This window comes from Periplaneta americana, chromosome 1, assembly GCF_040183065.1.
Source record: "Periplaneta americana isolate PAMFEO1 chromosome 1, P.americana_PAMFEO1_priV1, whole genome shotgun sequence".
Classification (NCBI taxonomy): Eukaryota; Metazoa; Arthropoda; class Insecta; order Blattodea; family Blattidae; genus Periplaneta; species Periplaneta americana.
Genome location: NC_091117.1, coordinates 225,318,886 through 225,390,974, shown reverse-complemented (window position 1 = coordinate 225,390,974; position 72,089 = coordinate 225,318,886). Strand labels below are relative to the sequence as shown.

Here is a 72,089-nt window from a genome sequence, read left to right as displayed (position 1 = left end):
TTTATTATTAGTATAGATAATATTTTTACACAGTATAAAGTAAGAAATAACAATAAGCCTCAATTAAAACTAAACAACTATGAAAAAATCGAAAAAATTATTATGTTAGCTTATTACCTTATATATGATTTTGTGTGCTGTGAATTAAGTCTTATTTTCTCCTTTTATTACTAAGATTATATTATTGTTATTATTAGACATTACTATTAATTTATAAGAACAGAAAAATACACAGGTACACAACTTCCGATTTATTCTTGAGTACATTTGGAGCCTGTACTTTCTTCATCAGAGAAGTCGTTTGTCATCTTTATATATCTCGCCGAACAGTACTTAGTTACTTGTTTCACTATCCGATAGTCATTTATTCCATGTTCATGTTGTAACCATTAGTCTTTTTTCCCTTGTATTCAGTCTATGTTTCATTACGCTCTTGAAGCATATCGCACTATGTATAAATATGCTCCCACAGAAGTCACGCTGGAACACACGTTGCTCGCTGTAGAGTATTTATTCCCCGATAGCAAACTTGTAAATCTGTTGACCACAAAGAGAGTCGTTCTGTTTGTTTCAGCTTCCATATACGGCAACATGCAATATCGACAATATCCAATACAGTCTGTACTCCGTTGATATTTTCCACAATAGTTACGTAATACTACAGATACTGTCTTATCAATGATTGGCCACCTTAAATACAAGTTAAGTGGACGTCGATCACACTAGCTTCGCTTGATACGGACAGTAAGTTGCGAGTCAACAGTTCACGCTGCATTTGTGGATATAGAATATAATTTTTCTCCTTATATCAAAAGTATAATTATTTTGTGCGAGATCGTGCGTATTTGCTTGTTTTCCGCACAGAACCAATACGCGGTAAGTGTGAAATACCACATTCAGTATTCCCAACGTAACACACATAACAATTTCCCTCTTCTTACCGCTTAAGCGCGACATTCATTTTACTGCTTTAGGCTTTTAACATATTATTTTTAGAGACGTTTAACATAGTAATAATTATAAATTGGAAACTTACCACTGCAATTTCACCTAAATTGCAATGTTAATTATTGTTTTTAAATATTTGCAATAATTAAGTAAAGTCTACTACTCCACGAAACTTATTGCATTCCTGATACTAGTAACATTAAGTAAGCCATGAAAAAATCAACGAGATTGCAGATGCCGATGTTATTACTGCAATATGTTATATAAATAATATTGTTAAAATATTAAAATGAAAAATAAATCATTACATAACCTTACCGTTTGTTTTAAGTTCGCTTTTATAGACTGGGGAAAAAAAAGACAGACGTATATCACGGCCTGCTGGAGTATAGTAAACACAGGAAACATTTTACAGCAACAATGTTGAAGAAAGATATTTTGGTGTTCCGAAGTTGGCGTCATTAAACAGAAACCAACATAGAGATTTCATTGCAACTAATTAGAAATTCGTCTTTCAGGTATGTAATAAACGATCTTCGCACAAAATAATGTACGATACACAAGCGGTGTGTTTGTTTTCATGGTCTCGGAAATTAAAAAATCTCAACAATTTTTCGCTTTTTCAATCTTTTCCTCGAACATGAAAACGTCAACATACCGCTCTTGTAACGCATATTATTATTATTTAATTTTCCACTCTCTTAGAGCTTCGTCTATATACATATTAAAGAGTATAGGGGATAAACTGCATCCTTGTCGTAATCCTTGATCAACCAACTTATAAGTATATTATAAAAATTAAATGGTTTTAATTATTTTGTACAGAACTAATATATCATTAATGGATATATTATTGTAATAAATTTTCAACATTAACTATTTGGGTATTAATAGGCAGTAACAATTAATTTGTATGTTTTAACAAGGGATATACTTGAATGAACTGCCCTTCAGAAGGCCAGGGAAAGAGCAGCTGTCTGAGGAGGCTGTGGACGCTTACGTCGTCATGGAAATGATTCAAAACTGTCTTTTTACTTCCCGTGTATGCAAATGTAATTCATTGCTACAGTTGCGATACATACTTTGGATATTTCCACGTGTCGTATATCGATGTCGTCTGAGGTTCGTCGGGCAGCAAGCAATATCACAGCCGACGTGGTCGGTCTTCTCAGCTGCTCTATTGAACACAGGGTTGCCATGATAACGGACAGCATTCACGTCGTTGAAAATGTACGTCAAGATGAAACTAAGGCGCAGTATTGATTATGGAATGCAATACAATATGCGGATTTATACCTATATACTGAAATCTTTTTTCAGAGCAAATGTATGCCAATCCATTCGAAGGATATGAAAACAATGTATGGTCTCAATATTACTTGTAATTTTAAATTCAAAAAGTCATTATTTTCCATTTTATATTCTTATCTTGCATAAATGTGCTGTTTGATAACTGAACTCTTATTAATTCGCCACTGTAAAAATATGAAGTAGTAACAGCAGCGGTAGCAGTAGAAGTAGAAGTAGTAGTAGTAGCAGTAGTAGTAGTAATAGTAGTAGTAGTAATAGTAGTAGTAGTAGCAGCAACAGCAGCAGCAGTAGCAGTAGTAACAGTAGTAGTAGCAGTAGTAGTAGTAGTAGTAGCAGTAGTAACAGTAGTAGTAGTAGTGGTGGTAGTAGCAGAGTAGTAGTAGTAGCAGTAGTAACAGTAGCAGTAGTAACAGTAGTAGTAGCAGTAGTAGTAGTAGTAATAGTAGCAGTAGTAGTAATATTAGTAGTGGTAGTAGTAGCAGTAGTAACAGTAGTAATAGTAGCAGTAGTAGTAGTATTAGTAGTGGTAGTAGTAGCAGTTGTAGTAGAATCAGTAGTAGTAGTAGTAGTAGTAGTAGTAGTAGTAGGTGTTGGTGGTAGGTGTTGGCTTTATTATGCCTCACAGAGAGTAATACCATAATGCCTTCTCTTCCACTCAATCAGTTTATAAAAAAGATATGATTTACATTAATGGGATAGCTTATTTCAAAACAATTACAGGATTATAAGCCACATAAAATTGCATAAATATGGCGTAAGCAAGTTACATAAAACATAAATTAATTGTAGGCCTACATTATTCTGAATGTAAAGCATTTAATATCAATCAAATTTATAACAATATATTATTGAATTTCGTACATAAAAACCGTCATATATTTAATTTGTATTCACATAAATATAAAACTAAAAGTTCAGACAACATATCCCTGACAGAACCTAAATGTAACACAAATGCAGCTTATAATCACAGTAGCAACTTCGGCCCAAAGTTCGTAACAAGATAACAGGTAAATTACCAAACATTCAATTTGCTAATGCTCCTTATTAAAAAAAATCAATAAAAAATTGTTTAGGGAGAAAATATAAAATTTCAATTATTATAATATCTGCGTTTTTCTTTTTCTCTTTTTACCTTTTGTTAGTTAATTAAATATTTGTTTTAAAATTTTGTGGAATGTCCCCTGAGCACGAATATGTACTCTTTCTGAGGGTGCTAGAGTGATTTTTATACACAAAAAAGAAGTATCTTTATTCCAGCAATGAAAGTTGTTATTATTATTATTATTATTATTATTATTATTATTATTATTATTATTATTATTATTATTATTATTATTAATCACTTAAAATCTTACCTCAATTTTCTTGAAAAAAACCTTGATACTCATAATTTTGGAATAGTAATTATTGGTGATTTCAATTGTCCTGGTATGTATTGGTCAACTGGTTTTAATCTTAATGATATTCATTACTACTCAAAAATTAAGTCCAGTGATTTACATTCCTCGTCTTGCCTTCTGGGATTAAACCAAATTAATTTTACTGTCTCAAGTAAAAATCTACTTGATCTTGTCTTTACTAATATTATTAATAGTACAGTAAAACTAGCCAATCATTCTCTAGTTTTGGAGGATTCTTATCATCCATCTATCTCCATTAATCTTGAAGTGTATTTGTCGCTACCTGATCACTGCCAATCTAGTACCTTCATAAATTATTCTCAAGGTGATTACTTGAAACTCTATTCCACTCTATACAATCATGATTGGAATTCCATATATCAAACTACTGATGTTAACGTTGCTGCTAACGCGTTATCCCAGATTATGAACAAAGCTATTTCTCTTGCTGTTCCTGTCACTTTCGTGAAAAAATCGCACTATCCTAAATGGTTTTCAAATACCTTGCGTATACTTATTAGGAAAAAGAACAAAGCACATAGAAATTTTAAGAAATTCAAAACTGATCACCATTATCAAATTTTTTCCAATTACAGAAAACAAGTTAAAGCTATGATTAAATCTGACAAATTTAAATGGTTACAATCCATTGATGAAAATTTGAAGAATGAACCTAAGAAATTTTGGAAATACGTAGAATCTTTTCGTAAATCCAATAATTATCCCACCGAATTATTAATAAATGGGATTCACATTACTGATCAGCAAGAAATTCCTAATGCATTTGCTAATCAATTCAAATCGATTCAAAAACAGCCTAATTCTAATCTCTGTTTGTTGGAGTATAATTCTACTGACTTCTTATCCTTACCTAAAATTACAGACGTTTCATTAGCCATAAAAAAGCTTAAACCTAATAAATCAAAGGGCACTGATGGCATTCCTAATTTTATTATTAAGGGATGTTCTAATATTCTAATACCCGTTTTAACCTTTATATTTAATTTAAGTTTATTAACCGGTACATACCCTATGCTTTGGAAAGAAGCATCCGTTATTCCTATCTTTAAGAATGGTAAAAAAAAATGTTGTTTCCAATTATAGACCTATTTCAATATTAAACAATTTCTCAAAAATTTTTGAAAAAATAATCCACAAACATGTTTCATTTTATGTTAAGAATAAAATTAATTCAGCACAACATGGTTTTACTAAAGGTAAATCAACAACTACAAACTTAGTATCCTACCTTAATCTTGTTATGCCTGTTGTTGAAACCCAAGGTCAAATTGACTCAATTTATATCGACTTTAGCAAAGCGTTTGATGTTCTACCTCACAATATTCTGATAAATAAATTAAAAAACTTTGGTCTCTCTTCTAACTACGTGAGCTGGTTTGAAAACCATTTAACTAATAGACAATGTTGTGTTCGTCTTGGTAATTCTCTCTCGGACCCATTTAATTGTTTATGTGGAGTTCCCCAAGGATCTACATTGGGCCCTCTATTATTTTTATTATTTATTGATGACATATGTAAAAGAATAAGTTCAAACTACCTGTTATTTGCTGATGATCTCAAAATCTTTCGCTCAATAAATAGTTCTGCCGATTGCCAAACTCTTCAAAATGATATTAACTCCATTGAACTTTGGTCTGACATTAATGGAATGAAAATTAATGAAACAAAAACTTTTGTCATTTCGTACTCTCGAAAAACTACTTCCATAAAATTTAATTATTCTTTTAATAACGCCTGTATTATTAGGAAAAATTCTATAAAAGATCTTGGTGTACTACTCGATTCTAAATTATACTTTCACGATCATGTTCAATATATTTATAATCATTCAATAAGAATGCTTGGTTTAATAAGGTCTATAACCTATTCTTTTCTACTCCTGAGTCATTATTAATTCTATACTTTACTTTGGTTCGCTCTGAACTTGAATATGCATCTGTAGCCTGGAATTCCATTACTTCAACCGATTCGGTTAAATTGGAAAATATTCAAAGAAAATTTATTTCCTTGTGTGCTTTTCGATATATACCCAATTCCACTGACTTTAAGTATGATATTACCTGTAAATATTTTAACTGTTGTAGCCTTTATGCTAGATGTCTAAATCTTGATTATCAATTTTTTTGCAAAGTTATCAAGGGTGATATTGATTGTGAGTCTATCATAAACAATATCAGCCTTCGTATTCCTACAAAAGGTTTAAGATTTCAAAAAATTTTTTATAACCGAAATTCAAAATCACTTTCTCCAGTCTGTAGATGCATAAAATATGCCAATTTGCATGGGCACAATTTAGATCCTTTTAAGGTTTAGTTTCGTTTTGATTATTAGTTTTTACTGTTTGTATTCAATTGTATTCATGTATGTTTTTGTTATTTAAGATATTATTTATTTTTGTTTTGCACCTTTGTATCTTCTGTTTGTGTATTGTGCTGAACTATAATTGGCCTCTGGCTGTTGTTCAGCACACAAATATTAATAATAAATAAATAATAATAAATAAATAAATAAATAAATTATTATTATTATTATTACTATTCTTATTTTTTATCATTATTATTATTATTATTGTTATTATAAATAATTGTCTTATTTTTTTATACTTTGTATGCCTCATTTATTTTGACCTGCTGTTCACATTTTATTTTGCTTTTTCCTTTCTTTCTGTATGTTACACATTATGTCCGATTTCTACTTACTTATTGTTTACATTTTATTATTATTATCTTATTCAGTTTTGTGTGTAAAATTGTAGTGTACTTTTTAAATATGTAGTGTTTTTTCTAACGCAGTTTTACTCCTGGTTGAGTGTTAGAGAAGGCCGTATGGCCTTAAATCTGCCAGGTTAAATAAATAATTATTATTATACTTACTTACTTACTGGCTTTTAAGGAACCCGAAGGTTCATTGCCGCCCTCACATAAGCCCGCCAGCGGTCCCTATCCTGTGCAAGATTAATCCAGTCTCTATCATCATACCCCACCTCCCTCAAATCCAGAGTAATTCTCGGCCTCCCTAAGGGTCTTTTTCCCTCCGGTGTCCCAACTAACACTCTAAATGCATTTCTGGATTCGCCCATACGTGCTACATGCCCTGCCCAACTCAAACGTCTGGATTTAATGTTCCTAATTATGTCAGGTGAAGAATACAATGCGTGCAGTTCTGTGTTGTGTAACTTTCTCCATTCTCCTGTAACTTCATCCCGCTTAGCCCCAAATATTTTCCTGAGCACTTTATTCTCAAACACCCTTAACCTATGTTCCTCTCTCAAAGTGAGAGTCCAATTTTCACAACCATAAAGAACAAACGGGAATATAACTGTTTTATAAATTCTAACTTTCAGATTTTTTGACAGCAGACTGGATGATAAGAGCTTCTCAACCGAATAATAACACGCATGTCCATTATTATTATTATTTTTATTATTATTATTATTATTACTAAAACAATTTTGACTAATCATTAAATCATAACGTACACAAAAATGAAATATGAGTAAAACAATTAAAAAAATAAAATAAATAAAAATGACAATACATTTTAAGTAATGTGTTAATCAAAATAAAAATAATATAAAAAGAACGGAAAGAGGGTGTATACTGAAACTTTAAGAACATTCTGTAATGAGCAATTTTATTATAAAACAAACGAAACCGAAACGTCAAAAGCAAAAATTTAGGATGATGATGATTGGTTGCCTAATTCATTCATTGAACAAATGGAGGAATGAGTTAATTTGATCTCAACGCATATTCACAAAGAGAGACAGAATTGCTCGTAATTTTACACATGGATTTTACTGGAATTCATTTTAATTAAACATTCTGAAGTAGTATTTTGTGTACTTCAATATGCCTGCAATAAACTTACGCCGTCATTTATTTCAGCAATTGCGGCTATATAGGCTGCGAAATAAACTCCAACAAATGAAAGATTTAGCTTCGTTTGAAACACAGTTCTGCGGTCAGTGCACCATATTACGTCGCAGCTGTGCAAAACCAGCTGGGAATTATGAAAGTGATATAAATCGACAATTTGGTGCTTCACTTCCAAAACGTAACATTAATAATTGACTTATTTCAAGGATAAAACTCAACTCATGGAAAATACAACCCAACCACAGTTTAGTATATACAGTTGCGAAGCTCAATACTTACTAAATATGCAAACATAGACAGTTGCTAGCCACCAGGATCGCTACTATCGCCTCATCACAGACTCTTTTTCCCTAGCAGACGATAAAATGTATTGTACTTTTGATATCGTGTTCTTTTGAAAAATTAACACCTTCCTTCCACTATTAAAATATGAAATACATAAGGTTTAGGCCTATATATTATTTTCATAAAGTATATATCATATTTTATAAACTCACCTTCCAGGATCTTTCGGAAGAATAACTCTGACCTTTTTTTCTTAGAATTCATAGTGCAACAAACGTCTCCTTGTCCCATATTATTACTCAAATTATTGTATTTTAGCCATTTACAGTTATTACAACCGATAACGAACATTTCACAGTTTACACAACTTTTCACAACAATGCGAAATATGGCAAAGACAATGCCTTTCCGATCTAGACCACGCCGTAATATATGTTCGGGTTTTCTATTTCAGTGTATGGAGCTCAGTGTATTATTATATTATAACTTTATTGCGTGTCATAGCTAAGTTTTATTTAGTGTAATGTGTCCATAAGTTCCCTTTACTTCTTGTTGTATAATATGTTGCAGAAATAATTACAAACCTGTGTTATTTTAATGTTAGAGAATTTTACTTGTTAACATAATCTTTTCACATCAACATTTTAAGTTTAGAATGGAAGCTATTTTGAGGTTTAATAAAAAGAATTTATATTTTGATTTTAATATAGCACATCTACCTTCCTTGATAAAGACAGAAAATTTATCATACCACTCTTATGAAATTAGTGTACATACGATTGGCTCTTAGGTAGTAGATAAATACAATAATTCAATACTCAATTGTAGTATTAAAATACAGACAAATAGAATGTGCGGAGTATCACACATGACATTATGCTTAATTATAATGTATAATTGCGAATTTAGGAATATAAGATATAGTAAACATAACCTATAATATTTCTAATATTTCCATATGAATGGCAAGGCATTGGAGACCACTAATTTAGACAGAAAGGGCAAGTGGTACAGTAAACATAACCTATAATTTCAACATATCTAAATATCCGTGCGGTGCAACTGAAAATTATTGAATCGTGCATAAATGAATGTACAAGAATTTCGCAATATTTAATCGAAATAAAGGCAGGTATTACACATACGAACAACGTAATTTTCACACCAAAAATAATATTACAACTTAACTCGCAAGGAATTGTGTCTGAAGTGTCTAGTAATCATTGTTTTAAATTTTATTAATGCAATTACACTACATTTTAGAGAAAAATATGTTACTGTTTATGCATTCTAATTAATTTATATGGCTGAAACGCCGCCCTTCGTGATCGGGTTAAGCGAGTCACATGGTCTGCTTTATGGCCTGTATTAGATCGCGATGGCAGTGACACAGTCTATTGTTCCTAGTACACACACGCTCCAAGCGGCTAGCAACTATCGCGAGAAATGCAAAAAATCACCCCAAGCTTCGCGACTGTATGTACTAGACTGTGACCTAACTATATCAAACAACGTATCGCTGAGTGTAAAGGCGAAAATATTCAACACGACAACTACAAAAAGGGACAAGAAAAGTAAATAAGCTGAACAGGCATGTCGTTCATCTAATCTACGCGATTTCTATAGCAACATCAAGAGATATTCGTGTATGTTCAGACTTTTTCTTCTCCAGTGTACTAGACTTTCGACTTCTTCCGAAACATGCTGATCCCATCGTTTTTTAATCAGTCTTCCGCATTCCTTTTGTCTGTATCTACTGTTTCCTAAGTCTGTATCTTAACCAAATGTCACATATAATTTAGTGACTAACATACTTCCTAATGGATACAAAGATAGTTGATGAGAGTTCGAAAGCATATGATGATTTTTAATACCGTGATAATTGAAGACATTGGGGAATGAAGGGGTTATGTAACATATCGTGTTGTAGTTTATGACATTCACAAAGTAAATGTGTGTCCTGTGTAGTCAGTGCAAAATATGGATAATTATATCCAGCTTTATTGAAAAAGGGAGTAGCTCCATTATTTGTTTATATTTTAGTAACGTAAATTACTGATTGTAGTAAATGATTGTGTAATAAAATTAAACTCCTAGGTTAGATACCTAGGACATACTCTGAAAAAAAAAAAAGAAGCTCGGTTTAAATTTGAATTTCTTTTAATGTTTGTTGCTGTTTTTCACAACTTTGTAAAAGTGGAGCTACCTCGATTTTGCAGGGAGCTCTTCAATTTTGTTCGTTTTTCCTTCCTTTTCTAGATAATCCTGTATGAGTGAGTGTGTGTGAGTGAGTGAGTGAGTAAGTAAGTAAGTAAATAAATAAATAAACAAATAAACAAATAAAAAAGAAACAAGTGAACAAGTGAATAAGTAAGTAAATAAATAAATAAGTAAATAAGTGAGTAAGTAAATAAGTAAGTAAATAAATAAGTAAATAAATAAGTAAGTAAATAAATAAATAAGTAAATAAATAAGTAAATGAGTAAATAAATAAGTAAGTAAATAAATAAATAATTAATTAAATAAATAAGGAAATAAATAAATATATAAACAAACAAATTAATTAATTAATTAACAAATAAATAAATTAACAAATGAATGAATGAATGAATGAATGAATGAATGAATGAATGAATGAATGAATGAATGAATGAATAAAGAAATAAAAATAAGTAAATAAATAACAATTATTTTATATGAAACATTTCATACCGTGTTTTGGGAAAGACATTGTTTTAATTCCCATATTCTGGTCAGTTTAAGGGAACAGTGTATTCTGATAATAAATGGTTGAAATAATTTTAGTTTTTTCCTTTATACGTAAAGAAATTTGATCCGAAGAAATGTAACCTTGTAAAATTCCTTTGCAGAACGATTTACAGATTTGTATTTATTTAAAATACTTCCAAAGGCAAAATAGCCATTCATTTTGCGAATTTCAGCTATGTAAAACTCAATATACATTTGTAAGTACTTTTTATTTTTAAATTTATCGTATAAAGAAACTCTATAACAGACAAAGAGTCACTGTGCTAAGTGACTTCTAGCGGTTTGTGAAATATTGGTTGATGCATAAGTTGCCATGGCAACAGGACAGAAAAACGCTCCGAATTTATGCACCATTCCATAACATTAGATAACTGTGGCACTGCAAAAATTGAGGAAACTAAAAAAATCAAAAATCGGGTGAGATTTAATTGACTATTACACGATTAGAAGAAAGTATATAAAGATTAGAAGTAACGAAGTACTCCAACACAATAAAATATTAATTGACTTACGAAAATACAAAACTGTCTTCAAATGTATTATTGTACCATCTCAACATTACAAATATTACGCTAGATGGCAGTGGTGTGTTATGTTTAGCTGTTTTCTTGTAATCAGTTGTGCCAACTATGGAATCTTCATTTAACTCTGTGGACGGATACTAGTCAAGAAGGCTTTGTTGATTCAGTTTCATTTTTATTAAAATATTTGCATTCCACTTCAATTATCCCGATCCCAGTAATCAACGTCACTTGACAGATGATTTTCAATAAATCTTAGTATTAAACAATCTCTGATACGTGACTATCCATAATATCATATAGCAGAATATATATATATATATATATATATATATATATATATATCATCATATAGCAGAAGCTATAACATAACCTAACTAATATACACAAGTGTTAGAAAAGTTTTAATTAACGACGACGACATAAAAAATAAACATGAATAATTTTAAAAGGAATAATTATTGAATGTACAATTTTCAAATTTGAATGTGGTTGGTGATTCAATTGATATTATATTGGACGTGTGCGTAATAGAAGTGGAACTCGTTGATTTAGGCCTACGTGGTGTATTCAACTTATTCAGGATTTCCGAATGAATAATTTTAAAAGGAATAATTATTAAATGTACAATTTTCAAATTTGAATGTGGTTGGTGGTTCAATTGATGTTATATTGGACGTGTGCGTAATAGAAGTGGAACTCGTTGATTTAGGCCTACATGGTGTATTCAACCTATTCAGGATTTCCGAATGGTGCTCTTCATTTATTTGTAAATCGGATCTCAGAAGATGCATAGGTATGATCAGTGATTTTTATTAATTTTTGTTCTTGAATGCCAATGCGAATCATATTTGAAACTGCTGTGCATCGACTGGAGTGGTTTGTAATTTTATATATATATATATATATATATATATTTTTTTTTTGACGTCCAGATCAGCGCAGTTTCAAATGTTGGCAAGCAAAGAAACAAATGCTAGGGTAGTGATAAAAATAAACAATTGCTAGGGACGCGATAAAATTAAACAAATGCTAGGGACGATAAAATTGTGCGATAAGCAGCCATGATTGGTTGAAATACGTCCTTTCGTACCGTTTTATTGGTCAAAAGTAGTATGACGTAGTAAGAGTGTAATAGTCAATGTAAATACTCATATAATGTTTAAATAATTACCGGTATTGTGAATAGCTTAGAATACGTAAAGAATATTTATGCAATAGACTTTTATACACCACTAGTGAAAGGTAAACGCCCCTTCTTTCTCTCCGACGCTTCCTGAGTTTAGCAGATTGCATTTAATGACATCATGACTCTTTTCATAATGGGAAAACATTTTGCCGATCTCTGCCGCGAGATGTCATAAAAGACAGACTCGAGTACACCCCTGGTTAACCTCTGCATACACACAAAGGCCCCGTCTTAAATAGGCCGTCGCACAATATGGTATCATGCAGCTACATTCAAGCTTAAGAACGGCGTTGTACCATATTCGATTAAGGACGTGCACCACCATCGTTAAGAACGCGTATTAATCTTCTTCAATTGAACTAGCATCCCCTTCCAACGCTGCACCCTTCAAGCTATTTATTTCACAATCACCCCCTGTAGTACCCAGCTATAACACTACATTGATAGGGTCAGGGAAGGGCACCAAAAATAAGAGATAGGCACAAAGAACGAAAGAGAGTTAAAGAGACAGATATAGAAGGAGACAGGGAAAGGCGTCGAATCTATTGTTGATAATGACTTCCCTGGTGTGAATGCAGGGAGGGCGCGCGGCTGGGAATGATCAATCACCTGTGTGTTGTACAGCATTGTTGTGTCACTATTTCACGCCCCCGCTCTAACCAATTGCCCCGGTCTTGTTCACAAACCGCGGCCCACGAAATTTCCAGCCTTGCTCCTAGCTCAGCTGCTGTTTTCCTTCCGTCTTGTTAAACGCCAAGGAAATGGAACATTGAGACTCCTTTTGTGCTCCTGTAGTCTGAGAGTAAATCAACAGTTGTTAATGTAAATTTATTTTGTCTTGTGTACTTGTTGTAGGTAATGGAAGGTTTACACTTAAATCTACATTCATAGAACCTCAGCGGTCTGAGTAAACAAATTCTGTGTAAGCTTTAAATGATGCACACGATCTTCAGAGACAAGGCTGCTTAATATCTTGTAAGTCAGTGATACAATGAGATATCGAAATGCAAAATAATAATCCAGCTTTAAGCAACTACCGAGGCTATTTATGACCGTGACGGTGATATTGTCGAAGGTGATAGGGCGGTGGTAGTAATGATAATGATGACGATTATGATGATGAAGATGATGATAATAATAATAATAATAATAATAATAATAATAATAATAATAATAGGGAAAACACGGGAATTTAACTTGAAGCAAGTAAAGAGATAGGTTTCGAAGTAAATCCCAAAAAGACAAAGTATATGATTATGTCTTGTGACGAGAATATTGTACGAAATGGAAATATAAAAATTTGAAATTTATCTTTTGAAGAGGTGGAGAAGTTCAAATACCTGGGAGCAACAGTAACAAATATAAATGATACTCGGGAGGAAATTAAACACAGAATAAATATGGGAAATGCCTGTTATTATTCGGTTGAGAAGCTTTTATCATCCAGTCTGCTGTCAAAAAAAATCTGGAAGTCAGAATTTATAAAACAGTTATATTACCGGTTGTGGTTTATGGTTGTGAAACTTGGACTCTCACTTTGAGAGAGGAACATAGGTTAAGGGTGTTTGAAAATAAGGTGCTTAGGAAAATATTTGGGGCTAAGAGGAATGAAGTTACAGGAGAATGGAGAAAGTTACACAACACAGAACTGCAAGCATTGTATTCTTCACCTGACATAATTATGAACATTAAATCCAGATGTTTGAGATGGGCAGGGCATGTAGCACGTATGGGCGAATCCATAAATGCATATAGAGTGTTAGTTGGGAGGCCGGAGGGAAAAACACCTTTAGGGAGGCCGAGACGTAGATGGGAAGATAATATTAAAATGTATTTGAGGGAGGTGGGATATGATGATAGAGAATTATTAATCTTGCTCAGGATAGGGACCAAATGGCGGGCTTATGTGAGGGCGGCAATGAACCTCCGGGTTCCTTAAAAGCCAGTAAGTAAGTAATAATAATAATATACTATCCTATTGTATCGTATGCTATCCTATCGTATCATATCATATCCTATCTTATCGTGATACTGATTAAATGATAATCGTAACATTTTTGTGGTAAAAAGTGCGTACATCTCTTTCATTGAACACATTTCACTATCCATGTTTTAATTTTTGTACTGTCTAGTACTGGGTGTTCATTTCAAAGTGTGTCATGACGTCACTGTTGTTGGGTCACCGATTTGAAGCGAGTTTCAGTTTATATGTTTGAGAAGTTGCCTATTATTTAAGGCGTTCTTCAATCTGAACTTGAGAACGTGTACGGTATAACTTGAACGTCGTAGCAACAGATGGCGGTCTGTACGGTCTGTGTGCTACCATAACCTCTTTCGAACTGTGTTTTGCGCCGGCAAGTCGTACGCAGGGTATTTGTTATCATCGGTTGCGTATGGTAACATTCTACAATACAAATCAAATGCTCCGTGTCCATGTTGACCGTCGAAGTTAATGTCAACAAATACGTAAGTAATCGTCTTAACCCTCTCCCCATATCTCGACAGTACGTATTTCCAAACAGTTCACATTCCTGCCACTACCGGCGTTACCGTACGTATTGGCACGTACTCTTCAGAATGAACGCCGTACTTGCTAGCCAACTTCTCTGCCTCTTAGATTATACACCTGAGCTGCGAAAGTGTAGAAAGATTGAATTCTCTAGGCTCATCAGCTAGCCACATGACGGCATACAGCGGGCCAAGACACATTTTGAACTGAACACCCAGTATTACAGGCTTTTGTACCTACCAAGGGATCAATATCCCCAATGGTATTTTATTTAAAATTTTCCTTATGGTTGTATTCTTTCCCCATATAACAATACGACTGGGTAAACTCAGTGCTTATAATATTCTGTTTTCACTTTCTCTAAATCATGATCGACTTTACTTGAATAATGTTCTGTCCAGTGTCTGGTATCTTTTTATGTATCTGAATAATTAGCCTTTGCTTGTCGTAGAGTTATTAATTCAATAAGATCTGCCATTTTCAATTACATGCCCATAAAGTCATGATTTCTGCTTTCTTGACACGATAAAATCATATCCGCACTCTGAAGGAACCAGTTTTATAGTTTACATTTCTAAAGTCACTGTACATTAAGTCATCCTTAATAATTAGATTTCTTTCGGCAAGCAAGTCTACGATTACGCTTTGAATGTAGATGTATGTTCTGATCCTATTGGCCGATTCATAGAATTCACACAATGAAAGCCAAGAATGCCGCCATAATGGAAGACTGTCGGATCGATGCGGTGTATATTTCCAGTTATCGTTAATCAAGTCGAGAAGATAGCTTTGCTGAGTACAGCTACAGAGTGCTGTCAGGGGTGATTAGTTGTGTGTTAAGACTGTATCTCGGATTGAAGTCGACTGCTGAAATCTTCCTCGCAACTATAATTACCGCCTCCTTTGTCATGAAGATTACCGGGAGAAGTAAGAAGCGATACGAGACGGAGTTTTCAAATACCGAGTTGCTGAAACAAATAAATATATACTTTCAAGATTAATCCTTTATTGGAAGTCTAGAGTGCTTGGGACAATATAATTTATATTGCGTAGAAATCTTGCGTTTTTATTGGATTCCAGCGGGTACATGGAGATTTAACTTCCCGTCATTCTGTCTGAATAATGTCCTTTTCCTTGTGCATGTATCGTATTGACTTAGTACCATACAAATGATCTCACTGTTTAGCCTTTACAAATGCTTGGTCGGAAAGGACCAGCTGACTAGATTTTTACGATGTGGATCATGACGATCATGATGACAGAGATATAAAGCATTATTATTGTTGCACATAACTATCTTATAGAGGTGCTGATTGTAATAATGGGTAACTCTGATCGTTACAAACACAAAAACGATCACGAAGATGATTGTGGTATTGATTATGATTATGGTGACTATTACACTTTTACTACGTCACACTACTTTTGACCAATAAATCGGTACGAAAAGACGTCTTTCAACCAATCATGGCTGCTTATTGCACAATTTTATCGCGTCCCTAGCATTTGTTTCTTTGTTTGCCAACATTTCAAACTGCACTGGTCTGACCGTCATACAAAAAAAAAAAAAAAAAAAAAAATACAATCACTCCAGTCGATGCACAGCAGTTTCAAATATGACTCGCATTGGCATTCAAGAACAAGGATTAATAAAGATCACTGGTCATAGCTATGCATCTTCCCTGAAATCCTATTTACAAATAAATGAAGAGCACCATTCGGAAATCCGGAATAAGTTGAGGGATACACCATGTACATCAACGAGTTGCACTTCTTTTACGTACACGTCTAATATAAAACACTAACACCAACCACTAAAATATTCAAATTTGAAAATTGCACTTTCAATAACTGTTTCTTTTAAAATTATTCATGTTTATTTTTTATTTCATCATCGTTAATTAAAACTTTTCTTGTTTATTTCATCATCCCTAATTAAAACTTTTCTAACGCTTGTTTATTTTCATTTTATTTTAGTAGGTTATTTTACGACGCTTTATCAACATCTTTGGTTATTTAGAGTCTGAATGAGATGAAGGTGATAATGCCGGTGAAAATGAGTCCGGGGTCCAACACCGAAAGTTACCCAGCATTTGCTGGTATTTTGGGTTAAGGGAAAACCCCGAAAAAAACCTCAACCAGGTAACTTACCCCAACCGGGAATCGAACCCGGGCCACCTGGTTTCGCGGCCAGACGCGCTGACCGTTACTCCACAGGTGTGGACAACAATTGTTTATATTATTTAGGTTATGTTTGTTATAGCTTCTGCTATATGATATTATGGATAGTTACGTATCAGAGATTGTTTAATACTAAGAGCCGGATGATTGAAGTGGAATGCAACTGTTTTAATAAAAATTAAACTGAATCAACAAAGCCTTCTTGACTAGTAACTGTCTACAGAGTTCAATGAAGATTGCATAGTTGGCACACCTGATAACATCACATAATCATAACACACCACTGCCATCTAGCATGCATCTAGCGTAATATTTGTAATGTTGAGATGGTAAAATAATACATTTGAAGACAGTTGTATTTTCGTAAGTAAATTAATATTTTATTGTCTTGGAGTACTTCGTTACTTCTAATCTTTATATACTTTCTTCTAATCGTGTAATAGTCAATTAAATCCCACTCGAGTTTTGATTTTCTCTAGATAAATCAAAACTTCTAGTGAGATTCCTGTTGATAAGATGTCATGATTCTCTAGAGTGACAATTCAACATATCATTAAAGTTCCAAGTCTTGAAATATTGAACTATCTGCGTTTTAAAATTAATTATTAAGATGGAAGTTATCGACAACAATCATGTTCATGACGAGGGAGAAAGTAATCATTTTGTTAGTCTCATGGTGGAAATAATTTTTGATGAGAATGGTGAAACGATTCCTACAATTTTATCGTTGGCTAATTGTAAAGACGGTGATGACATAGAAATTCTTATGATGATAATGGTGGTGTTGGTGATTAATTTTGATAACTGTGAGAATATGTTTTCTTATGATGGTAGCGAAAAAGTAGTTGTGATGGTGAATGTATTGACAATTTAGGTCGTTAAAATCACAGTGATATAAGTAAAAAATTTACGAAAAATGTGAAACGTGCACTGGTGTATACCTAAATGTTGCATCTACTTGGGGACAATTGACAAAATACATCTTTGAACGTTCAAAGTTAAATATCTAAGAACATCTCCCACGCTATTTAGATCGGTATGGCTCTGATGGCCTCAATCATGAAAGTGTTGACAATAATATTGAAGGCAGTGTTGACGAAATCTGTAATGGTAGCCTGACAATAATTGTAATGCTTGCCATTGGTCATAATATTATTCTGATGATATTATTATGGTAGTGTTGACAATTTGTGATGACAGTGTTAACAGTAATTGTATTGGATGGCAGTACAGTAGTTATTACAATGATGATATTGGCAACAATAATTGTGATAATAGAGTTGTACTGATGTGACAATGATTTTATGGTAATGATTGTTATAAAAATAACTGCGAGTATGATGATAGTGATGACAAGGGTACACGAGAAAAACAAACAATATCACATTTTCATTAAGGGTGAGATAATGATCTATTTCAGTATATTACTGCAAAGTTTATTGACGTGTCTACTTGAAAGAAAGGAAATGATGAGTTTATCCGTGGTTTTAATTCTCCTTTACCACTTTTGGTAAAAATAATACTAAAGTTTGTAGTAATACAGTGAATTAGATAATGACATCAGCCATAACAGCATTAGTTTTTCCCGTGTACCCTTCATTATTGTGATGGTGGTGTTGACAATAACTCAGAAGGTAGTGTGACACTGATTATTCTTACGACGGTGAAAATAAATTATGGGGGTGGTGATGGGGAGAATAACTATGTTGACAGTGGTGTTAATAATCATGGTGGTTGTGAGTTCAAGTATTGCATATTATGGGATTAATAACGGATTATCGTCACAGAGACAGAATGACAATAAAGATTATGATAGTAATGATCTAAATAATTTTGATGATTATCATGATATAATAAAAAGAATAGGGATGATAATAATAATAATGATAATAATAATAATAATAATAATAATAATAATATATTTTATTTCAGTAATTTTACTAGTACCGGTAAAACTATACTGTTAAGGTAATGTAAGTTTTAGTATACATATCAATAATGTCATGATGCGTTAGTGTTGGTGGTACTGTTGGGGATGTTGGTATTGAAAACTACAATGAATGAGGTTGAAAATTTCTACTGTGTCTGGTTGTACAGACATTTTTCTATAACAGAAGGGTATTATTATATATAAGGACAAACTCAAGACAACTAAAACGTATGTCTTATGCATAAAAATCATTTCTATTGCGTGTAGTCTTAAAACGTTTCTTCTATAGAACTGTTTTCAAATTAGGAACAGCCAAACACTGTTGCAGTCAATTAAAATGTTATACAAACATGGAAACATGTAATTGAATACTGTTTCACTGGAAATATTGTATTGTATTTGTGTAATGAATTCACGGTATGCAACAATGCTTCACTGCATTCAAAAGCTCACCCCCTCATTTAATTCCCACCCTCACGTCATACGACATGATTAGCTTTTCCCAGCTCAATCAGTCGGCTCCCTACCCTATTACAGGCCAGATTTTAGAACTTGTGATTCATAGAGGGGTAGGAAACGTGTCACAGATATTGCCTACATGTTGCACTCGTGTAGACTAGACATGTCTATTGATCTACATGTAAATAAGTCAGTCAAATGCTGGGATTAGAATCTCCCCGGCTGTGTAATCTACGAAAGACGATACTGTAACTGTCATTCAAAATGTTTCAAAATTCATCTTGGAAGAAGAATTAACATCTCATAAATCAATTGAAAAGTAACATAAATTTATTGTACTTCAGCTAATGACGGTGGGATAGCAATGCCGATGATGCAATTATAGTATTTCTTCGTATTTGGTAAAATTGTGGTGGGGTAACAATATTCGGCATAGTGGAAGTGCAGCGCTTCTATATTTAGCTTATGGGTTGTGGATTTGCAGTATTTCTTCATTTGCTTTGACGGTAGTGAAGTTGCATTGTTGTTTCACATAGCTAGGCGGCGGAGTTTCACTCTTTCTTCATTTACTTTAAATTTGCAGTGTTTCTTCATAGAGCTTAGAGGTGGTGGTGTTCTAGGGTTTCTTAAAGGTGCTGTAGTTGCAATACACCTTCGGAGTGGTGGAAGTGCAGTGTTTCCTCATTTAGCTCAACAGTGATGCTGTTGCAATGTTTCTTTTTTTTAGCTTAGCGTGGCAGTGTGTAGTATTTCTTCATTTACCCTAACGCCGGTGAAGTTGCAGTGTTTCTTCATTGTAGTCGCAATATTCCTGCCTTGAGTTTAGCATGGTGCAAGTACAGTTTTTCTTCATTTAACTTAACGGTGATGTCATTTGCAGTGTGCTTTCAATTAGCTTAGCGTGGTAGAAGTGCAGTATTTCTTCATTTAGCTTAGCGTTGATGAAGTTACAGTATTTATCCATAATAGTTTCAAAATTTCTTCATTTAGTTTAGCGTGAAGTAAGTACAGTATTTCTTCATTTAGCTTAAGAGTGATGAAGTTGCAGGGTTCTTCGTTTGGTTTAGCTTGATGGAAGTGCAGTATTTCTTCATTTAACATAATGATGGTGAAGCTGCAGTGTTTTTGCGTTTGGTTTAGCGTGATTGAAGTGCTTATTTCTTCATTTAATCTAATGATGGTGAAGCTGCAGTGTTTTTGCGTTTGGTTTAGCGTGATTGAAGTGCTTATTTCTTCATTTAACATAATGATGGTGAAGCTGCAGTGTTTTTGCGTTTGGTTTAGCGTGATTGAAGTGCTTATTTCTTCATTTAACATAATGATGGTGAAGCTGCAGTGTTTTTGCGTTTGGTTTAGCGTGATTGAAGTGCTTATTTCTTCATTTAATCTAATGATGGTGAAGCTGCATTGTTTTTGCGTTTGGTTTAGCGTGATTGAAGTGCTTATTTCTTCATTTAATCTAATGATGGTGAAGCTGCAGTGTTTTTGCGTTTGGTTTAGCGTGATTGAAGTGCTTATTTCTTCATTTAATCTAATGATGGTGAAGCTGCAGTGTTTTTGCGTTTGGTTTAGCGTGATTGAAGTGCTTATTTCTTCATTTAACATAATGATGGTGAAGCTGCAGTGTTTTTGCGTTTGGTTTAGCGTGATTGAAGTGCTTATTTCTTCATTTAATCTAATGATGGTGAAGCTGCAGTGTTTTTGCGTTTGGTTTAGCGTGATTGAAGTGCTTATTTCTTCATTTAACATAATGATGGTGAAGCTGCAGTGTTTTTGCGTTTGGTTTAGCGTGATTGAAGTGCTTATTTCTTCATTTAATCTAATGATGGTGAAGCTGCAGTGTTTTTGCGTTTGGTTTAGCGTGATTGAAGTGCTTATTTCTTCATTTAACATAATGATGGTGGAGTTGCAGTGTTTTTGCGTTTGGTTTAGCGTGATTGAAGTGCTTATTTCTTCATTTAATCTAATGATGGTGAAGCTGCAGTGTCTTTGCGTTCGGTTTAGCGTGATTGAAGTGCTTATTTCTTCATTTAACATAATGATGGTGAAGCTGCAGTGTTTTTGCGTTTGGTTTAGCGTGATTGAAGTGCTTATTTCTTCATTTAATCTAATGATGGTGAAGCTGCAGTGTTTTTGCGTTTGGTTTAGCGTGATTGAAGTGCTTATTTCTTCATTTAATCTAATGATGGTGAAGCTGCAGTGTTTTTGCGTTTGGTTTAGCGTGATTGAAGTGCTTATTTCTTCATTTAATCTAATGATGGTGAAGCTGCAGTGTTTTTGCGTTTGGTTTAGCGTGAATGAAGTGCTTATTTCTTCATTTAACATAATGATGGTGAAGCTGCAGTGTTTTTGCGTTTGGTTTAGCGTGATTGAAGTGCTTATTTCTTCATTTAATCTAATGATGGTGAAGCTGCAGTGTTTTTGCGTTTGGTTTAGCGTGATTGAAGTGCTTATTTCTTCATTTAACATAATGATGGTGAAGCTGCAGTGTTTTTGCGTTTGGTTTAGCGTGATTGAAGTGCTTATTTCTTCATTTAATCTAATGATGGTGAAGCTGCAGTGTTTTTGCGTTTGGTTTAGCGTGATTGAAGTGCTTATTTCTTCATTTAACATAATGATGGTGGAGTTGCAGTGTTTTTGCGTTTGGTTTAGCGTGATTGAAGTGCTTATTTCTTCATTTAATCTAATGATGGTGAAGCTGCAGTGTTTTTGCGTTTGGTTTAGCGTGATTGAAGTGCTTATTTCTTCATTTAACATAATGATGGTGAAGCTGCAGTGTTTTTGCGTTTGGTTTAGCGTGATTGAAGTGCTTATTTCTTCATTTAACATAATGATGGTGAAGCTGCAGTGTTTTTGCGTTTGGTTTAGCGTGATTGAAGTGCTTATTTCTTCATTTAATCTAATGATGGTGAAGCTGCAGTGTTTTTGCGTTTGGTTTAGCGTGATTGAAGTGCTTATTTCTTCATTTAATCTAATGATGGTGAAGCTGCAGTGTTTTTGCGTTTGGTTTAGCGTGATTGAAGTGCTTATTTCTTCATTTAATCTAATGATGGTGAAGCTGCAGTGTTTTTGCGTTTGGTTTAGCGTGATTGAAGTGCTTATTTCTTCATTTAACATAATGATGGTGAAGCTGCAGTGTTTTTGCGTTTGGTTTAGCGTGATTGAAGTGCTTATTTCTTCATTTAACATAATGATGGTGAAGCTGCAGTGTTTTTGCGTTTGGTTTAGCGTGATTGAAGTGCTTATTTCTTCATTTAATCTAATGATAGTGGAGTTGCAGTGTTTTTGCGTTTGGTTTAGCGTGATTGAAGTGCTTATTTCTTCATTTAATTTAATGATGGTGAAGCTGCAGTGTTTTTGCGTTTGGTTTAGCGTGATTGAAGTGCTTATTTCTTCATTTAACATAATGATGGTGAAGCTGCAGTGTTTTTGCGTTTGGTTTAGCGTGATTGAAGTGCTTATTTCTTCATTTAATCTAATGATGGTGGAGTTGCAGTGTTTTTGCGTTTGGTTTAGCGTGATTGAAGTGCTTATTTCTTCATTTAATCTAATGATGGTGAAGCTGCAGTGTTTTTGCGTTTGGTTTAGCGTGATTGAAGTGCTTATTTCTTCATTTAATCTAATGATGGTGAAGCTGCAGTGTTTTTGCGTTTGGTTTAGCGTGATTGAAGTGCTTATTTCTTCATTTAATCTAATGATGGTGAAGCTGCAGTGTTTTTGCGTTTGGTTTAGCGTGATTGAAGTGCTTATTTCTTCATTTAACATAATGATGGTGAAGCTGCAGTGTTTTTGCGTTTGGTTTAGCGTGATTGAAGTGCTTATTTCTTCATTTAATCTAATGATGGTGGAGTTGCAGTGTTTTTGCGTTTGGTTTAGCGTGATTGAAGTGCTTATTTCTTCATTTAACATAATGATGGTGAAGCTGCAGTGTTTTTGCGTTTGGTTTAGCGTGACTGAAGTGCTTATTTCTTCATTTAATCTAATGATGGTGAAACTGCAGTGTTTTTGCGTTTGGTTTAGCGTGATTGAAGTGCTTATTTCTTCATTTAATCTAATGATGGTGAAGCTGCAGTGTTTTTGCGTTTGGTTTAGCGTGATTGAAGTGCTTATTTCTTCATTTAATCTAATGATGGTGAAGCTGCAGTGTTTTTGCGTTTGGTTTAGCGTGATTGAAGTGCTTATTTCTTCATTTAATCTAATGATGGTGAAGCTGCAGTGTTTTTGCGTTTGGTTTAGCGTGATTGAAGTGCTTATTTCTTCATTTAATCTAATGATGGTGAAGCTGCAGTGTTTTTGCGTTTGGTTTAGCGTGATTGAAGTGCTTATTTCTTCATTTAATCTAATGAAGGTGAAGCTGCAGTGTTTTTGCGTTTGGTTTAGCGTGATTGAAGTGCTTATTTCTTCATTTAATCTAATGATGGTGAAGCTGCAGTGTTTTTGCGTTTGGTTTAGCGTGATTGAAGTGCTTATTTCTTCATTTAACATAATGATGGTGAAGCTGCAGTGTTTTTGCGTTTGGTTTAGCGTGATTGAAGTGCTTATTTCTTCATTTAACATATTGATGGTGAAGCTGCAGTGTTTTTGCGTTTGGTTTAGCGTGATTGAAGTGCTTATTTCTTCATTTAATCTAATGATGGTGAAGCTGCAGTGTTTTTGCGTTTGGTTTAGCGTGATTGAAGTGCTTATTTCTTCATTTAACATAATGATGGTGAAGCTGCAGTGTTTTTGCGTTTGGTTTAGCGTGATTGAAGTGCTTATTTCTTCATTTAATCTAATGATGGTGGAGTTGCAGTGTTTTTGCGTTTGGTTTAGCGTGATTGAAGTGCTTATTTCTTCATTTAATCTAATGATGGTGAAGCTGCAGTGTTTTTGCGTTTGGTTTAGCGTGATTGAAGTGCTTATTTCTTCATTTAACATAATGATGGTGAAGCTGCAGTGTTTTTGCGTTTGGTTTAGCGTGATTGAAGTGCTTATTTCTTCATTTAATCTAATGATGGTGAAGCTGCAGTGTTTTTGCGTTTGGTTTAGCGTGATTGAAGTGCTTATTTCTTCATTTAACATAATGATGGTGAAGCTGCAGTGTTTTTGCGTTTGGTTTAGCGTGATTGAAGTGCTTATTTCTTCATTTAACATAATGATGGTGAAGCTGCAGTGTTTTTGCGTTTGGTTTAGCGTGATTGAAGTGCTTATTTCTTCATTTAATCTAATGATAGTGGAGTTGCAGTGTTTTTGCGTTTGGTTTAGCGTGATTGAAGTGCTTATTTCTTCATTTAATTTAATGATGGTGAAGCTGCAGTGTTTTTGCGTTTGGTTTAGCGTGATTGAAGTGCTTATTTCTTCATTTAACATAATGATGGTGAAGCTGCAGTGTTTTTGCGTTTGGTTTAGCGTGATTGAAGTGCTTATTTCTTCATTTAATCTAATGATGGTGGAGTTGCAGTGTTTTTGCGTTTGGTTTAGCGTGATTGAAGTGCTTATTTCTTCATTTAATCTAATGATGGTGAAGCTGCAGTGTTTTTGCGTTTGGTTTAGCGTGATTGAAGTGCTTATTTCTTCATTTAATCTAATGATGGTGAAGCTGCAGTGTTTTTGCGTTTGGTTTAGCGTGATTGAAGTGCTTATTTCTTCATTTAATCTAATGATGGTAAAGCTGCAGTGTTTTTGCGTTTGGTTTAGCGTGATTGAAGTGCTTATTTCTTCATTTAACATAATGATGGTGAAGCTGCAGTGTTTTTGCGTTTGGTTTAGCGTGATTGAAGTGCTTATTTCTTCATTTAATCTAATGATGGTGGAGTTGCAGTGTTTTTGCGTTTGGTTTAGCGTGATTGAAGTGCTTATTTCTTCATTTAATCTAATGATGGTGAAGCTGCAGTGTTTTTGCGTTTGGTTTAGCGTGATTGAAGTGCTTATTTCTTCATTTAATCTAATGATGGTGAAGCTGCAGTGTTTTTGCGTTTGGTTTAGCGTGATTGAAGTGCTTATTTCTTCATTTAATCTAATGATGGTGAAGCTGCAGTGTTTTTGCGTTTGGTTTAGCGTGATTGAAGTGCTTATTTCTTCATTTAATCTAATGATGGTGAAGCTGCAGTGTTTTTGCGTTTGGTTTAGCGTGATTGAAGTGCTTATTTCTTCATTTAATCTAATGATGGTGAAGCTGCAGTGTTTTTGCGTTTGGTTTAGCGTGATTGAAGTGCTTATTTCTTCATTTAACATAATGATGGTGAAGCTGCAGTGTTTTTGCGTTTGGTTTAGCGTGATTGAAGTGCTTATTTCTTCATTTAATCTAATGATGGTGAAGCTGCAGTGTTTTTGCGTTTGGTTTAGCGTGATTGAAGTGCTTATTTCTTCATTTAATCTAATGATGGTGAAGCTGCAGTGTTTTTGCGTTTGGTTTAGCGTGATTGAAGTGCTTATTTCTTCATTTAATCTAATGATGGTGAAGCTGCAGTGTTTTTGCGTTTGGTTTAGCGTGATTGAAGTGCTTATTTCTTCATTTAACATAATGATGGTGAAGCTGCAGTGTTTTTGCGTTTGGTTTAGCGTGATTGAAGTGCTTATTTCTTCATTTAATCTAATGATGGTGGAGTTGCAGTGTTTTTGCGTTTGGTTTAGCGTGATTGAAGTGCTTATTTCTTCATTTAATCTAATGATGGTGAAGCTGCAGTGTTTTTGCGTTTGGTTTAGCGTGATTGAAGTGCTTATTTCTTCATTTAATCTAATGATGGTGAAGCTGCAGTGTTTTTGCGTTTGGTTTAGCGTGATTGAAGTGCTTATTTCTTCATTTAATCTAATGATGGTGAAGCTGCAGTGTTTTTGCGTTTGGTTTAGCGTGATTGAAGTGCTTATTTCTTCATTTAATCTAATGATGGTGAAGCTGCAGTGTTTTTGCGTTTGGTTTAGCGTGATTGAAGTGCTTATTTCTTCATTTAATCTAATGATGGTGAAGCTGCAGTGTTTTTGCGTTTGGTTTAGCGTGATTGAAGTGCTTATTTCTTCATTTAATCTAATGATGGTGAAGCTGCAGTGTTTTTGCGTTTGGTTTAGCGTGATTGAAGTGCTTATTTCTTCATTTAATCTAATGATGGTGAAGCTGCAGTGTTTTTGCGTTTGGTTTAGCGTGATTGAAGTGCTTATTTCTTCATTTAATCTAATGATGGTGAAGCTGCAGTGTTTTTGCGTTTGGTTTAGCGTGATTGAAGTGCTTATTTCTTCATTTAACATAATGATGGTGAAGCTGCAGTGTTTTTGCGTTTGGTTTAGCGTGATTGAAGTGCTTATTTCTTCATTTAATCTAATGATGGTGGAGTTGCAGTGTTTTTGCGTTTGGTTTAGCGTGATTGAAGTGCTTATTTCTTCATTTAATCTAATGATGGTGAAGCTGCAGTGTTTTTGCGTTTGGTTTAGCGTGATTGAAGTGCTTATTTCTTCATTTAACATAATGATGGTGAAGCTGCAGTGTTTTTGCGTTTGGTTTAGCGTGATTGAAGTGCTTATTTCTTCATTTAATCTAATGATGGTGAAGCTGCAGTGTTTTTGCGTTTGGTTTAGCGTGATTGAAGTGCTTATTTCTTCATTTAACATAATGATGGTGAAGCTGCAGTGTTTTTGCGTTTGGTTTAGCGTGATTGAAGTGCTTATTTCTTCATTTAATCTAATGATGGTGGAGTTGCAGTGTTTTTGCGTTTGGTTTAGCGTGATTGAAGTGCTTATTTCTTCATTTAATCTAATGATGGTGAAGCTGCAGTGTTTTTGCGTTTGGTTTAGCGTGATTGAAGTGCTTATTTCTTCATTTAACATAATGATGGTGAAGCTGCAGTGTTTTTGCGTTTGGTTTAGCGTGATTGAAGTGCTTATTTCTTCATTTAATCTAATGATGGTGAAGCTGCAGTGTTTTTGCGTTTGGTTTAGCGTGATTGAAGTGCTTATTTCTTCATTTAACATAATGATGGTGAAGCTGCAGTGTTTTTGCGTTTGGTTTAGCGTGATTGAAGTGCTTATTTCTTCATTTAACATAATGATGGTGAAGCTGCAGTGTTTTTGCGTTTGGTTTAGCGTGATTGAAGTGCTTATTTCTTCATTTAACATAATGATGGTGAAGCTGCAGTGTTTTTGCGTTTGGTTTAGCGTGATTGAAGTGCTTATTTCTTCATTTAACATAATGATGGTGAAGCTGCAGTGTTTTTGCGTTTGGTTTAGCGTGATTGAAGTGCTTATTTCTTCATTTAATCTAATGATGGTGAAGCTGCAGTGTTTTTGCGTTTGGTTTAGCGTGATTGAAGTGCTTATTTCTTCATTTAATCTAATGATGGTGAAGCTGCAGTGTTTTTGCGTTTGGTTTAGCGTGATTGAAGTGCTTATTTCTTCATTTAATCTAATGATGGTGAAGCTGCAGTGTTTTTGCGTTTGGTTTAGCGTGATTGAAGTGCTTATTTCTTCATTTAACATAATGATGGTGAAGCTGCAGTGTTTTTGCGTTTGGTTTAGCGTGATTGAAGTGCTTATTTCTTCATTTAACATAATGATGGTGAAGCTGCAGTGTTTTTGCGTTTGGTTTAGCGTGATTGAAGTGCTTATTTCTTCATTTAATCTAATGATAGTGGAGTTGCAGTGTTTTTGCGTTTGGTTTAGCGTGATTGAAGTGCTTATTTCTTCATTTAATTTAATGATGGTGAAGCTGCAGTGTTTTTGCGTTTGGTTTAGCGTGATTGAAGTGCTTATTTCTTCATTTAACATAATGATGGTGGAGCTGCAGTGTTTTTGCGTTTGGTTTAGCGTGATTGAAGTGCTTATTTCTTCATTTAATCTAATGATGGTGGAGTTGCAGTGTTTTTGCGTTTGGTTTAGCGTGATTGAAGTGCTTATTTCTTCATTTAATCTAATGATGGTGAAGCTGCAGTGTTTTTGCGTTTGGTTTAGCGTGATTGAAGTGCTTATTTCTTCATTTAATCTAATGATGGTGAAGCTGCAGTGTTTTTGCGTTTGGTTTAGCGTGATTGAAGTGCTTATTTCTTCATTTAATCTAATGATGGTGAAGCTGCAGTGTTTTTGCGTTTGGTTTAGCGTGATTGAAGTGCTTATTTCTTCATTTAACATAATGATGGTGAAGCTGCAGTGTTTTTGCGTTTGGTTTAGCGTGATTGAAGTGCTTATTTCTTCATTTAATCTAATGATGGTGGAGTTGCAGTGTTTTTGCGTTTGGTTTAGCGTGATTGAAGTGCTTATTTCTTCATTTAACATAATGATGGTGAAGCTGCAGTGTTTTTGCGTTTGGTTTAGCGTGATTGAAGTGCTTATTTCTTCATTTAATCTAATGATGGTGAAGCTGCAGTGTTTTTGCGTTTGGTTTAGCGTGATTGAAGTGCTTATTTCTTCATTTAATCTAATGATGGTGAAGCTGCAGTGTTTTTGCGTTTGGTTTAGCGTGATTGAAGTGCTTATTTCTTCATTTAATCTAATGATGGTGAAGCTGCAGTGTTTTTGCGTTTGGTTTAGCGTGATTGAAGTGCTTATTTCTTCATTTAATCTAATGATGGTGAAGCTGCAGTGTTTTTGCGTTTGGTTTAGCGTGATTGAAGTGCTTATTTCTTCATTTAATCTAATGATGGTGAAGCTGCAGTGTTTTTGCGTTTGGTTTAGCGTGATTGAAGTGCTTATTTCTTCATTTAATCTAATGAAGGTGAAGCTGCAGTGTTTTTGCGTTTGGTTTAGCGTGATTGAAGTGCTTATTTCTTCATTTAATCTAATGATGGTGAAGCTGCAGTGTTTTTGCGTTTGGTTTAGCGTGATTGAAGTGCTTATTTCTTCATTTAACATAATGATGGTGAAGCTGCAGTGTTTTTGCGTTTGGTTTAGCGTGATTGAAGTGCTTATTTCTTCATTTAATCTAATGATGGTGAAGCTGCAGTGTTTTTGCGTTTGGTTTAGCGTGATTGAAGTGCTTATTTCTTCATTTAATCTAATGATGGTGAAGCTGCAGTGTTTTTGCGTTTGGTTTAGCGTGATTGAAGTGCTTATTTCTTCATTTAACATAATGATGGTGAAGCTGCAGTGTTTTTGCGTTTGGTTTAGCGTGATTGAAGTGCTTATTTCTTCATTTAATCTAATGATGGTGGAGTTGCAGTGTTTTTGCGTTTGGTTTAGCGTGATTGAAGTGCTTATTTCTTCATTTAATCTAATGATGGTGAAGCTGCAGTGTTTTTGCGTTTGGTTTAGCGTGATTGAAGTGCTTATTTCTTCATTTAACATAATGATGGTGAAGCTGCAGTGTTTTTGCGTTTGGTTTAGCGTGATTGAAGTGCTTATTTCTTCATTTAATCTAATGATGGTGAAGCTGCAGTGTTTTTGCGTTTGGTTTAGCGTGATTGAAGTGCTTATTTCTTCATTTAACATAATGATGGTGAAGCTGCAGTGTTTTTGCGTTTGGTTTAGCGTGATTGAAGTGCTTATTTCTTCATTTAATCTAATGATAGTGGAGTTGCAGTGTTTTTGCGTTTGGTTTAGCGTGATTGAAGTGCTTATTTCTTCATTTAACATAATGATGGTGAAGCTGCAGTGTTTTTGCGTTTGGTTTAGCGTGATTGAAGTGCTTATTTCTTCATTTAACATAATGATGGTGGAGTTGCAGTGTTTTTGCGTTTGGTTTAGCGTGATTGAAGTGCTTATTTCTTCATTTAATCTAATGATGGTGAAGCTGCAGTGTTTTTGCGTTTGGTTTAGCGTGATTGAAGTGCTTATTTCTTCATTTAATCTAATGATGGTGAAGCTGCAGTGTTTTTGCGTTTGGTTTAGCGTGATTGAAGTGCTTATTTCTTCATTTAATCTAATGATGGTGAAGCTGCAGTGTTTTTGCGTTTGGTTTAGCGTGATTGAAGTGCTTATTTCTTCATTTAACATAATGATGGTGAAGCTGCAGTGTTTTTGCGTTTGGTTTAGCGTGATTGAAGTGCTTATTTCTTCATTTAATCTAATGATGGTGGAGTTGCAGTGTTTTTGCGTTTGGTTTAGCGTGATTGAAGTGCTTATTTCTTCATTTAATCTAATGATGGTGAAGCTGCAGTGTTTTTGCGTTTGGTTTAGCGTGATTGAAGTGCTTATTTCTTCATTTAATCTAATGATGGTGAAGCTGCAGTGTTTTTGCGTTTGGTTTAGCGTGATTGAAGTGCTTATTTCTTCATTTAATCTAATGATGGTGAAGCTGCAGTGTTTTTGCGTTTGGTTTAGCGTGATTGAAGTGCTTATTTCTTCATTTAATCTAATGATGGTGAAGCTGCAGTGTTTTTGCGTTTGGTTTAGCGTGATTGAAGTGCTTATTTCTTCATTTAATCTAATGATGGTGAAGCTGCAGTGTTTTTGCGTTTGGTTTAGCGTGATTGAAGTGCTTATTTCTTCATTTAATCTAATGATGGTGAAGCTGCAGTGTTTTTGCGTTTGGTTTAGCGTGATTGAAGTGCTTATTTCTTCATTTAACATAATGATGGTGAAGCTGCAGTGTTTTTGCGTTTGGTTTAGCGTGATTGAAGTGCTTATTTCTTCATTTAATCTAATGATGGTGAAGCTGTAGTGTTTTTGCGTTTGGTTTAGCGTGATTGAAGTGCTTATTTCTTCATTTAATCTAATGATGGTGAAGCTGCAGTGTTTTTGCGTTTGGTTTAGCGTGATTGAAGTGCTTATTTCTTCATTTAACATAATGATGGTGAAGCTGCAGTGTTTTTGCGTTTGGTTTAGCGTGATTGAAGTGCTTATTTCTTCATTTAATCTAATGATGGTGAAGCTGCAGTGTTTTTGCGTTTGGTTTAGCGTGATTGAAGTGCTTATTTCTTCATTTAACATAATGATGGTGAAGCTGCAGTGTTTTTGCGTTTGGTTTAGCGTGATTGAAGTGCTTATTTCTTCATTTAATCTAATGATGGTGAAGCTGCAGTGTTTTTGCGTTTGGTTTAGCGTGATTGAAGTGCTTATTTCTTCATTTAATCTAATGATGGTGAAGTTGCATGTATGTAGGGGTAATAATATAATTGAAAGAAAAGTTGAAGCTGCATAATAGAATATTATGAATTATTCTAATTTTTGTCTTTATTTAATTGCACGTTAAAATCACAAGATTAACGTGATATTGCAACTCTTTGTTAGCGGACTAATGAAGCGGCTAACATACAAGAAGGTAGCCTCGTCGTTCTCCTTTTGTTCTTGCGGTACGAATTCAGTTAGTACTCTTTCCTACCTTAATTTCTCACTTTTAATTAAAATTCACGTCTGATGTTGAAGTCACGACTGAATATGTAATAGTGTAGTTGCTGGGAATTTAATAAATATCTTTTGACACTTTATCGGAAGTAAATGAGTAAATCATGGTTTTTCCTGTCGCATAAAAATATTGGTTTGGAATTTCCCACATCTGAATTTATTACATGTACAAGAGTACTTTAAGGATAAAGGTCATGTGTTAGATTCCAGCCGTGATATCAGTATCAATGACATTAGCATTATGGTGCAAGGTTGGGTTTTTTTGTGCAATAAAGCAAGAGCTGTCACGGAACAAAGTGTAAGCACGTAGCACTGTTACAATATGAAACCCGTTAAAAAAATGGTGTCATAATGGAGCTTATTCAGACATTTTCGTGAAAGGCGATGTGTATTGTTCCATGACTTGGACTCTGAGTGACATCGGATGGCTTCTCTCCATATAAATAGTCTTTGTTATTCAATTTACCGGAAGTAGAGGGGAAGCACCGGAAACCTAATTATCTACATTAATATTTATGCAAGAAGGACCTAATGATAATATTAGAATAACAATATTCATATCAACAAAAACGTGGCTAAATATTATGTCCTGTAATCTGTATCCGCTTCACGGTAACTTAAGAGAATTAAATTTAAATTGTCTTGAGGATGGGGGATAAACCTTCACCCTATGTACAATATTTATATCTGTTTGATTTGTGGATGCAGAATTACGTAATGATGTTACCGATACTATGTATATCACATGAGTATTAATACGATTTAAATAATGCTTTACAAATGGCGTACATTTTCCTGATTCGAGGATAGAATATCGTCGAAGACTAAAGGATGAAGTGAGGTAGTCAACCGCTGATATTGTACGCTCTTTTATTCTTAGGAAACCTACGACACGAGACAAACTAAGCTGCTGCTTTTATTGACTTGAAATTCTGACACCTTGACTTGAATTGAAAATAGAGAAACATCATTTTATTTTTACTTCAATTTTTATTGTGCCTGAGTTTTTGAATGCACTTCACTCCCACCCCCTCTACTAGTAAACTTCCAACCGTTCTCCACACAGAACCGAGGCCGTGTATGCAGTACTGAGTTAGTGAGTATAGTACGTTCCAGAAATACGTTCGCGTTTTCCAGTGACGAAAGAGCTTTCAATATTGAATCATATTTTCGCACAGGTACTATCGTCCGTTTGCCTACGTCGCATCCCGGTTTCCCCCACCTGCTTCTGTTCGTCTCTCTGTAAAGTCTAGTAGCTGGGCTGTCTTAGCTCTTTTCTGAAACATTAATTTATGTTAGGAATTGGACGTCTACGTAATATTATACAACTGTTTAAAATAATTTAAATAAAAGTGCCTCGTTAAGTAATTAACTGTCACGTGATTTCCCTTCCCCCTTTCTACGACCCTGTGACAAAACCACTTGAACGGACAGTAGATAGAATTTCTGAGTAATTTTATCTTTTCAGATCGGGGAGAAGTGAAGACTGCATTTACAGTATGTAAGGTACTCTTTTATAGAGTAGGTATAGAATTATTTCAACATGAGTTACTCGTACGAAGGACGAACCTGGCAATAGGAATTAGGTACAATAGTCTATAGTGCGATAATATGCACAAAAGAACTTAAGCCTGTATCGAAATAAACGGCTACCATTTTAAAAAAATGTGTATAAATATCCACATTATGATTATTTTTCAATTTAACTTCATTCTCTATATTGCACGCTAATGTGCTGTAACACTACAATATACACTGCATAATGAATACGTTCGAATGGACAGCTCAATTCGTGAGTAAAAACACTAAGTGTTAATAGAGTACTGTATTTTTTTAAACAAAAACTTAATGAAAATTATCGAACTCAAAATTGCGATATTTTCTAGTTTACATAAATGAACTACTTTTCTTCCCTCCTATACCTAGTAAAGTGATTTGTATTTTACGCCAGTAACATCTAACTCCAGTCTTGGAAGGGGGAGCAAGCGGTTTTTCCGGTTCTAGACCTTTAATCCAAAGATATAGCCAGGTTAATATTAAAAATTTTTAGTAAAAATAAAATGATGTCCCTGTATATGGCTAAAATGGAAAGCACTGTATCAGCTAGATATACATGCTATGACACATTTCTATGTGATGAGGGATGTTTCGAACCCTCGCATTAAAGTTGCGCGCCTCAGCCGTAGCGAAGAACTCTATTCGTGTGATGCACAAAAATATAAAGAACAGAAGGAATTACACTTTCAACCTTTACTCTTTGATAAGTTAGGAAAGTTTGCATTCCCGATGTATAGAGATCATAAAACTTAGCGGATCAATACATAAGACTAACCCCGCCAGTCCGATAGTGTGACTAATTCCAGAACGGTGTAAGAGACACGCAAACATTAACATTTTAATAGGCACGAACATGCACAGTAACTAAAGATTTTTGATAGCCTTTAACTCTATTCATTATGTAATTTAAACTTAATATACAAGACCTACTTTTACGAACAGCTCTCTGTTTCCGTGTTGGTATTATAATAAAATAACAATAGAATAAATTAGTGCATTATTACTCACGAAAATTAACATAACATCTCTACATTAAACGTCCTTACTGGGACAAGCGTTAACAAATTCTTCTATGGATATGGAACATGCATTTCCCCATCAGATATTTTTCTGCGCTATTTTGTAATTATCAATGTTTTATGACTTTAAACGGCAAAGATGAAGTTCTTGAAAAAGAACTTTAACAATATAATGCAGGCGATAATTTTTTTTATTTTGTTTCAGATTCAAGTAGGTTTAATAAGATTTATAGAGCCGAGGTCATTTTGAAAAGCTCTAGTCAGACACACTGTTGGCAGAACTGATTGTATTGTATTGTATTCACATTCCATGGTATTCGTACATCGCTTCACAGCTAGAATGTGGAACATGTCAAAAAATCTTAATAATATTACAAAGCCTTAATTATACTTGAAATACATACAGAAGAGTTTTACAATATACTAGTAGGTATAATAGAAGGGCTTAATATCAATACTTAATGCAACACAATAGTAATATGCGTTACAAGAGCGGTAAGTTGAAGTTTTCATGTTCGAGGAAAAGTTTGAAAAAGCGAAACGTAGTAGAGCTCGTGTATCGTACATTATTTTGTGCGAAGGTCGTTTATTACATATCTGAAAGAGGAATTTCTAATTAGTTGCAATGAAATCTCCATCTTGGTTTCTGTTCAATGTAAGCAAATTTGCAAAACAAAAATATCTGTCTTCAACATTGTTGCTTTAAAATGTTTTCTGTGTTTACTATACTCCAGCAGGCTGTGATATAGATATGTCTTTTTTCCTCCAGTCTATAATGAGTCTGGAATCTTGTTGATTTTTTTACGGCTTCCTTAATGTTACTTGCATCACGAATGCAGTAACGTTAGTGGAGTTGTAGAGTTTACTTAATTTTTGCAAATATTTAAAAACAATAATTAATAGTGCAATTTAGGTGAAATTGCAGTGGTAAGTTTCCAATTTATAATTATTACTATATTGAACGTCTCTAAAAATAATATGTTAAAAGCCTAAAGCAGTAAAATAAATATGTCACTTAAGCGGTAAGAAGAGGGAAATTGTTTTGTGCGAGATCGTGCGTATTTGCTTATTTTCCGCACAGAACCAATACGCGGTAAGTGTGAAATACCACGTTCAGTATTCCCAACGTAACACACATAACAATTTCCCTCTTCTTACCGCTTAAGCGCGACATTCATTTTCCTGCTTCAGGCTTTTAACATATTATTTTTAGAGACGTTCAACATAGTAATAATTATAAATTGGAAACTTACCACTGCAATTTCACCTAAATTGCAATGTTAATTATTGTTTTTAAATATTTGCAAAAATTAAGTAAAGTCTACTACTCCACGAAACTTATTGCACTCCTGATACAAGTAACATTAAGGAAGCCGTGAAAAAATCAACGAGATTCCAGATGCCGATGTTATTACTGCAATATGTTATATAAATAATATTGTTAAAATATTAAAATGAAAAATAAATCATTACATAACCTTACCATTTGTTTTAAGTTCGCATTTATAGACGGGGGGGGGGGGAAAGACAGACGTATATCACGGCCTGCTGGAGTACAGTAAACACAGAAAACATTTTACAGCAACAATGTTGAAGAAAGATATTTTGGTGTTCCGAAGTTGGCGTCATTAAACAGAAACCAACATGGAGATTTCATTGCAACTAATTAGAAATTCGTCTTTCAGGTATGTAATAAACGATCTTCGCACAAAATAATGTACGATACACGAGCGGTATGTACTCGGAAATTAAAAAAGCTCAACTACGTTTCGCTTTTTCAATCTTTTCCTCGAACATGAAAACGTCAACATACCGCTCTTGTAACGTATATTACTAATGCGTGTTAGGTTGGGAATACTGAATGTGGAATTTTAGACTTTCCGCGGATTGGTTTTGTGCGGAAACCAAGCAAATACACACGATCTCGCACAAATATTCATGCAGCGTTGTTGAATGTCTTGAGTTCACCTACAGAATAGAAGGAATGAGAAATTAGGTACTTCCTCAAATTTGGCCCTAAATAATCTTATGATTTGAGTTTGATTTTTTTATATCGATAAAAAATTTCACTGCGATATAACGCACTCCTTTTTGATAGCACGATAGACTTGCCGATGGAGTATGAAAGTCATTTTTGACGAGTATTTATGCTATGAACTGCTGAATACGTTACGAAGTTTTCACGATTACATACGAGGAAATTTATTAATAAATATATATATATATATATATATATATATATATATATATATACCAACAAGCCATGGGCATTATTTGTAATTTTTGAAATGGTCCCATATGACTCCCTAGATTTAGAGCCTTCTATTATTCTAACTACTCTTTTTGTAGTAGGAATATACTGTTACTATCTGTAGAATTTCCCCAGAATATTATTCCAAAACTCATTACCGAGTGGAAGTATGCGAAGTATATTGTTTTTAAGGTATTTATAGGCCTATTTACTATCACTTGCATAGATGTAATAGAAAAACGTGCTAAATTTAGTTTGGATGTAAGTTCTTTAATATGATTTTTCCAATTTAACACATTATCGATTTGTAAGCCTAGAAATTTGGTTGTTGTTGTTTTTAATAGGAACCTATTATTAATTATTACGCTTGAAATTTGCGAGGTTGAATTTGGACAGGATTTAAATTCAATTATGTGATTTTTGTTACAATTTAATACTAATTTACTGGCTGAGAACCAGTCACATATTTTGAGGAGAATTTCCTCTGTTGAAGATTGGAATGTGTTGGAGTTATTGGCTGTAATTACTATACTTATGTCATCTGCAAATAATATGGGATGACCTACATCTTTTATTAGGGGGGGGCAAGATAATTGATGAATATTAGAAAAAGTAGGGGTTCTAATATTGATCCCTGTGGAATTCCATTATTAATAGTTATCCATGTCGAGATAGATTTCATAGATTTCATATGAAACTTTCGGAATATAAATATCATGATGCAATTAAAATAACCAGTAAAATAAAAACGTTCTCTCTTTGAATACTGATTAATTATTTTACATAAATGACTGTAGACCTATTCCATTTCAATCATCTTGCATAAATTCGTATTTAGATAGTAAGTCTGAATAAAATCTGTCCTGTAACCTATAAGAAATCTGTGTATAGAGACGGGCTTCTCTAGTCGCTTCTGAACGAACGATGAGTTATTTGGAACTGTAATGAATAATATGCCATTACCGACAACTGAATTGAATTGAAATTTAACACTATAGTAAAGTATTCAAATTACAATATATTAAATTAACTGTTTTTGACTTTATACAGCTCGCACTTTATAATAAGCCCGTTGTTTACGAATATTTATTAAAATTAAGTTTAGTATTCCGCTGTACTTTTAGGTATTGAAAACCTTTCATATGAATGGTTTCGAATTCTATCTGATATCGTCGTCACAGATCTAAAACAGCTCTTTTCAACACGGCCCTCTTATATAAAAATAAATCCACTAAAATAAAGAAGAATCAAAATACATCATTCATTTGTTAATTACTAATGCTTCTGCGTTATTGTTGGAAATGCCTACATAAAGAAAGGATAGAAGGCTGTGTGGTTTCTTTCAGGAAGTGCTATGATACACAAAGATATTTTAAATGATAAACAAAAACGAATAGCGAACAGATGCATTATAGGGGCCAATCTGCTTATTGGTTGAATAGTATGAATGTTCCTATTGATATGTATTGTTGTTACAATCGATAAAAAATGTTACCAACTTATTAATTAACAGTCAGTTTTATATTGTTGACTTGTACTTCAAAACGAAAATAATGGCAGTAAGCTGTAAAATGTATTATCCCTGGACCAGAAATATAATAAAAACTGACTAAAAGCACATCTAGTAACAAACTATTTAAATTATTTTTATTTAATTTTTTATTTGGTAGCATTTAATGCTTATCGAATATCGAATACTAAAAACGCTAATCAAACCATTACTTCCGCTGACCTTTTTTTTGCGTATAATATGTGATGGGTGGCCCCTGTAATGCATCTGTTCCCACGAATGGATTTGATAGTATAAGAAATACAGTTTGCGCATTCCATATTATGTTCGCTGTAGTTTCAGAAAATGCTACACTGGACATAACCCCCTAAAATTTAAAAGCAAATGAGGATGGATCCGATAACATAATTATGTATTTGTTGTGATTTTCATTTGGTCAATGTTATAATACAAGCATAACCTGGGTCATGAATGGAAAAATAAAGCTACATAACCAACGAATGCATCCCGGGAGGCATGTTGTAGCCTTCGTTATATATTTTCTCGAGAGGTACGTACTGAAGCACTCAATGTTAAATTACATTTTATATCCATTCTTCTGTGAATATTATTAAGTAAAGTAACATTCTTTTTGTTAAGAACATGAAATAAAGATTGGTTGCTGATATATACATTACAATTTTGACCAAAGAATAATTTCGCTTTCATTAAAAATTGAAATCCTTTGAATGTTCAAAGTTTTGATACATCAAATACATCAGTATGTGCTCTTAAGTTTTTAATGTTTACATTTTACAGTAGTTTACTCTTTTCTACAGTAAACTTTATACTTTATACTTTCCTTCTGGACATCTTGTACCGCAGAATTTTTTCCCACGTTACAAGCCGTACTTCGTATGATTGGATTTTTCTCTATTCAAGCGATCTTTACGTCACTACACTATCCTATCTAGAGAGCCTCTGCAGTCATCAGTGGGCCGACAGAAATGTTTATGGTTGTCTCTATCACTAATAGTTTTGCTTTGCTACTGTATAAATTTAACTAAAGCTAGTTATACAAAGATCACTTTTTATTTTATTGGGTTATTTTACGACGCTGTATCAACATCTAGGTTATTTAGCGTCTGAATGAAATGAAGGTGACAATGACGGTGAAATGAGTCCGGGGTCCAGCACCGAAAGTTACCCAACATTTGCTCGTATTGGGTTGAGGGAAAACCCCGGAAAAAACCTCAACCAGGTAACTTGTCCCGACCGGGATTCCAACCGGGGCCACCTGGTTTCGCGGCCAGACGCGCTGACCGTTACTCCACAGATGTGGACTACAAAGATCACGTAGGTTACTAAGAAACGAGAGTGTCTGCAGGAAAATATTCAAATTTCTCTCGAATCCCACCATCAGTAACATTTATACATTGTAAATGTCTGATTATTAAAGAGTCCTCTGAAGTTAAGTATTTAGGCATAATTTTCGATAATCATTTAAAATGGAACCAACACATTAATTACCTTGTTAATAAATTACGTAAAATAATATATTATTTTGTTTTATTGAGGAATTACTTGTCAATAAGTTTATTACGCACAATATATTTAACTTTATTTCAATCAGTAATTATGTATGGAATTATAGGATGGGGCAGCTCATTTAAATCCAATTTTAATCCACTTTATTTATTACAGAAGAAAATAATTAAAATATGTCTTCATAAACCTATTGATTTTCCATCTCAAAATTTGTTTTTAGACTTTAATATACTTAATGTAAGATAAATTTATTATATTGTATTAATAAAATTCATACATAAAAATCAAAATAATTTTGAATTGTATTCTGATAGTTATGAAACAAAAGTTATGAATTCTTTAAGATTGTTTGAACCAAAATGCAACACTGCTATAATATTTAATCATAGTAGAACAATTTAGGCCCAAGAATATATAACAAATTTATATTTATATATCCTAATCTTGTCAATTCTAATAGTTCTAGTATTAAATTTCAAAGGTTACGTATGGATTGTATAAAAATTGAAAAATTGTAAATTTAAATATATATATTATAATTGCATAGTAGATATAAGACAAATTGTATTGTACTTACTTACTTACAAATGGCTTTTAAGGAACCCGGAGGTTCATTGCCGCCCTCACATAAGCCCGCCATCGGTCCCTATCCTGTGCAAGGTTAATCCAGTCTCTATCATCATATCCCACCTCCCTCAAATCCATTTTAATATTATCCTCCCATCTATGTCTCGGCATCCCTAAAGGTCTTTTTCCCTCCGGCCTCCCAACTAACACTCTATATGCATTTCTGGGTTCGCCCATACGTGCTACATACCCTGCCCATCACAAACGTCTGGATTTAATGTTCCTAATTATGTCAGGTGAAGAATACAATGAGTGCAGTTCTGTGTTGTGTAACTTTCTCCATTCTCCTGTAACTTCATCCCTCTTAGCCCCAAATATTTTCCTAAGAACCTTATTCTCAAACACCCTTAATCTCTGTTCCTCTCTCAAAGTGAGAGTCCAAGTTTCACAACCATACAGAACAACCGGTAATATAACTGTTTTATAAATTCTAACTTTCAGATTTTTTCACAGCAGACTAGATGATAAAAGCTTCTCAACCGAATAATAACACGCATTTCCCATATTTATTCTGCGTTTAATTTCCTCCTGAGTGTCATTTATATTTGTTACTGTTGCTCCAAGTTATTTGAATTTTTCCACCTCTTCGAAGGATAAATCTCCAATTTTTATATTTCCATTTCGTACGAAATTGTATTGTATACTGATTAATTTCAATTCAGGAATTCGCCCCTGAGCACGAGTTTTACTCTTTCAGGGGCGAGCTAAAGTTTTTCTGTATATATTATATTTTATGTTACAATTATTACTAAAATAAATAAATAAGTAATAACTTTGTATTGTCAATTCATCTATGCATACTTTCATATTATAGACCTATGTCTAAATGATGATTTATATTGACGTATTTGTACTGACAGTAATGATGGCACAGAAACCTGTCAATGGACTGGGTAGGTTCAATATCAAAGGCTATAATGACGTGTTCATGAAGATGGAAGTAGGAAATAATTACACATAATAAATTAATTCATTCACACTGACAAAACCCGTAGCTATAAGAGTGCACAACAATTGAACTGTGATTTTTTGAGCGAACCTGTGAAGTAAATTCAATAGTGATGAATCACAGAAGTGCATTAGTTAACACGTCGGGGAATACAATAAGTACAAATTTGTCACATAAATCGTTTTTATTTAAAGTGGGACTTTCCCATGATTATTACCTATTTTTGACCGTCGTGTATGCAATTACTGACCTGTATTCATTATGAAGCTGTCACATTAACTTATATTCACTTTTAAATTACGGGGTACGATTTTATTCCTATAAATACGGGCGAATATAACGCTGCACTTTCACTTGGTGTTACAATCGGAACACTCTCTACACATCTACAGCAAATATCTACGCCTGACGTAATGATTAAGATTTCGGCAACATTTATCATAACTGTCTTTTGCTTGAGGGTGGCTACAGCTGGGGTAAGTGACAAGATATCTTAATTTATAATATCAGTTTTAAGTTTAGATAACTATAATTCCATCAGCCAAAACTGGGACGCCTATCATTATCCCCTTGAAAATCAAGTGTTGCAGAAGAACCCTAAAGAGTTTTATGCTCGACATGCCGAAATGTAGTAATTATACACCTGGTAGCAGTCCTTTAATGCATGTCATTAAAGTACACCTACTCATTAAAGTACAGGTGTTCAGCCAATGACAACTCAGCTTACAGGTGTTCAGCCAATGACAAGTCAGCTTTGTACCGTTATAAAACCGCAAGTATCGATTATTCTCGGATATGCAATCGAAAGAGAATTAGCGAAAAGTCACGGAGGCTGGAAATCCAATACTGTCGCAGAAGGTTATGTTCTGTTACTATAATAATTAGCGTTAATTGTAAATAATATTCAAATAAATTCAATTTGTCATCTCGTTTTTCAATGTCGAATTCAATAATCAAGGTTATATAAACTTTAACGGGATTACATCAAGGTCAATGACATTATTGTTCCTCGGAAAAAATCAATACTTTCGCGTCTGCGCACATCTCACAATTCACGACCTAGAACAAGGTCACTTCTGATCTTGTCAGATACAAATAAAATGTATACATCTGAATAATTTGAAGTTAGAAATATGGTCGAGCATAAAAAGTCGTATGAAACTTGCCTATAATGGTAATTAAGACGCTCGTATGAATATTATGAAACTCGCTTGCGCTCGTTTCATAAATATCCATATTTGCGTCTTAATTACTATCAATATAGGCTCGTTGCATAATGTACTATAGAATTAAGAGGTAAATTAAACTTTCCAAACCTTAAAAACATATCTGTTACATACTTTCTATTCCTTTATATTTTAATGAAGCTATAGGCCTTTAAAAATGAATGAAAATTATTCCACTACCTAAAAGGAAGAAAAACTGCCCCACAAAACCTACACAAAAACTGTTTTTGAAATGAGAATATTCATATTTTCTAATATTTTAATGAAACTATAGCCTCCTTTAAAAATGAATGAAAATTATTCCACGACCTAAAAGGAAGAAAAACTTCCCCACAAAACCTACACAAAAACTGTTTTTGAAATGAGAATATTCATATTTTTTAATATTTTAATGAAACTATACTTAAAAGAGAATGAAAATTATTCCACGACCTAAAAGGGAGAAAAACTGCCCCATAAAACCTACACAAAAACTGTTTTTGAAATGAGAATATTCATATATTTTTTTTTAATTAAACTATAGCCTCCTTTAAAAATGAATGAAAATTATTCCACGGCCTAAAAGGAAGAAAAACTGCCCCACAAAACCTACACAAAAACTGTTTTTGAAATGAGAATATTCATGTTTTTTTTATATTTTAATGAAACTATACTTAAAAAATGAATGAAAATTATTCCACGACCTAAAAGGAAGAAAAACTGCCCCATAAAACCTAGACAAAAACTGTTTTTGAAATGAGAATATTCATATTTTTTTAATATTTTAATTAAACTATAATTGCACCAGCCAAAACTGGGACGCCTATCATTATTTCCTTGAAAATCAAGTGTTGCAGAAGAACACATAAAGAGTTATAGAATTAAGAGGTAAATTGCACCTTCCAACCTTAAAAACATATCTCTATGTATGTATTTACTTATTAACACTACAATTAGGTATACACCCGGTGGCAGTGATATGTAATATACCATAATTGAAGCGTTGGCTGGAATAACGTTATAAATTACATTTGGTAAAATTCACAGGAACTGCAAAAATGTGTACACGTACAACGTTATTCTTATAGGGTAGCAAACTTTTGAGTGAACAAATTTCACGTACTGCATTGATGGACAGTTGCAAGCCAAGGAGTATAGCAAGGTAACATGACTTACAACATTATTACACGGAAATACGCCAAATGAAAATTTTGTAAGTTACAACGTTGTTCCAGCCGACGCTTCAATTACAATTACAATAATACGATAAGTCAGCAATAATAAAAAAATGAAATAAAATAAAATAAACGTAAATTTATTTCTAACTATAAGTAAGTAGATGCAATAAACCTAGGACTATAAATAAAAACTATTCTATAATAACGCCTACAATAAGCAAAAGTAAATCTAACTTGTAAGTACTTCTATTTCACCCAACTATTACCAATTTAAGCAATTACATATCGCCTTAATTAATTACATACCAACTTAATTTATTTTCATATCAACTAAATTACATATCATCTTAATTAATTACATATCAACTTAATTAATTATACATCAACTCAATTAATTACATAACACAACTTAAATAATTACACTGCACCTCCAATTAAATTTTCAGTCTAATCTTCTCAACCTTTCCTTAAATGTATTGATTTTGAGAGGACCACCCTGAAAGATTGCAGCAGGTAAGCTGTTCCAGTCTACTATTGTGCGGTTAACAAAGGAAAATTTTGCCACGTCCGTTGTTTGTTTTCTACATTTAAACTTCCTAATATGATCAGCCCTTCCTAAGTATGATGGTGTTGCTAATCTAGCATTGATGTCGGTCCATGCTTTGTGTCCCATTTGAGCCTTGAACATTGCGGTGAGTCTGGTTTTTCGTCGCCTTGATTTGAGAAGTTCCCACCCTAAATCTTTTACTATCTCCTCACCATGTCCCTTCCCCATTTTGACATATTTTGCTGCCTTGCGTTGGACCTTTTCTATTTAATCGATTTACATATCTGTTACATAATTTCTATTCCTTCATATTTTAATCAAGCTAAATTTTAAAAATGAATGAAAATTATTCCCCGACCTAAAAGGAAGAAAAACTGCCCCACAAAACCCACACAAAAACTGTTTTTGAATGGAGAATATTCATATTTTTTACTCTGAGATTTGTACTAAGCTCCTATTTAAAAATTACTGCCAATATTTGAAACATGTCTCAATAATAATTATTTTACCTTACAAGTAACATTCATATTAACAAGGCCTGGATCTATCGTTAGAATAGCACTGTAAGAGGAAGAAAAATTTATTCTTTATATATCTAAATTTTTAAGAGATATGTTATTGATTTTGTTTTCAATTTCTGTTAAAGATTAAGTTAGAGTTTGTTAACATTATTAAAAATAGTGTCGTGCAATTATGTAACTATTTATGGAAGATATGACTAACAGATTTTATAATGAGCGATTTACACTGAAATTGTGTTCATATATGCGCAGTTGAAAACAACATGAAACGCGGGACAAATTGTCTTATTTGCATTCATTCTTAGTGTTCTGTCCAAGAGCAGGTCTCTCACAGCAAACCCAGCATAATCCAACCTTTCCTCAATTCTCTCTCTCTTTGTCTCTTAATATGATCCATATAAGCGCTGGCCTTCTATGCCCAAGGTTGCGGGTTCGATCCTGAGCCAGGTCGATGGCATTTATGTGTGCTTAAATGCGACAGGCTCATGTCAGTAGATTTACTAGCATGTAAAAGAACTCCTGCGGGACAAAATTCCGGCACATCCGGCGACGCTGATATAACGTGTGCAATTGCGAGCGTCGTTAAATAAACCATAAATTTAAAATGATCCATTTATCTTAATGTCGTCTATCATCTGATATCTTCTTCTGTCCCGATCTCTTCTCCCGTTCACCATTCCTTCCAGTGCATCCTTCAGTAGGCAGTTTCTTCTCAGCCAGTGACTCAACCAATTAATTTTCCTCTTCCTGATCAGTTTTAGCATCATTCTTTCTTCACCCACTCTTTCCAACACAGCTTCATTTCTTATTCTCTCTGTCCACTTCACACGCTCCATTCTTCTCCATATCCACATTTCAAATGCTTCTAGTCGCTTCTCTTCACTTCGTCGTAATGTCCATGTTTCTGCCCCATGCAACGCCACACTCCACACAAAGCACTTCACTAGTCTCTTCCTTAGTTCTTTCTCCAGAAGTTCGCAGAAGATGCTCCTTTTTCTGTTAAAAGCTTCCTTGGCCATTGCTATCCTCCTTTTGACTTCCTGGCAGCAGCTCATGTTACTGCTTATAGTACACCCCAAGTATTTGAAGCTGTTCACTTGCTCTACTGCCTCATTTAGTATTCGCAGGTTTACATTCTTTATTTTTCTAACGATAACCATGGTCTTCGTCTTGTTTGCATTATCATCTTCATCCCACATTGTTCATGACTGTCATTTCGCTCCAGTAGCATATTCCTTAGTATAATCTCCTCTTGTGCTAAAACGTCATATCAACATCAAATCTTATTCTTTATTCTTTTTCCCCTACTGTCACTCCTCCCATGTTCTTCATCAAATCCTCTAAATAGATGTTGAACAGGGTAGGTGATAAAGGATATCCTTGACATACTCCTCTCCCTATTTCACTTCCTTCTGACATTTCTTCTTCAATCCCGAATTTGATTTGTTGTTTCATATAAAGATTACTGAACAGTCTCCTCTCTTTCAAATCCACTCCAATTTTCTTTAGGATCCCCATCAGTCTATTCCAATCCACTCTGTCAAACGCCTTTTCTAAGTCCACAAATACTACACACACTTCTTTATTCTCCTCTAGGTATCTTTCGCCGATTGTTCGTAGCAGTCCAATAGCATCGCTCGTACCTTATCCCTTCCTGAAGAAAAACTGTTCTTCTTTCAATTGTTCTTCCGTCTTAGAATATAAACGTCGATTCAGTATTCGCAGGGGAATCTTCACCGAGTGTTTATCAGGCTGATAGGCCTGAATTCGAGCTATTTGAATTATTTTGTAGCAAAATTATATTGTACTACTTCCTCAATAGTGTAACGTAATAAAATTTGTCTGATTCTTTGTTTTAATAAGGAATACGAGGTATTTCCGGCTTCAAGTATAATATTCTTATGATCAGGACTAAAATTGAAGTTCTATAAGAAGTTGAAGTACACAATGGGGCGCTCTAATTTAACAAAGACGTAAAAGTAAAGCTCATATTTGGCCACCTTTAACGTATCATTTCACTGTGAGTTTTAGAGCTTATAGGCCTATCTGCCTGAAAATATATTTCTTCTAGTATTATTAATAATTTAATTTTCCTGAAGTTGCTGTTTGAGACTTACTTAACGCTATTTCCACTTTGATTTTTCGTTCCGTGTGTCCGCATAGGATCAAACCGGAAACTACTGCATTGTACTACAGTGTCATAAGAAAAACTCTATTGGATTCAAAAGGCAACGGTTTCATGGAGCAAATAATCGTATTTCTTTTGCAGCTCGCAGTTACACTTTACTTATCAGCTGAAATCATAGAATTATATTAAACTAGCCGTACACGTGCGCTCCGCTGCACCCGTTAGAAATAAATATAAAGTAATTACATAATTAAAATAGGACATTTGATCCAGGGGAAATTCGTGTTTGATAGAAGGATAAATCGTTTGCTATGTTACTTAATTTAAATTGCATCCAAGTAATTAAAATGCGATCATTTTGGTCCAGAGACACTCATTTGGTGCAATGACAATTCCTTTAACATGTTTCTTAATTTTTATTACATGCAACCATAGTTTAATGAACATTGACATCATTTAGATTTAATGTGTATATTTTATTTTACTTGTTATAGGTTTCCATTGAATTATGGTAATAACTTAATTTTAACCCTTGTTTTCTACGTATTCAGTAAATGGCGCTTGGCCCACTATGGTTCTGAACCCTTCAAATAACTTAAATTATATTATATAATATTATATATTATATTATATTATATTATATTATATTATATTATATTATATTATATTATATTATATTATATTATATTATATTATATTATATCAGAAGTCACTGTAATAACATTATAGCATTATGTCCATCTAGAGAAACTACACTTTCCAATGGTGAAATAATAATTAATTATACAAATCGGTTAATTTAGCTTCCGATATTACTTCATACAAACACAGAAACATTATCTGTAGGCTATCTTTCATAGCTTTCGATTGTTGCTGTCCAAGGCCTCTTATAGACGAAATCATTTGTTTTTTAATTCATTACACGGCCTTAGATGGCAGTTATTTTAATTTTAAAACTCATTTATCTCATTAAATATCAGTCCTATCAAAATTTTTCAAGGAATAAAACTTATCGAAAATTATTGTTAAAGAAACTTTTGGTATGTAACATTTTTCACAAAAATCAATAATAAGCGAGATATTTCGATTTATTTAATTCAGACCCCCTTATAACCCCCCTTTTAAATAATGTATTTTGAATGCCATATAGCCTAAAATCTCAGTTACGACGAACTTAATTATATTCCAATTTTAATTGAAATCCGTTCAGCCATTATCGCGTGAAAAGGTAACAAACTTACAGACAGACAGATAGACAGACAGACATACAAACAAAAATTTCAAAGAAGCGATTTTCGGTTTGAGGGTAGTTAATTATATATGTTAGGACCAATTATTTTTGGAAAATCGAAAATTACCAGAAACATTTCGGCTACAGATTTATTATTAGTAATTATAGATTGTAACTATCAACAAAAAAAAATACGAAATTAATAAAATTAATGCGAATCTAACTAAAATCACTTTAAGTTAGTAATGCTACAATAACAATTTATACATCAGGCACACAAGAGGAAGCAATAATAAAGACTTTAAATCCTGTCAAAAAAAAACACTCTTCTTCTAGTTTGTCTTTACTTCCTCCTGTCCTAATTACTTAATCACACTGACATTCTTGATGACTAAAAAGTTACGTTTCATGTTTCAGGATGGAATGAGTGCTGCCGCTGAAAAATGCCAAAACACGTACGGCATCACAGACCGTGAGTAACACCAGAACATGATGACAATATTTCTGGAATAATACTGATCTTGCAATAAAATCCTTTGATTAAATTCTTTATTGTTCCAGCTACTTCTATAATGAAAGAGAAATCCATGACCCTTAAAGATGAAAACAACGTTGACGGCAGGGTAAGTTAATGTATTTCATTCTATATTAATTTTACGTTTTATGAGTAAACTCGGGACATTGTAGGGAGGCTAAATGTGGAAATAAAGAAGGAAGTGCAATCCCTATTGTTATTCCGTAACTGAAAAAAATCATTTAATGCCGGAGAGTAATCCATCACAATTACACACTTCCTATACAGGGTGAACCATAACTAGTGCTATTAATTTCAGGGTGTTACTCTTTGAGATATTTCAAACAAAATTTATATACAATTATGCTAGTTTTCCCTTTTATTTTCGAGACAAAAATTGTTTTATATGAAACATTTCATAGCATGTTCTAGGAATGCCATTGATTTAATTCCCAATATGCTCAGTCAATTTAAGAGAGCAGTGTATTATGATAATACATGAATCAAGGAATTTTATAGTTTTGTTTTCTAAATGTGCAGAAATTTCATCCGAACAAATGTAACTTTTCGTTCTGCAAAAGAATTTTACAATGTTACATTTCTTGAGGTCAAATTTCTGCGCATTTAAAAGACAAAACTAAACTTCTTCCATCATTTATTAGGCTGTCATAATATACTGATGTCTTAAACTAACTAAGCATATTGGGAATTAAATCAATTGCTTTCACAGGCTATGAAATAGTTCAACCAAACAAATTTTATTTCGAGGAGAAAGCAAAAACGAGCGAAATTTTATTATTATTTTTTGTTTGAAATATCTCAAAGAATAAAGGCCCATTCACAATGAAAATTAAACATAACCGTAACATAAACACAGAAGTTTGCGCCCAGGCTACCAAATGGGATCATTCACAATGATTCACATAAGCATTGACATAAACATTACCGTAAGACGTTAACATGAAAGTTTGCAAACTCCAAACTTTCATGCTTATGCTTACGTGATTTGCAAACAGAACACAATCGTGGAGCGCTGAAGTATACGACAGAATATGAGGAAATGGCGTCGTTGTTATGTTTCCATGGTTACCAAGTATGTTTGCTGTTATGTTTATGTTCCCATCGTGAATGACGGTATGACTTCTTGATTTTACCGTAGCGTTTATATTCTTAAGTTAACGCTTACGTTATGTTTAATTTTCATTGTGAATGAGCGTTAACTCTCTGAAATTAATTAAATAATTTATGGTTCCTCCTACATAACTCAATGTACGAAATGGGAAAGGTAAACATATGTCGTTTGCAGAAAAACCATATAAAAATGTTTTGTGACGCTAGAACAAACCAAAAGTTGTGGTAGGCCTAATGTATGACCTTTGACCATACTCATGGTCAAAAAAGCAATATTACTCATCTTCTGTAAAATTGCTGAGAATAAGTTGTAACATTTTTTTTAGTATTTCATTTATAGCGCACAAAATAAATAACTACTGCTATTAATATCATATCCTAACACAGCTCTATGATTTCCAGTGCTTCTGTGAGTGCCTGATGACGGAATTCGGAATTGTAAGTACGAAATCTTGTATTATATTGAAGTAATTTTAGACAATACCTTTCTTAACAAACGCAAAATATTCAGTCTTGAATCAAACAATGTTAATACATTCTTTAATTATGTAAAGTGTGAACGTTAAATTGAAAGAAAGTAATATAACTTAGTGACTAATTTGGACATGATTTGCACCAATTTCAAACAATCTAGTGAGGTTTTGTTGCTTGAAGTCGTCGTGGAAAATGTGAGGGTAGTAATGGGATTGTGTTCGTGTTAGATGATATCCAAATACAACAGCGTAGAAAGATATGCAAACTTTATACACTGAATCAAAAAGCCAAAATCTAAACTTACTAGTACAATATACAGGGTGATTCAAGGGGAAAGGTAAAAAATTTAGGATAAGATATCTTAGGCCATTTTGAGTGAAAAAGTTCATATGAACGTTTTCGAACGATGGCGGAGCTAGATGCATTTTTTTTTGGTAAAACGTCTCGCCCCAATGTGAACCAGACTTTACCATATGTTGCTGACGTGAGACAAGGTCAAGGTCGCAATGAATGACGTAACATTGGAATCTGCATTGTGAACGATGTAGATAAGAGAAACAAACCGAGTGATGAGGCATTACAAATGTCACAACAAATACGCTATCACTTATCGGTTAACAGCAGTTCAGTCAGCTACCTACAATACAGTAGTTATACAGGTACAGTTATCGGAAGTGTTAAGTTGTGTTTTTCAAGATGTCTTATAAATTTTGGACTACAGAATACGCCGATATTGTGTATGTTTATGGTTTGTGCGATGGAAGTTCCTTGCGTGCCGTCGCTGAATATGAACGACGATTTCCGAATAGAAGGGTTCCATATCGAAGAGTATTTACTGTCTCTGGGGTTGGGTGAAAGACTTGGTATAGCAAAGGAACGGGGAAATGGGAAATGAGAGAGGCGCTAATCGACCGTATTTTGGATGCGGCATAAAGACAGCCACGTGCAACTCTCCCGAGCGAAGAGCGCGATTCACGCCCGAGTGCAACAGTGCATTGAAGCAGAAGGAGGGTACCTTTCAAAATGTGCGAAAACATCGACCCCGACTTCTAGAATATTAGGTATGTACGCATACTTTAAATTTGTCCGTTATCTGTCTCTAAATGCGAGTTAGTACAATGAAATCTCAGAAGTTTTTGTGAAATCAAAGAGCCATATCTCCGTAAACGTTCGAAAACGGACCTATATTCATATGAAGTTTTTGATTCAGAATGACTTCAGAATTCACATCCCAAATTTTTTACCTTTCCTCGTGAAACACCCTGAATACAGGCTGCTTTAGGTATACTTACTACCAGTTACCGAGATTATTTCTGAAGACATTTTGAACAAAAATGCGATATAAATATGCATCCTATTCTCAGTATTTTCAGAGTTACACAAATTTGAATTTGTTTGTAAAACATCTTTTGTGCGAGATCGTGCGTATTTGCTTGGTTTCCGCACAAAACCAATCCGCGGAAAGTATAAAATTCCACATTCAGTATTCCCAACATAACACACATAACAATTTCCCTCTTCTTACCGCTTAAGTGACATATTGGTTTTACTGCTTTAGGCTTTTAACATATTATTTTTAGAGACGTTCAATATAGTAATAATTATAAATTGGAAACTTATCACTGCAATTTCATCTAAATTGCACTGTTAATTATTGTTGTTAAATATTTGCAAAAATTAAGTAAACTCTACAACTCCACTAAAGTTACTGCATTCGTGATGCAAGTAACATTAAGGAAGCCGTGAAAAAACCAACAATATTCCAGACTCATCATAGACTGGGGGAAAAAAAAAGACAGATGTATATCACGGCCTGCTGGAGTATAGTAAACACAGAAAACATTTTAAAGCAACAATGTTGAAGATAGATATTTTTGTTTTACAAATTTGCCGTCATTGAACAGAAACCAAGATGGAGATTTCATTGCAACTAATTATAAATTCCTCTTTCAGGTATGTAATAAACGATCTTCGCACAAAATAATGTATGATACACGAGCGGTATGTTTTCTTTCAATTCTCAGAAATTAAAAAAGCTCAACTACGTTTCGCTTTTTCACACTTTTCCTAGAACATGAAAATTTCAACATACCGCTCTTGTAACGCATAGTACTGTTTCCTTTCATTTTAAGGGTATTAAAAACATACATGGAACTATGGAGAAGTATGCTTTCTTTAATTGGCTGACATTTTCTGATTACCCGTTGAATTTCAATGCTTTTATTTTCACAGCTCACATAATTTTATTCTCTTGTCGTCTTCATAATCATTGTCACATATTCGAAAGCAATAACTGATTTTACGAGTATGTTCTTTTAGTTAGGAGACACGATAATGACAACTGTAGGAAGCTTTGAAATAATATCAGGAACATGTTCACGTTAGCTACTCGTATTTTTATCTTGTGGCAGTTTCCTTTATTTTATTATTTTATTTTGAATGTGACCTTCCCTTCAGCTGTAATACAATGGTTGAATGAATACTTCATACCCAGGGAATCAATGTAATTACAAAAAGTAATATTTGCAAATGGAGATCAGAGGTGAAAAAACACGTCAGGTGAATATACTGTATTACGTCCTACAGGCACAAACTACATTCGGATTATAAATGACATTGTTTGAATGTAGTACTGACATTTCATGAGCATTTTATAATGTGTAGGTCATTAAGTTTGCTAGTTTTATATTTATTTGTTTATACTAATGTGCTTTCCAACAGCAAACATCAAATAACAGCTTACCACTATGGTCACTATGGCAATACGTTATCAGTGACAATAAGTGTATTTAGAGTTAGATTTATTTAATAATATACAAAAAAACGTTATATTATAGTACCCCGAAAGAGCAAAGCTCGTGTTCGGGGACAGTTCCGTTACATAAATGTACATACTTTGTAGATAAAATACTTAAGAAAAAAGGTCACATAAAGATGATAATAAAGTTAGCAATATTTAGATAAGATAAGATAACTGCCTCCCATTGAAGGTAGCCCAGAAGGACTCAGTATACTCTCCTACATTAATTTTACAATATTAAATGTTTACATAAATTTTGTAGAAAGAAAATTAAAATAAACATATATGAATATAAAGTGAATAAAAAAAATTAAACAGAGTGAATATGATGACTCAGAATTTGGCAAGAGCGTTTCAAAACTGAAGTTATGATGTCAGCAGTAAGTGTCTGTGGTAGTTCAAAAGTCTTCCTGAAGCTTTCAAAGAACTTGGGAATCACACCACGAGCTCCAATAAGAAGACCAATCACCTCAATGTTTTCAAGCTGGTATTTTGCTTTGAAGTAATCAACTGTTGGCAGATAAATGTTGATCTTTTCTTTATTGACTCCTCCTTATGTTAGGATCAATTATATATCTTTTCTTGGTAGTCTGGGAATACGCTATGATGACAATACGTCTAGAGGAGCCATTAGTAGCAAGGCAAAAAACTTCCTCTTCTACTGTCCAAGACTTTTTTCTTAAAGCAGTTGCAATTAAGGATCGAACATGATGGTGTCTGGCATTTCGGAGGAGTAAACCTCTGTTACACTGACCTTGGACGTGGGCAAGGGTTTCAGTCTCCGGGCAGCCATGTCTGCACCGGGATCCGTCCAAAGAGCGACCAGGTACTCCTCTAACTGCTGCTAAATTGGCATTCAATAGTAATAACTGAGTGAAAAAAGAGACGATGTTGAAATTGGTGGATTAATATTAAATTATTATTAGTACTATAATTACTACAGGTCATGTTGTTATAGTAACCAAGATAAGATAGAAAAAATATACTTAGGATAGAAATAAACTTGTTTTACAATACATGGTACATAATATAAATACAGGGAAGTCTGTCATATAAATTTTTTAATTCTGGATCTGAAAATTTCATTGCTTAAAGTAGTCAATTCTGGATGAAATTTTATTATCGAATTATAGAGACGTGGACCATAATTTGTACTGTGTAGTAAAGCAGCAGATGTGAAACATTTAGGTTCAACTAATTTAAGAATTTCATTTCGTCTTGTATTATGATCACGTGGCTGAGCTACAAATTTCATTCTATTTTTATGATAGAATTTCATTAAAGAGTATTTATAAATTTGGTAAATTCTAAAAACATTCAATTCGGAATGGATCAAATTTGTTGGATAATCCAGTCACCTTTTCAAACAAATTTTGATTATACGTTTTTGCAACATAATTAGAGGAAAAAGAGCAGTTTTTGTAATGCCTCCCCATCCAGTTATACCATATTGGATAACAGATTCAACTATAGCCAAATAAACCAAACGTAATACATGGGTAGGCAAGTAATATGTCTGGTAAATAGTTTTAAATTATGTAAATCCTCTATTTATGAAGTAAATGGACCACTTTCATTATTGTAAAGACTTCTGGAGAATGTCCACCGAGTTAGCTCTCAACGGCTCATAAATTACTCTGACGACAACGACCACGAATAGCGGGAAAACCTGGGAAACAGAGCAGGACAGGTATACTCAATCTTATGTGAATATTGTAAATTTATTTAAACTCAACAATAGGATTTTATTCTTCCAACAATAATTCCTTTCTACAATTCGCCTTAAACGCTCTCGTCAACAATTGGATTTTCACTCAACACAGTATTCGTTATTGCACTCCACCGCCGACAATGACAATTTACTTGGACTATTACGAACAACAATGAATTGTTAATCTTAACTAATATTTACAGATCAGAACTATCAGTTCTCAGTTCACAGTTCTTCTAGCTCAGTCACTCGAGTTCACAGTATCTCGAACCACAGACCTTCAGAGACAGTCCACTGTACTCGAATTCAGGTCCCTCCAACTGCGGTCCACTGCACTCGAACTCAGGTCCCTCCAACTGCGGTCCACTGCACTCGAACTCAGGCCTTCGGATGCTGGCACAGTTGCGGACGCACACTCGAGCCGAACTCCGGTACACAAGACTGGCTTGCTTGCTCTGGCTTACTAACTGAATGGCTGAATAAACTGAAACACTGCCCAAGTTCGCGCGCGTTTCTTCTTTTATAGCAAAATCATAGTTGCGAGAAATTTCTACGGGTGTGCAGAGATAGCTCTCTCGAATTATCTGGATATCTCCACTGGAAGAGTCGGGAGGGTCCGTCCCCCCTACTCCGCACGCAGCAGTTGCGCGCGAACTCTCCCCTCGTCGCATTGGCCCCTTTCCCCTCTCTTCTCTCCGCCGCGCGCCGTCCCTCAGTGCTCCGTGAAGTCCGCGCGATCTGCTCTCTTGCGGGACGCTGGTCGTGAGTTCGAATCTCACGTCGCTGTCACAATATGAACTTGAAACGAACCAAGTTTCACACCGTGCAGTATACGACTACATTCCACGATACAATTAATGTAATTTCTCTCCTACTAACTGACGTATATACTGTATATTTATGAAATGTGTGAGGATAATATGTCACACACGCTACTCAACCACGTTCGCAAAATTCGACGTCCTTCTTTGTTTTCAAGAACATGTTCAGTTGTTCAGAACTTCAGTCGTGAACACAGTGAATAATATTTTCTGTCGGTGAAAATTACTTAAATTGATGTCGATTCCAGTGCAGTTCAACCTCATTTGCTAATGGCTGGCTTCTGTTTCCACTCTGTGCATTTCCTACAGCGTCCTCTGCAGACGGTATGAAGCATCCATTAGCATTATTTGTGTGTGTTACATCGAGAGCTATTGTGGCATTTGCCGGAAAGTTTCTGTCGCAGTAAAATTACATTTTTATTGTAGAGAAATACTGAAGTAATAATAATAATAATAATACTAATAATAATAATAATAATAATAATAATAATAATAATCTGTAACTAAAATTTTGTAACTCTTAGGCCCAATTGTATAAAACTCCCTGACTAAAGATCAATTTTGATCGAAGATCGGAAAGTGTACCGAGTTCAGATACGTCTTCTATTGTATAAAACTTTTGTGCGAGATCGTGCGTATTTGCTTGGTTTCCGCACAAAACCAATCCGCGGAAAGTCTAAAATTCCACATTCAGTATTCCCAACCTAACACACATAACAATTTCCCTCTTCTTACCGCTTAAGCGCCACATTTTACTCCTTTAGGCTTTTAACATATTATTTTTAGAGACGTTTAACATAGTAATAATTATAAATTGGAAACTTACCACTGCAATTTCACCTAAATTGCACTGTTAATTATTGTTTTTAAATATTTGCAAAAATTAAGTAAAGTCTACTACTCCACGAAACTTATTGCATTCCTGATACAAGTAACATTAAGAAAGCCGTGAAAAAATCAACAAGATTCCAGATGCCGATGTTATTACTGCAATATGTTATATAAATAATATTGTTAAAATATTAAAATGAAAAATAAATCATTACATAACCTTACCGTTTGTTTTAAGTTCGAATTTATAGACTGGGGGAAAAAAAGACAGACGTATATCACGGCCTGCTGGAGTATAGAAAACACAGAAAACATTTTATAGCAACAATGTTGAAGAAAGATATTTTGGTTTTCCGAAGTTGCCGTCATTAAACAGAAACCAACATGGAGATTTCATTGCAACTAATTAGAAATTCGTCTTTCAGATATGTAATAAACGATCTTCGCAGAAAATAATGTACGATACACGAGCGGTATGTTTGTTTTCATGTTCTCGGAAATTAAAAAAGCTCAAGTACGTTTCGCTTTTTCAATCTTTTCCTCGACCATGAAAACGTCAACATACCGCTCTTGTAACGTATATTACTGTTCTGCGATCAAATTACCTTGGTTCAAATGCAATCTAAGTTCACGTGAAAAGGATTTGGCAACATCGCATAAACAGGTGAAGTATGTGTTGCGCGGGCCGTGTTGTACAGGTTTGTTCAGTGTTGCCAATTTAGCGACTTTAACTCTTTTTCAACGATAATTTCTTTTAACTTTTATATTGCTTAAATACGGATTTAGCGACCTTTTTAGCACCTCATGGTGACAAAATTTAATCTTTCTTTGTAGATAATAAGAAATCTAGCGACTTTCCAACTACTTTTTGGCTACTTTGCGCACACTCTGTTGGAATCACTGGTTTGTTTTGTGCGTTGTAAATAATGGCGGACAATAAGAAGATTGACCGTTCTCCAAATTGTTATGTTATGGTGTTTGATACTGCTAAACATAATAAAACTTTATAAAACGACAATTTTCGTTTAGTAATTCAGTTAATTGAAAATTTATGAATGTACCTATCATATCCATGAATAATTAATGGTTGTCATAAACATAATATAATTATAGGTTATGTTTTTTGATTCTGCTGAATACAATAGAGCCTTATAAAATATAAAAATTTTTGTATATTAAGGCAAGAAATTGAAAAATATATATAAATGTATCTTCCATATATATTAATAACAACGGTTATTCTATTTGCACAATCTGTCACTCGTATACTTCAAACAGAAAAGAAATAACTGAACTTGGATCATCTAACTTAATCGGAGAAATTTCTTCAGTCATAGTTGACTTTAGTTTAAGACAAATTAATCTCAGATTAGACTTTATACAACACAAAATTCCAAGTTCAGCTAGAACGAGGATCAATTTAACCTCTGATCTAAGATTAAATGGTTTATAGAATCGGCCCTTAGAGATTTTAATGGAAGTAGTTCTATCTAGGTACCTAGAAATAACTTCAGATAAATTACGGTACTATTGATTTGGACCTTCAATTTAATCAGGTGTCTTACAAGATAATGCAATACGCAGATTAAGAACTAAAAACTTCGCTGTTGGCTTACTTGCATAGCTATCGCTTTTCCTAGTCTAACCAGATAACTGCTTCTGCACTCGAATGGATGGGCCATAGCACTGATGTAAATGTAACTTTATTTAGAACTTCACTAAAACAAAACTGACTGCAGAATGTGTTTTCCCAATGCTGGAGCTAAAACAAATTCCCTCCTTTTCACTGAAATGATTACAACACCTGTCCCATATCACAGCCTTCATAAAATTGATGTCCATTTCCACTAATTTATCGCGTATAAATCACTTAGAAAGGAACAGATTTCTGGTTCATAACCACGACAATTAGAAATGAGTCAGTATTCAGGACGAGTATATCACAATCTTCCAGTTCATTATTAATACATTTCGAAATGTACTAATAATGAATTAGTAAAGTCCATAGTTATAATTACTTCTAAAGCAGTTTACTTAGTTTTTCTTTTTTCGGTTGTAAATATGACTTATCTCAATACTGAATTGGAAAGAGGTCCGAAAGGGGCTTTCAGTAGTATAAATAACTAAAAAATAGCAATTTTTGAGTCGGGATGAGCCCTAAAAGAAATGGGCCATGGACCTATATGCCCTTCCCCATAAATCCCCCCTTTTTTCTTTTCTAACAAATGACTTAATGCCCTAGTTCAGAGTTTATAAGATTACTAAATACATGTGCAAGGTCACTCATGTAGTCGCAATGCGAAAGGACAGGGAACCTTTCAATTTGCAGATTCAGAATTCACGGCGTCTCTCCTGACGGTCTTCACCTGCCTTGTCATCGAACCAGCCATCTCCTCCTCGTCCCCTCCCGTGATCACTTGTTCAAATCTCCGTCCCCTCGCGTATGTGGTACCTAAGAGGTTACGTCCATTTTCGGTTTTCCCCTTCAAAATTTTCTAGAGCTCCTTCAGTGGAGCAGCGTAACCCGGAGTGAGACTAATGGCCAACAGGCTTGGAGCTCACATATTTAGTTTGGTACAGCCCCCAACCCCTTGCAAGGACGCGTTTGTGTACTTTTTAAATTTGTCCTCCCAATTCTCCTCTTTCGATTTTTCGATTTTTTTTTTTTTCGAATTTTTGAGTTGTCGCACTTTTGAACCAGACGATGGATATATTTTTACAATGTTGAACTAAACTTTTGTGTACATAATGGGATACACATTTCAGCATTCAGGATAGGACATCCATTCAGGAGTAACCTGGCTTCATTTCCTGGCTAATCCTGCCATCTTGCACTTCGTTCTCAACTCTGGAAAAACATAGGTGATCGACGTAACGATCTCATGTCTGTACACCGCCTGAAGGTAGCTTAACTTACAACTTTTTTTTACTGGTATTTACAGAAAAGTATAAAAAGCCGTGTGGCTAGGGTATTTCCTGGAACTGGAGTAGGATCATTTTGTTATACTGGACAGTGGCTTTACCTTTTTCGAATATTCACTTGGTCGCTTCACAACGTGTCTTAAACAGAATTTTAAAACAGTGTGAGAAGTGGTGTATATCGACTGCAACGTCTGGTGAATTTCCGGAAACTTTGAAAAGTTGGAAACTACTGAATATTCACTCATGGTACTGATGAAAATCATCTGTGACGCAAAAAACTCAGTGTCCGTGGAACTGCAAATAAGCAATCCTTGAAAGAAATTGCGGTTACTCCAGTTTATTTACTGTTAGTCAGAATTTCAGTGAAGAACTCTCCAGAAAACATTGCTGTCAGAGACAACCATTTATTTAATTATGCACCAGTGACATCATGCGATGATGAGAGATCGTTTGCGATGTATATGAGCATACTGTCCAAACCTGAAAATCTGGAGAAAGATTTTATGGCACGCTGTTTGTCATGTCTTGATTAACTTTAGAACCGCAAAAACTATTATCGTGATGTAATAAATGTGTAATTATTATCTAATCATAATTTACTATAAAATGTCCTTTTCGAATGTCTATGTAGCTACATTAAACTTTATCTAGAAACAAAAGTAATCCATTTTCTAACGACATATTTGGCACTGTTTGGAATATGAATTTTATATAATGAATTGCATAATTACTGTATTAGTAAAACTTTATGTAACATATTACTTTTGTACTAATCTATTATATTTTATATATTAAGCTAATTGTATATATATATATATAATCACAATGACTTCAGCCGAAGAATATCGGTGATCACAGGGATCCTGAATTATAATAATAATAATAATAATAATAATAATAATAATAATAATAATAATAATAATAATAATAATAATAATTTATTTTAGCTGGCAGAGTTAAGGCCGTAAGGCCTTCTCTTCCACACAACCAGCAACTATTTACAAAGCAAGTGATTAAAATAATATATTTTTAAACAAATAGCATAAAATAAAATAATATGGATTTGTACTAAATAGTTTTCACTGGGATTATAAAGTCCGCAAAAAAAAAAAAGAAAATTATTGATAATTTAATTTTTGTTAGGTTGGTTGAAATATAAATGATGGTGAAGAATCTTCAAAGAGTACTTAATTATTGAAACAGAAGTTTCACACAACCAGTTGAGAGGAACTTCAAGATTTTTTAGAAATGTCCAAGATAATTTAGAAATTCCTCCTCTACAACCAAATAATAAGCCAATAACTGACCAATTGTCTTCTGAAAGATTATACTTAAATCCCAGATAAAGGATGCAGAGCTCATAGGTTGACTTATTCTCTTTATCCACTTCATCAGCCTTTTGTAAATCTCTCTCAAACCTGATAGTCGGATCGATAATGATTGCTTTTTGTGTACATCTGTTTATTGCAATTATATCGGCTCTACTATGTGAACCTTCAGTAGGATTTCTTCATTGCTACTAAGATTATATAGAGTCGTTCAGAGCAAAAGTGGTGTAAGTCAAAATTGGGTAATAATAATAATAATAATAATAATAATAATAATAATAATAATAATAATTTATTTTAGCTGGCAGAGTTAAGGCCGTAAGGCCTTCTCTTCCACTCAACCAGCAAAAAGTATACATGCATATGTATGAACTTACAAAGAATTCAACAATATGATTTAGATTTGAGCTACATGTATGCAAGAGTTATTTACGAATTAAACAACAAAATACTATGAACTATTAATTAAACACTGAAATACAAACTATGTAGCAGAATTAAGCTAAAATACATAGCATGTTAATATTTTTCAAATAATGTTAGATAATAGAAAGAGATTATTATGAGACAATTTTGAAAATACAGCACTATCAGGATGATGTCTAAAGGAAGGAGTAACAATGTAGTCAGTGATAGTTTAAGTCAGTATGATTGGAGTGAAATGCTAAGAAGGTTATCTTTTAAGTTGTTTTTAAAAGTGTTTATTGTCTTGCAGCCCCTAACAATCAGGTTTAAAGTAAACATTCTGTAAAATACAGCAAAGTAGCAATTAATATGGCCTTCTTGCTATCCACTGACTAAGAATAGTTTAAATAAACTGAATATTAATTGTTACTTTTAGGAAATATTGACAGAAGTGAAATAATATGAATGTAATTATTGTTTAGTTGAAACAAGATGGTAGCCTTGATGTCAACGCCGTTATGCTAGAGGCAAAGACAATGATGAAGTATGCTGAAAAACAAGGCATTAAAGTTGACGAGAACCAACTGAAATCTTCTGTTACAGAATGCGGAAAGAAAGGTAAGGAAATCTAAATCTATTACTAGCTTCTTGTTATTTATCCCTTTTTATTCCTTTCCATTTTATTTGCTCCGTCTTCGTTTGTTTTATCATTCAGAAAACTTCATTCCCCCTCGCTGAACATGGTTAGAAATCAAATTACTATCACCCAGATATCTAATTTAAAATATTTATAGTTTGTAATGTGTCTTGCACATTTCTTAGAACTTCTATTTTCTTAGAGCAGTAGAAATCAGTGTCCAGTACAAACTCGCTCGACAGATATTGTTTGTACAACAAATACCACATATAAACTTATACAGTGCAATGCACTAACGCCGTTAAAAAGGGCGAAATTAGGATCTTTACAATAACTAAGATCTTACATTTATTTAAAGGATTATTTGTTCTCACACTTTGAAGCAACTACTCGCTTCGTGTACATTGATATTTCCGTTCAATGAAAACAGATTAATGATGAACTCAGCTGCAACGATGAATTTGATTGATCCCGGGTTATTTCCTATATTTTATCAATCACTACAAAATGGTCAAATTTTAGAGAAACTCCGGTGGAAAAATAAAAATAGTAGGCCTATTTTTTTTTTTTTTTTTGCTAAACTGGAGAATTAGCTACGTTACCTTTCAACCGTGTCGTTACAATTACGACCAAATAGAACTAAATATAGAATGTCGCCAACATAAGGGCATGACATTGGACTGTTGCGTCGTTAGAAGGAGAAATTGTCTTTGTTCTTCTTTCTCTCTCTCTCTCTCTCTCTCTCTCTACCTCCTTGTTCTGAACATTACTGACAAATAGCACCACTGTTAGCGACAAAGTTAGGTAGAGTTTGATTCTCTTCAGAATTACGTTGTTTCTTCTCAATATTTTCAAATATGTTTACGTTAGCAGTAGATAGACTACTGGTTTGTTTCTTATTTTGTTTCTCCGGTTACACATTTTGCATATAGGAAGGTTAGGTTTGGTTAGTTTAGGTTTTTATTAAGTAAGTCCGCGCATGTGCAGTTATCACATCGCAGCCAAACTGTTCCTGTCGTGAGCCGCACGTGACAAAACTTATTAATCTAAACATAAGTTTTCATTTCATTCTTCATGTACTAATTTAAATTACATCATATTTTACTTAATAAATAATTTGTAACTCTAAATATAAACTATTTTATAAACATGCTTCGCTTTCATAAGAGAGAACAGACTGGTTTTGCAAGAATATAGGCGTAAATGACTTTAATTCTGATCATTTTTATACTTGAAAACATTATTGATTATACTAATAGTTTTAGTGTAGGCCTATTTGTTGATTTTCTGGAAGAAATGCATTTAAGATTGAAAATTTATTATTATTATTATTATTATTATTATTATTATTATTATTATTATTATTTCGAGATCTTAAATACGTGGGTATAGCATAGTGTTATATTATATTATTTTGTTTCTTACAAAATTCAGTGAAATTTCCTTGTCACTTGAACAGTTACTTGTGGAATGATATTTCAATACTGTTTATTCAGTTGTATCATTCACATTAATTATAAACAGTAACAAAATGAAGCTATAAATAATGAATTGATTAATTTTTGTCGTTTTTCTTGTACAGACTACGCTAGCGACGTCAGCAAACGTAACTTAACTCTGTCTTCTAACATTTGTACTTACAGGCGGCGATGGCAAATGCATGAAGAGCTACAAGATGTGGGAATGTCTTTGCGATTTGGCGACCAAGGTAAATAATATTTAATTCAAACAAAAATTATTCCCTACCTTCGGTTAAATAAATACCATATGAATTTCTGGGTATAGAATATAGGAACTTGATAGTGGTAGAAGAAAACTATATGTATATAGAAACAATCAAGAAATAAATTATTCAGTGAGCCATTTTCAGAAATTAGCAGGCTTTGGCAATTTCTAAAACAAGAGAACATCATTTGCGGTTGCTAAGCAAAAGTCTGATGTTCGCTTTAAAAGTGAACAACTTTTATAGATCTCACATTACAAGAAGTGTGTAGGAAAACAATGATGCTCACTACAAAATAGTACATTAAATTTAGACTTCGCAAACATGTCAAGTCATGGGTAAAGGCACCAATACAGTAGCGATACCTACATGTCTTGTACCTTGCAGTGTATGAATTATTCTAACATATTATTTTTGTCTTGCAGACTATGGGGACCATGTAATGATGGACGAGACCAGATGGCTACTTCGCAAAATAGCTACAATTACGAATCATCACAAAATTGTCAACAGTCTAGTAGTGCTTGATTTAAGTTGTCTATTAAATTTATTTATAATAACACCTCAAATATGTTTATTCCTGTAATTATATTGTAGCCTGTTAAATAAAATATGATGAAAATTAAAGAACATTAACGATTGAGTACGTAATCCTAGACACTTTAGTAATAGGCAATTTCTTACATATACAGGGAGTCCCAGACGTAATCTGACAAACTTTACCTCAGTATTTGGAAGATCAATATAAGCAATACAGTTCACATAGACTCCCTACAATGAGCAAATATACCTTGTTTTCTGTATTAAGTTGAAACATCGCATAATTTATATTTCTATATTAACTTTAAAATGTTTCTGACTTTATCTTCGACGTTACTTTTACGTGCTGTTGAAGATATGCACGTCAGATATTTAAGCAATCTTCTAGGTATTTTTCTGTTGATCACATCCACTGAAGAAGTTAATGGTGACTGTAGCACCATTTATGTGTTGCATTAATAGAAGGTTTCTTTCAAAAAAAGAACCACTATCCAAAGAATACAAATTTGAGATATTAGGCATATGGTGAGTGTATTGTAGCGGTCATCTACTGAAATAGTTGTTAGTGGACAAAAAAACACCATAGTCCTACGTTATATGCGTGGAAATTTTCAGTGGATTTCATAAAACAACCGTAGTCCAAAGACATTTTTGTGAAAACAGTCATTGTCCAGCCAGAAAGATGGTAGCATTTACAAATATCCCATTACTGTAGTAGATTGGCAGTACAGTTTCTTATATACGTGACACCTCATAGAAAAAACGTAGTATTATACTTTTTCTGGTGTGAAGACGTATTTTATGTTTTGAAACTTCCATATCTCACCCTAGAATGTTCGGCAACTTCTCTGTCACGCCTGTGCTGGGTGTGTGCAGAGCCCTCAGGCGAAAAGTAACGAAGAAGTGAACGAAATTATGAGGCAACCGGATATTAGTTATGGAGACATCTTTAGGTGCAGAAGTATCTCATTGGAAGAAATGTAAGCATCGAAAGGAGAAGAAACAGGATATAATAAAGAAAAAGAAGATTAAAGCAGAGGCACTCTTCAGCCACAACAGAGTATTTTCTCTCAAACAACCATTGTCCACAGTTACCTACATTTACACATGTATTTCTATGAGGCAATTTAAGTAGTAAATGTACAGGGACATCATTTTATTTTTACTTCAATTTTTATTGTACCTGAGCTTTTGAATGTACTTCACTCCCACCCCTTCTACTAATGAAGTTCAACCGTCCTCCACACAGATCCAAGACCGCATATACAGTCATAGTAGCCTTACGGTTGTAGTAAACAGTACGTTCCAAAAATATTCGCGCTTTCCAATTACGAAAGAGCTTTCAATATTGAATCATTTTCGCACAGGTACTGTCGTCCATTTGCCTACGTCGTATCCCGGTTTCCTCTACAAGCTTTTATTCGCCAGCTAGTGGCTCGGCTGTCTTAGCTCTTTTCTGAGAACATTAATTTCTGTTAGGAATTGTACGTCTACGTAATATTATACACATACAATTGTTTAAATTAACTTAAATAAAAGGGCCTCGTTAAGTAATTAACTGTCACGGGATTTCCTTCCTTTCTACGACCCTACGACATAACCACTTGCACTGAGAGTAGATAGTATGTGTGAATAATTTTATCTTTTCGGGTCGGGCAAAGTGAAGATTGAATTTACAGTACGTAAGGTAGGCCTACTCTTTTATAGAGTAGGTACAGAATTATTTCAACATGAGTTACTAGTACGAAGGACGAAACTGGTAATTGAGATTAGGTACAATAGTCTATAGTGTGATAATATGCACATTAGAACTGAAGCCTGTATCGAAATGAACGGCCACCATTTTCAAAAATGTGTTTAAATATCCTTATTATGATGATTTTTCAATTTAACTTCATTCTCTATATTGTACGCTAATGTGCTGTAGACAGTATAATATACACTGCATAATGAATACGTTCGAATGACTAGCTCAGTTTGTGAGTAAAAACACTCATTGTTAATACTGTACTATATTTTGATTAAACAAAAACCTAATGAAAATGATCAAACTCAAAATCGCAATATTTCCTAGTTTACGTAAATAGATGAACTACTTTTCTTCCCTCCTATACCTAGTAAAGTGATTTGTTTGTATATTACGCTAGTATCATCGAACTCCAGTCGTGGAAGGAGGTAGAAAACGGCGTTGATCCAAAGATATAGCCAGGTTAATATTAAAAATGTTAGTAAAAATAAAATGATGTCCCTGTACTTTAGTTTCCCAAGTTTCTACAACACCTGACGAAGTGGCAACACGAATTTCATATTTGAAGTGTCAACAACACCATGCCAGAGAGTATTTTTGATTCTTCTGAAAATTTATGTTTTTGGGCTATGGTTTTTTTTTAACCTTCAATTGCTTTCGAGATTTTGTCTCGCCATTCAAGCACACTCTTGCCTTTAAATGACGCCAGAGGAAAAAATCTAAAAGATTAAGGTCATTTGACCGAGTAGGCTAAGGTATAGATTCACCTCTTCATACAGAGGGACGAGAAACATGCTGGTAGAGTAAATCTCGTACCTTTCTGATTGTCTGAACTGCTGATCCATTATGAGTTTTCTATGTTACTTGCTTATTTAACAACGCTATATCAACTACGAGGTTATTTGGCGTCGATGAAATTGATTTTAGCGAGATATTTGGCGAAATGAGGCCTAGGATTCGCTATAGATCACCAGACATTTGCTTTATGGTTGGGAAAAACCTCGGAAAAACACAACCAGGTAATCAGCCCAAGCGGGAATCGAACCCGTGCCCGAACGCAACTCCGGATCGGCAGGCAAGCGCTTTGCCGACTGAGCTACGCCGGTGGCTCCATTATGATGCATGTTATTTTTAGTGGCATATCATGTTAAGAACTGTGCACATTTACAACTTGGAAATTTTTATGTGCCCAAGTTTATGAATTCCTTGTGTTATTTATGACATGAAATGTGTTCGTAGTTTCATCTGTGAATGATGTCCTGAATGGCTTTGAGTAATTTGAAAGAAATAAAGAATGAAAAACAGATGATGATCCTTGTTTAATTCCCATATTAGTGTCTACTTACTTTTAATATATTATACAGGTGAAAGTTAGAATTTATAAAACAGTTATATTACCGGTTGTTCTTTATGGTTGTGAAAATTGGACTTTCACTTTGAGAGAGGAACATAGGTTCAAGGTGTGTGAGAATAAGGTGCTTAGGAAAATATTTGGGCCTAAGAGGGATGAAGTTACAGGAGAATGGAGAAAGTTACACAGCACAGAACTGCACACATTTTATTCTTCACCTGACATAATTAGGAACATTAAATCCAGACGTTTGAGATGGGCAGGGCATTTAGCACGTATGGGCGAATCTAGAAATGCATATAGAGTGTTAGTTGGGAGGCCGGAGGGAAAAAGACCTTTAGGGAGGCCGAGACGTAGACGGGAGTATAATATTAAAATGGATTTGAGGGGGGTGGGATATGATGATAGAGAATGGATTAATCTTACTCAGGATAGGGACCGATGGCGGGCTTATGTGAGGGCGGCAATGAACCTCCGGGTTCCTTAAAAGCCAGTAAGTAAGTAAGTAAGTAAGTAAGTAAGTAAGTAAGTAAGTAAGTAAGTAAGTAAGTAAGTAAGTAAGTAAGTAAGTAAGTAAGTACGCTAAACGAGTGGAATAAACAGATAACACAAAGAGCCAAAGGAATTTATATTAATAAAGATATATATATATATATATATATATATATATATCAATACGTTACTGTTTGCAGATGACCAGGCTCTTATCGCAATGTCTGAGGAAGAAATGCAGTATGGTGTATATAGGCCTAAGCTAAATACAGTAGCAAAAGCTTATAATTTTGAGACATCAAAATCTAAAATCAAAATAATGGCATTCAAAGGGAAAGACCCTGTAAGACCAAAATTGTAGTGGAAGACATTATTCTTAAACAAGTGTCACACTTTCATTATCTAAGAAATGATATATCCTATAACTATGATAGAGAAGTACAAATAAAACTTTCCAAGTACCAATTAATGTGTGGTATAATCAGAAGAGTTTTAGGAAATAAAACAAAGAAGGGAACACAATTAAAATTCTATAAGGCTATAGCAGTTCCAACCCTCTTATATGGTAGTGAGAATGGGGTCCTAAGACAGAAAGAAATTAATAATGTACAGTAATCAGAAATGTAATTTCTAAGAGCAATCAAGGGCTGCACAAGACTAGAGCATATAAGAAATGAAAGCATAAGGGAGGAATTAGAAATAAAATCTATAATTCAGCAAGTCTGTGATTATAAGAAAAGATGGATCGACCATTTACAGAGAATGGATTATGGAAGTTTTCCGAAGTTGGCAAGGAATTATAAACCAAGAGGAAGACGGGACCCTGGCAGACCAAGAAAGCGATGGAGTATTGAGCTGGAACAGGCCATGAGGCTTATACCGCGAAGAAGAAGAAGAAGAAGAAGAAGAAGAAGATGATGATGATGATGATGACCGATGGCAACAGCCAGTCAGTACGTTAAAGTGAAAACAAAACTTACTGGCTTTTAAGGAACTCGGAGGTTCATTGCCGCCCTCACATAAGCCCGCCATTGGTCCCTATCCTGAGCAAGATTAATCCAGTCTCTACCATCATATCCCACCTCCCTCAGATCCATTTTAATATTATCTTCCCACCTGTGTCTCGGCCTCCCCAAAGGTCTTTTTCCCTCCGGCTTTCCAACTAACACTCTATATGCATTTCTGGATTCGCCCATACGATTTGAGGGAGGTGGGATATGATGATAGAGAATGGATTAATCTTGCTCAGGATAGGGACCTATGGTGGGCTTATGTGAGGGCGGCCAGGTGGATTAGATCAATGGAGGAAGTACATTATTCCATCGGGAAACGAACCCGCGAATTTCCAGCTTGCAGAGCCACGTCTTAACCGCAACACTGCCGGCACTCTTACTGTAACAGATACATATTTACTCTCCGACACAGACCAGTTCTTATAATATTGATAAAGACTTATGATGGTGTTATTAGTGTTATTTTTTATTATTGTTATTATTAGTGAGTTTAATCTGGAACTATGGAACCTCATGTTAAGATTATGTACTGCACTTCACACACGTTGAAGTCCGATTAGGAAATTTAAAGCTGTAGAAGAGAAAAAAAAGAAGTAAGACAAAATGCTCCATGTTACTATAATTAAACTCTGAATCTTGTAATTCCTATTTAACTGCGAAAATGTCTAATTAGTTAACAGATGTTCATGCAAATTTAGCAGTTATATTGCAAGATTAGTTTTCAGTCTCGTTAAATTTAGAATGACTTTCATTAAATTTGTAACAGCATTTCAAGAGTTAGTTAAGAGTCTTTCTTTGCTGCTAAATGAAGTCTGTTACATTTTATTTCTCGTTTTTGTAACTCTTACTTAGAATCAGGATCCGTTCTTAGTACCTGAATACTAAGAATTGCAAAGTATCTCGTAGAAATAAAACTCTAAACCGTTGTAGTGAATTCCAAAGCTTTTAGCGTCGTAAATGGCGCCTTCCGAATGTCATAAACTTAAAAAATAAATGCGTTTTCTGGAGCCATGTTTTAGGTCGTAAGGAAGATTATCTGTACTGTAATGCTTTCGATTTCGTCGCTTTGTAATGTATTCATGCACAGGTTAAAATGTATTTATGAATATATCCTAATACAGTTCTATGATTACGCACCATTGACCGAATCACTAAAGTAAAAATATTCCTTCATGTATGTATGTATGTATTTGTTTACACTTCAAATAGGTAAAGACCCGGTGGCAGTGGTAACTAATTGCACTCAATAATAACAATTAATAATAAATCGCAATTAATAATGATATAATAATAACAATAATAATAATAACAACAACAAGAAACATCCTAAATTAAATGAAGCACGATCACTTAAAATAACATTTAAAGTAAATCTAATTTGTATCTTTACGCTAAGTTCGAACTAAAACCCACGAATATGATATGTTCAAACCTGCAGAAGTACCTTTCAGCACTACACTCATTTCTCTGTCAACTGACTCAATGCACTGGAACTACGACACATATCACTGACACTATCCTGATTTCACTAACACTTCAAAAACATTTCACTGTTCAAATAATTTGCACTACCATCACTACCACTATCATAAACTATAAAATATCACTGACATAAACACACTTCACTGACACAACACACTTCACTGACACAACACAATTCTTCACTAATAGAACACTTCAAATAACAAAACATCAATAATTACATCCTTATTATTCCGTATAATGGTACTTACTATATTAACCTCAAAATCGCTAGGATAGACCTTATTGCAAGCTATGTTAGCACGTTCACTATAACTCACACCCTTTCACTGTAAATCAACCTCTTTTTTTTCTGCCACTATAACTCTCTGAATTTACTTATAAGCTCATTGCACTTTCACTACAACACACTGCACACCCAATATAAATCACTGGAGATTCACTATGCTTCTCTGCTTACTCACTAGGCTATACATGTAAAACAACAAAATAGTCTGCATAACATACTACCGTCTATTAGTAAAACCCTGTCCGTGAGTGTGTCCCATTTTAATGTTGAATTATTAAGACAACGCTTGAGAGCCCGTTTTTTAATATTTTTTTCTACTGTCTTATTACCTAATCTGTAAGGACTCCAACATGCAGCACCATATTCCATTACTGGACGAAGTAGTGAACTGAATGAGACAAGTCTTCAAAACATCAAGTCAGTCATTAAATTATGATTTTTTTTATTTTTCAGTCAGAATAACGTATGACATCCTATAAACAAACTAGTGTACTTTACATATATAGCATTGTTATTAGAATAAAATATATTTGTTATTAACATAATTGCTTTTTCCAGTGAAAAATAAAAGTACATATTAATTTTATGAATGCTGACTTATCTGAATAAAAATCGACTGTCAGGCCAGTTGCCAGACTTCATAAGACATATTATATTCCAAATACAAGCCATCATTACTGAACTGGTTCAGGAGTTGTAGGAGCTGAAACGAGGCGACGGATAGCGTTCTACTGTATATCATTGATCATGCATTGCAGAGCAGCCAGTTCGAGAGAGTCTTCCAAATGAGCGAGTTTGATTATGAGTGCAATATCTGTCATCATCTCTAATTCAAGAGTGATTTGAAATCCGTTGAAGCTAAACTAGAGGCTCTTATGCTATATGGTTCGTGTTTAGACTTGGTGTATACGGGGTGATTCACGAGGAAAGGTAAAAAAATTAGGATACGATATCTTAGACCATTTTGAGTGAAAAAGTTCATACGAACACAGGTCCGTTTTCGAACGATGGCGGAGTTAGATGCATTTTTTTTTTTGGTAAAACATTTCGCCCCAGTTTGAATCAGACGTTACCATATGCTGCTGACGTGAGACAAGGTCACCGATGAATGACGTAAGATTGGAATCTGCATTTGAGCAATGTAGATAAGAGAAGAGAAACAAACCGGGTAGTGGGGCATTACAAATGTCACAACAAATACGCTATCACCTATCGGTTCACAGCAGTTCAGTCAGTTACCTGCAGTACAGTAGTTATACAGGTACAGTTATCGGAAGTGTTAAGTTGTGTTTTTCAAGATGCCTTATACATTTTCGACTGCAGAATACGCCGATATTGTGTATGTTTATGGTTTGTGCGTTGGGAGTTCCTTGCGTGCCGTCGCTGAATATGAACGACGCTTTCCAAACAGAAGGGTACCATATCGAAGAGTATTTACTGTCTATGGGGTTGGATGAAAGACTTGGTATAGCAAAGGAAGGGGGAAACGAGAGAGGCGCTAATCGACCGTATTTTGGATGCGGCATAAAGACAGCCACGTGCAACTCTCCCGAGCGATGAGCGTGATTCACACCCGAGCGCACCAGTGCATTGAAGCAGAAGGAGGCACCTTAGAAAATGTGCGAAAACATCGACCCCGACATCTAGAATATTAAGTATGTATGCATACGTGAATACAAACCTTAAATTTGTCCGTTATCTGTCTCTAAATGCGAGTTAGTACAATGGAATCTCAGATGTTTTTGTGGAATCAAAGAGCCATATCTCCGTAACCGTTCGAAAAAAGGACCTATATTCATACGAACTTTTTCACTTATCAGGGAAGATATCCCAAGTTGTTCGGTAGAAATATGAATTAAATATGCCTCAACTCGCTGCATCAGTATTCAGAAGGTAATAAGTCTAGACTCGTCCACAACGTTACGAAAAATATAAATTAAACAGGATAAGTTAGGAGGAAAGGTACTTGGTGTGAGGAGTG

At 34.1% G+C, this 72,089-nt stretch overlaps 1 protein-coding gene across 1 annotated transcript; it reads left to right on the top strand.

Annotated features, from left to right (window-relative positions):
- Window positions 1-41,422: 41,422 nt before the first annotated feature.
- Window positions 41,423-63,837, top strand: LOC138709878 (uncharacterized). The gene is made up of 7 exons (XM_069840621.1): window positions 41,423-41,563; window positions 48,315-48,369; window positions 48,459-48,520; window positions 49,945-49,980; window positions 61,317-61,452; window positions 63,115-63,179; window positions 63,620-63,837. The coding sequence occupies exons 1-7, from the start codon at window positions 41,501-41,503 to the stop codon at window positions 63,635-63,637; spliced, it is 435 nt and encodes a 144-aa protein (XP_069696722.1). The 5' UTR covers window positions 41,423-41,500; the 3' UTR covers window positions 63,638-63,837.
- Window positions 63,838-72,089: the final 8,252 nt, after the last annotated feature.

Bases quoted from the DNA above. Each gene is read 5' to 3' on its own strand.
- LOC138709878 (XM_069840621.1), top strand. From the start codon at position 41,501: ATGATTAAGATTTCGGCAACATTTATCATAACTGTCTTTTGCTTGAGG. The intron at 48,370-48,458 runs GTGAGTAACACC...TTATTGTTCCAG, and splicing joins CACGTACGGCATCACAGACC to CTACTTCTATAATGAAAGAG. The intron at 61,453-63,114 runs GTAAGGAAATCT...TTGTACTTACAG, and splicing joins TACAGAATGCGGAAAGAAAG to GCGGCGATGGCAAATGCATG.